Genomic DNA, 72,089 nt, shown 5'->3' on the forward strand with positions numbered 1-72,089 from the left:
TTTTTTTTTAACCCCCTAATAATGAAACAACAAAGTCCCTGGCCTGTCCAATTCTGCAAGTACAATAACTAAAGCAAGCCCAGCTCAGGGTCCTCTGAAAATACGACCCTCAAACATGAAATACTGCCATTCAATTCTACAAATACAATGTTCACTGAAGCGACGACTGGCTATCTTCATGAGAAATGTCTAAGGCATGCTCAATAGCAGGGTCACAAACGAACTGTCCCTTCCACAAAGTAAAATTTTAATATATCTTTATTGATTTTAGAAAGAGGGAGATAGAAACATCAATGAAGAGAGTCATTGATCGGCTGCCTCCTGCACACCCGACTGGGGACGGAGCCCGCAACCCAGGCACGTGGCCTGACCGGGAATCAAACGACGATCTCCTGGATCACAGGCCAATGCTCAACCACTGAGCCACACCAGCCAGGTCACAAAGTAAATTGTCTTAACTAGGAAATCATTTGTCCTGAAGTATTTCTTTGTAAAAACCCACCTTGTAATACAGGTTACTAAAAAATTGTACCATAGTAAATATACTACACCAAAGTCATTTTAGCCAACAGTTTTGAGTTTGTCTTTAATGCCTTTTATTGCTTCTTGCTTAACAATGTTCAGAATCCTCCAGCTGAAACCAAAGTGCTTTCTTGGAATCCTTTATAGAAGTTTATCTTCTTTGGAGAAAACACACTTTCCAACACGAAATACTAAGAAATCCAATGGTGTAGATTTCACAACTCTTCAGTTGGAAAAAAAAAAAAAAAGTTATGTCTTTAATTTCAGAAGAACTGTTGTTATACAATAAACTTTTTATTTTTTCATTCATAAAAACAGTCCACAGCATTCATAAAACAGGGTGGTAGAAGAAATAAAAAGAGACACTTTTCAGGTAGATTCTTTATGTTTAAGAACAGATGAGTTGGTAGCAATTTAACACAGATGGAAACAAATACAACCCATAGAAAAACAGGAGTCAAAAGGGGGAGAAGAGAGAATATCAACCAAGGTAAATCTAGAGTTTTCGGGCATGCAACTCAACATCTGAATTTTCTTCACTTAAAAACCAAAGTAGATGCTTTAATAGGCGTTCATAAAGAAGGCTATAAAAGTATTGCAAAAATGATAGCTGTACATATATCACCAAAAGAAAGAAATTAATAAATCCCCAGCTACACCCAGGCTAATCACAAGTTTTCCCGAACCAAGACAGACACAGAAAAATAACTTTTTACAAGTTTAGCTTCGAGGTACAACATCTTAGAGCTCTCACTTGGTTGTTTCCTGCTCATGCTCTTTTCAATATAAACAAATATGATTTATGTAATGGAATACATACTTGAAGAATTCCTTAAAAAAGAATCACAAGTTTCATTTTATATATACAACGAATTTTTAATTATATACTGAAAATAAATTACAGGAAATAACTTTAAAACGCAACAGAGGACAAAGTCACAATAAACATTCCCGTTGGATTCCCTTGGGGGGTAAGATTGCAGTGCTCAAGGAAGATAAATATCACAAATATATCAAAAACTTCAAGAGTCTATGCATTCACACTGACGTGAGCCACAAACATTCCTGCACAGGGACTGTACTTAGTAGCCTACCACAGAACCAGATTTTGCCATAAACTACAAAACTTTTAATACAAAATTGTTATTTATATATTTATAATTCATATACATGCCCTATCTGTGAGTTTAGAAAATAAAAGCTACACACTGTACAGACACTCTTAACTCATAGCTGTAGGCAACATTTTTGGATGGAATTTCTCCCCCAATAAAGTTAACGGCGTATTTTATGTACATGAAGCTAAACTGCATGACAGCTCAGTTCCCAGATATGCATCTCCTTTTAGGGCAGGTTTACAAATTTTAAAAGGCAAGACAAATGTACACCTCAGAATCACTTTCTTAGCTACAAGAGTCGTCATGTAATTTCTGTGAAGTTTCTGACACATGCATTTATGTAATACTGGTATCGAAGGCAGTAAAGCAATATATACTTTTAATGTAGTGGCTCAATAAAAGCTTCATTGTCATTCCAATCTGATTCTTTATACAGTGATTCATAGCTTCTCTAAAAATTAAAATTCAATGGGACACTGTGTTAGACTCTAAATAGATTTCTTAAAATAGATTCCCTGAAATATCCTTTTACATAAAACAAATTTCACTAACATTAGCTTAAGTAAAAAGGAAAAGAAAGAATTAAAAACATGGCACAAATGTGCATGATAAAGTAATGCTCCTCAGCCAATCTCCACGCCTTAGGAGTCATGAACAGAAGGCTTAAAAAACCAAACAACAATTTTCACACTCTGTGGCAGCCATCTGTGAAGCCAGTTGCGCTAAACTACTTCTACAGTTGATTGTAAACTTTGGTTTATTGGTATCTGAGTTCTCATTGTACAGCAAGCATGAACGAGAGGGAGAGTGGAGTCCATGAGATGAACGGTCAGTCTGTCTTTAACCGGGCATGATGCGACACCTGGTCAGTCAGGCCTGCTTTGATGGAGTTTGTTACAGACTGCCTTATGTTTTCCTCCATCAAATTATCACCCAGGGGCTTCAATACCTGTGGCATGAGAAATGTGCAAAACAAATAAAAACATGAGGTAAAAAAAGAGTTACATACAAAAATAGATATAAAAGTTCAATTCAAAGCAATGAAGAAAATAACCAGGAATGTGGAAAATAAAAAGATGCTTCTCCCAAAAAAAGTTATGATGCTACAAACAATGCAGTTAGACATTTCATAATGCAACAAAAATCAGTTTCCTCTTATGCAAACCATGTACAATCCCTACGAGACGGATGTGCAATTCCATACCCTATGTGCAGCATCAAATCTGGTATGTACACAGCATTTATGCAGACCGGCCAGACGGTCCTGCTTACTGTCCTACATGTGTGAGTATGAACACTTCAGAGAGAGAGAAAAGTGTAAAATACTGTCTAGTTTTTCTTCTTGTTATTGTTGGATGACAGTCTCTGTCGCTGTGCTGATGAAAGAGCACGATGAACCATTCGGCGTCTAGTAACTTCAAACAGTTTGGAAAACACCTAAAACATGGAGTGATTTGTTAGGAGAATGACTGAGTGCCTCGAAGTCAGAGTTTAAGACTACAAGAATTTGAGACTTTGTATGTTTCTCACCTTCCTGGGACTCCTCTGAAGCAAAAGAAAAGAGAAATGCAAAAAATTTAGACAAGGTTTGGTGACACAGCACAGACCTTCTCTGACTAGTGATCCCCGTATCTCAACTACACTGAAAATAACTGCACACTTTAGATTCTTCCATTTAACTGCTTTGTAATAATGGCACCTCTGAAATCTTAGAATCAATGCTGTACAGGAGATGACTGGTTTTCAAAAGAAGACACTGTACAATTATTGAAATTCATGTTGCAGAACATTAGTAATGGTCCAAAGTTTTAAAGTAGATAACACTTTTTTAAAAAGTGAGGTTGTAATAGCTTTTAATCCGTCTATTAGAAGGTATCAAAGGAGTGTGAAGAGTCCGATTTTTGAGATAAAAATTTAACAAATATCCAAACATAAGCTTCCAAATCTGATCTGAATAAAAATGAGCATTTCTCTAAATACAAAATCCAAATTAATATAGTGGGTCACTTTATAAAATAATAATGGCATTATTACAAGGAAAGTCACCATCCAATCAACTTTCTTCAAAAAATGGTTTACTTCTTCGGTCTTTGAATTTAAAGCCAAAACCAACAAAGACCTGCATATTCTAGATCTTCTAATAAGCCCAATACTTCATTGGCCCAGGAATGGTATCTGAAAATGCCCATTTTACTGTCCATCAGTAATAACTGTAGTTTTCACTCTGGTCCTCGACATGATGCTCAAGTATTTCACGATGATCACTTTAATGACAACATCCTTAAATGGAATTTTCTGTACATAGGCAATTCCAACACACAGTTAGCCAATATAATACAACACAGCTTTCCTTAGTAGATACTTGTCAGGCCCGACTTAGATTTCTGGTTGAAGTAAAAGATTATGATTAAGAGTTAGTTTTCCGTAGTGTCTGCTTTGCTCATCAGTATTTCCATAGCACAGAGGTCAAAGTTTTTTTGGTGTAAGAAATCCCTATTGGATTGTTCCTTGTAGTACATCAGTAAATCACTATCTTCATGGAAGGCAACGAAGACCTGAATGCCATCTAGTATTTTTCCTGGCATATAAGCATGCATTGCTTCTTGCCAATATCAGTAAGAAACTTCTTCTGCTTTCCTAAAGTACTGAACTTCCAAACTTCTTTTCCTTACCTTCAAAACTCTTTCACCAATTATATTTTCTCTTCTCAAAGAAAGAAATCCCTAAAGACTTACCCTGCCCATTGTTTGGTAGAGCCAGGACTATGATTAAGATCTGTCCAAAGGATGTTACAGATTTAAGCCAACCAAAGCACTCTAAAATTATGGCTTTAGAAAAAAAAGCACTCTCCTGTTCACACTTTATATTTAGATTATACATCCAAACAAAACAGAAAAAGCCTTTCGGCAGTCCTCATATAAAGGAAAAGTAGGTGTGCAAATATTGTGTGGGGAGGTGGGGGAGTCACAGGATGAGATTAGTCACTGAAAACCAAAAGAGAGATACCAACCTGTTCCCACAGTGTTTCAGCAAGCTGATCAATCATTGTTCCAATTTCTCTGAATTCCCCAGAGTATTTAACATATGCCCAAGTACAAAGAGATGTCAGTGCCAACCCCATGACCAGGTTACACAAGACGGCTATAGAGTTCAGGCCGATGAAGCCGGTCAGTCCTGAGATGACATACATCGCAAACATGACCGCGAACAGCGTGGCAGGGGTGCGAGCAGCATAGAAGATGTTCTTGCCGTCGTTGTGCTTTATGAAATTTGCATAGGTTTCTTCGATTTCAGCTTCAAGCTGGTCCTGATAACGACGGCAGAATTCATCTCCACCCATTTTTTTTATTGAACGAAACTGTTTAATCGCCACTTCCTTGAGATCCAGGTGTTTTCGCTCCAGATCTGAAGGTGCAATGTAAGGCTTGTCCCCACCACAGACCTGCACAGACACGATTACCACACAACAGGTCACATGCTGGAAAAAATTTACATTTGAAAGTTCTCTTCTCATCGTGTTTAGTCTCAAAAAGTCAAACCACCTACATGATTCAGTTTTAAACTTGTTTATAACACCTCACACATAGCCATAGCTTATTTATTTATAACCTATATGTTTAACTGTCTCAGGCAAAATAAATTTTCCAAATATAACTAATACAGGTAAAGACAAAAATAATTACACTGAAACCTGAACCTGACTTCACTTGATCCACCAATACACCATAAGAGTACAAAAGACTGCTGGCAAGAGAGTGGGTAAAAGATAATTAAAAAGGTACTTTAATGTTCAAGTCAGCAAGCTTACCATAGAAATTGTTACTGCCTTAAGCTAACATTAATTACATCAGAAGCCACTAATAAACAGCACTCTGAATCATGTGTCAGAAAATATCTCAGTATGGTTTATGTAATAACCTACCACCCATATCCTGCACTCTATGTGAATTATTTGCTTAGTTGATAAAAAGGAATTAGGAAATAATGTAACATAACAATGCATAAGGAATACAAATTATTTCAATTATTTTAGATAATAAAAATCTTCTATCTCATTCTAGTGTCAAATTTAAATTTTAGTTACAAACCTGTTCCATACTTTTGCAATAAATCTCTCTTGCTCCTGCTACTGCAGCAAGATTATTAGCTTCAGCTGTGGCCTAAAAAATAAAATAATATGTGTCAATTTTATGCAAAAAAAGTATCTGATGATTCTATAAATTCTAATTAACAGTAAGTTATATACCAAAAAAAGTCTGAAAAACAACCAGAGAAAATATTACCAACTTCCAGTTTTCCTTTCCAATGGAAGGGAACACCAGTATAAAGGTATAGTAACCACTTCTAATAGAATTGCCTGCCTAATTTTGTTTTGCTTAGGTGTCTGTTAAAATGGGTTTATAGAAAATACCATATACACTCAGGAAATTATAGAGAATTAAATAGATACAACCCTAAAATGTGTCAAGTCTCCAGATGTAAAGAATCAATCAAGTATTTCCCATATGGTTCTCTCTCTCATAATCAGTACTACACAAGGGTCATTTTTAAATGCACAAAACAGTTCCTTGGGTGAGTTTTATAAGAAAATACTGTTTAATCCATTTTAAAACTGAGAAATTGCCGAGGCAGCATTAGAAGCAGCTCTAAATCATTAGTACAAAAAGAAAACAAGCCTTATTTCAAACAACATTTACTGTCAAAGATTCTGAGAAAAGGAGAAGCTTGGTTCAGAGAGGCCCATTTTAAGCTACCTTCCGAAACAGAAATTTTCCTACACTTTCTGAGCAACTGAAGAGAGGTACTGAGGATTCTTATTTCTGGTGGCCTATGTGTGTACAAGGTCTGTGATCTATAGTTACAAAAAAATCATATAAGAACTTCAGGAACAATGACATGTATTGCCTTAAGTATCTAAAATTTATATGCATGCAAAGAAGCGCCACCCCATTTCCAGCATTTATCTCTAAAACAAAGATTTGTTTTCTCCTTCACAAATAAATACATGTACAACACACACACTACCTGAAGCATGGACTTTGGATGTGGAAGTTCCTCTCCTTGATAAATTTTAATGTAAGCCTAAAAATAGAGAAGACTCATTACACTGGTAGGTTATGCAATTTAGTTCTATAATCCCAAAGAAAGACAAATCATTAAATATAAAAACAATTCACACTATTAAAAGGAAAGTCTAGGCTTTAAAAATCATTCACTCTCATTCCAACAAATTTAACCCCATGCTCAACATTATTAAATACATATGTTGCTAAATAATATCCTAAAGGAATGTTTCTAAATAGAATTTCTACTTGCATAAGTTATATCTCATATTTAAAAGTTATATATAAAATGCCATCCACTTTATGAAAAGAAACCCATAATTCTCCCCTACTGCCGTTTCAACTATATGTTAGAAAACATTATAATTCAGTATTTTACTTTGATCAGCATAAATTATATTTCCGTTTAAGAAAGAAAAAAAATTACATAACTGTGGTTTAAGAGTAACAAGGCAAGATGAGAGTTTTTAGTAAATCCATATAGGAATCTTTCATCTCAACTTTCTATTGACTCTACTTCATAACTAAACACAGATAATACGTATAAAATGATCAAAAATACATTCTTAGTTAACTGTGTTTTCCCTTCCACCTAAATCCATAACTACTATGAATAAATCTAATTCTCTACAATGGTCTTGCTTTGGCAATCAAGCTATAAAGACTAGAAAAGAGTAAAGGGGGAAAAAATCTATGAATAATTTACTTGCGCTAAGAAACCAGTTTTGATACTTTCAACTGCTCTCAAGTCGTCAGAACGCTGAGAGAAGGCTTTTGTGAGCACTCAGGATGGAGACTTACGCCCCCAACCCCTCCTGGCATTCACAAATGACAGAGTGCTACTACAGTATGGTGAATGCTCTTCTCTCTGCATCAGAGCTGGAGGACAAGCAGGATAATTCTGCAATGAAAATCACTGTCTACAATAGACAAGGTGTCTGCTGGAATCTTAAGTGTCCTTAAATATTGATACACTCAATTCAAGGCAGATAAACTATAAATGTTACACTTTTGCTTTAAAATAAAATTTCTTGTACATATAGATGAGTTTTAAGTTAGCTACATTTCTAACTTAAACAAAGTCATTTAATGTAAGAGTTTTCCTACCTTAAAATATTCTACAAGATCTCTACAAGTGACTTTAGATCCACTTATCTCTTTTTCTACCAAATTTTCAGGGGCAAGCAGCAATGGTACCAGATTTCGAAGCTCTCGTTTAAAGTCATCATCAATATCTAGTGGACATGAAATTAGTCAACATATTAGTCCAAAAAAAAGTGAAGAGCTCCCCATTGGTAAGAGCACATAAAATTCTGTTTCATGAAAAAAAGAGTTCACAGTATCTATTACTTAAGTAGATTCATTTAAAAAACTCATCCAAACATGTCATTACCTCCTAGAAAAAAATATAACCCCCCCTACAAACACATAATTCCCCTCATGCCCAATTCTTTCAGCTCAAATAATAAAAAAAACAAATTGTGAACTACACAAACAAATCCCGCATTAACTAAACTATCCCTTTCAGAAGGCAAATAATTCACAAAATTGTATTAAATTTAATATTATTTTGTTTTTCCAGCGATACTATAAAAGTTTCATCAATCTTCAAGTCTTTCACCATCATTCTCAAAATAATCCGAAACAAACACAAAAAAGTTATACTATCACCCCTGAAAAGGAGAGGCTTAAATCTGATTGCATCAATACAATATATTGGTCAAGTTTTTCAGCAGAAAGTAACCAAATGAAATACTGAAATGTTCTTAGCCTTCAGACTTTTTAGGATATCAGTACTGAGCAACAGACCACATTAAAAAATGTTAATCGATATGCTTAGCTGTTCACAAAAAACCAATGAAATGGAAAGCTAGAAAGACCACATACAGCATTATAATCACATTATTAACAATGCATCAAAATGTCCTCCAGTATAAGACACAAAATTTAAGGAACCATGTACTTTTTAAAAACTTTCAGCACCTAAAAAATAAGTTCTGATTTTAGCAAGAATGGGAATTCCCACCTTTCAATCTCCCATCAAAACTAGGATTAGTTGCAACTTTAAGACCAGGATGTGGTAAAAGGAAGCAACCAAGATTTGAGAAACAATTGTGAATGTGCTTCCTTACATTCTGTAGCTCTTCATGTTGATTTTGTTTTACCTGAGGGCAGAAGGAGACAGAATGAAGGTGCAAACAGGAGAAAAAATTTTTTAAAGCACACACACATACTCACATGCACGCACACTTAGCTTAGATGCTATTCCAGATAGGTATTTGGCAATATAAAATTTTCCTAAAGACCCATTTCCGACCACTTTGGTAAGACCCCACTTTGTCTTAAACCAGAAAAGATGTTTTTTTCCTACGTTAGCTGCCAAGCACATGAAAAAAATAAAAATTAATAATCATAATATCTAACACCAGAATAATAAATCATGGTTGATATTTACAAACTAGGTAATAAATTAAGAATTTGCCTTTAAAGTACTTATAATGGCAAAGAGAAAAACAAAATATTAATCTGCCTACAAATAAAAAGGTCAGACCATTAGCAAACTAATAGCTATGGTGAACTGCTCCAGTGCAGTCAAAAGGTCTCAGAAATTTGTTAGGATTTCAGCACTCACTCCCAATGATTATTTATGATTAATGCTAGTTATCAGTGTTTGGAGAAGAGAGATTGCTATGTATATTCTGGAAGAAAACCTTAACTTTGGATTTTTAATAACTAATTATCCCAATATAACTTCTCAAAAATCATTCTTTAAAAAACACCAAAAATACACCATTCATAATCAACAAAACCTGGAAATAACCTAAATCTCCATCAAGACTAGAAATGAAAAATCACTGTCTCTTCATACAAGGGAATACTTCATAGCAATGAGAATAAATGAACTAAACTACAAGCAACAATATGGATTAACCTCTGAAACATATAATGGGGCGAAAGAGGCTAGACAAATACATACTGTATATGATTCCTTTCGTAGAAAGTACAAAAACAAAGCCTGTTAGAGGTCAGGATAGTAGTGGAAGGAAGTGGGTGTTTCTGGATGCCGATCACATGGCTGTGTTTAATTTGTACAAATTCATCAAGGTGCACACTTATGATTTCAGCACTTTTCTGTCACTTCGATAAGACATTAAAAATCTTTCTTGGCTTTGAAGTACATAATTCTGAGTTTAGGTAGTATGCCTAATGTGCTGTGTGTTAATTTCTTCTGAACAAACCAAAGAAAACTCTTGATGACTGAAATGATCTCCAACAGTAGGGTCTAAAAATGCCTTTCAAATAATCCAAGATTAAGGAGTTGGTTTTCATCTCATTTTAGAAATAAAAAAACTACATAACTATATTGTACCCAAAGTTTTTGAATGCGGTTGAGAAACTAAATGCATCATCCCACAGGCAAACAAAATTTTATTAACCAAGACAGAGAACCCTCCTACTTATGAATAAAGAGACCTTCATGTATCTTTTATGTATGTGAGTGGATGAGTAGTATCTGACATGAGGGCTTCCCAAGTAATTCCATGGGAGGGTACCTTTAGGAACCAAAGATCGTGTTGGTGAGGTTATTTTCCAGGAATGCCTTGGTGTGGCATACTGCATGGGCCAGGAGTCTGAATATTTGGGTTCTTGTCCAGTTATCAATAATTAGTTAAGTAACTAAAGGCAAGTCTCTTTTCTGGGTTCTAGTTTCACTATATATATCTAAAAAAAAGGAAGGCTGAACTAGATGAAATTCAAGATACCTTTCTAGCTCCACATGCTGTCATTCTATGAGTTAGTATTCCTTGGAGAGATGGCCTCACATCATCTGTGCTCAATGCATGCACATTATATTATCCAGTCTGTCCCAAATGTTCAGAAGATCAGCTGGGCCAGAGAGGGACATGCATGCAATCTCAGTAGGTCAAAAAATTAGTCTCCTTCAAGTGTCTATCCTTTGAACTATTGATTAACAGAGGGGAAAGTTGACTCCGAAGAGAAATATTTGTTCCTTAATTTCTATTTGTGGTCATTGTCCTCTTTTCACCAATTACATATGGAGTCATCTGGGCTAACTTGGGATACTCAATTTATTCTAATGACACCTAGAAATTGGCAGTCCAGGCAGCCCACTTCCTCACCTGGCTTGGTGCGTGTATACTCTCCTTTCTAAGTGGGGCTTACCTGCAATCTCTTTTCAAGGAATTGTTTTCCACCTTCCAAACCATACGAATGTTCATAAGGATAACTCCAATCTCGAATCAAAAACATTAATGTCTATACATGGAGGAAAAAAGAAATCGTTTCTTACAAAATTTTACAAAAAACCCCACTACTTTAACAATTGAAGCCTCCCTTATTCCCCTAAACAATCCTTATCTAAAGTTATAGTAATAAGTGGTTAATATTGCTCATAGTTTTATCAAGGGCCTACCTAAACCAACACTCCCAGCCCCTACACCAAGCAATTGCCTCCATCTGAAAAACTCACCATGTATAAAGAGTCACCATAAGCAATAATACAGGATTTTTAAAATGAACAAAAGGCATATCTGGATGTATAGATCGTAATATTAAGTCAAGGCTGTTTAACCAGAAGACCAGCTAACCAATTCTAGACCAAATAATTCTTTACACAGAATTTTTTATTCATATGTGCTTAGGTTTGTCAACTTCAACACTATTAACATTCTTAACATAAGAATTAACATAATTCTTAAAAATTACCCCAATTCAGAAAAAAATGAAAAAGGCCAAAGAGAGTATATTTCATCCATACACACAAAATGAAAATATAACCTGCCCAAATATTTCATAAATGTGATCACTTGAGCCAGTTAAAACTGAGGCAGAATCGATGTAAACCCACTAACTCTAAGAATCACCAGTAATGCCACCACACAGGAAGGACTTCACACACTGACGAGCAAACAGGGTGAAGTCATTCTCACTTGTTGTAACACAACTGACCAAACAGTACTAATGTCAACTTATAAATTAGCTTTGTTTTTTAATTTAATCTCCATCATGAAAGGGCTCCACAGAAGCAAGCACAGCAAATGATTCTACAATAATTCCAACCAGGTTAATTTCTGACTTAATATTCTATACCTACCATTTAAAAAACATGGGGATATAGAAGCTGGAGAAGGGGGGAGAGATATAAATAATTCTATATGAAACCAAAAAACAATGAATAATAGGACTAACCTCAACTTGCAATATACCACACAAAAGAAACCTGTAATATTTTGTAGTTTACCATGCTAAAAGAAATTTAAGTGACTGTCTTGTTTCAGAATGAAATAATATCTAACTAAGAGAAACATTATTAACCTCTTAATCTAAGTATTAAGAATCAATCTATAGCCATTTGTTCTATTTCCTATCTGGTTAGCCTACTCCTGATAAGTTGGTGATAACATTACCACAAATTAGTATCGATTTTGTTGAATCTATTGCTAAAATGAGTTTGTTGCAATGTCCTCATGTTTTCAAGACTTACAAGATGAGGTGGCTTGATAGCTGTCCATAGGTAACTTTTACAAAATGATAAAATATTTATTTACCTGAAATGGTTTCTGGTAAATTTCTTCCATTGCAAGTCTGCCGTACTCTGTAAATAACTATCAAATCAAGGGATTTAAAATAATGCCTTTGAAGAGATTGAAAGAAGACATCTGTAAAGCTGTTCTATATCAGACCACTAGATGTCAGAGTCTTTAAAATCATTTGAAAGCCAAGCATTCAATTTTCTAACAGACTGGGTGGGTATATAATAAAATTTAATTTTAAAAAGTTTAATGAATAAGAAGTTAAGAAATGGTACATCAGTTCAAAATCATGCAGTATTCTATCTTCTCACTATGTTATAGGCTTCTAGGGGTATAGTCACAATAAAGTAGGAATTAAATTTTCAATACTTTGGAATACATTCTTTAAGTCATACATACTTGCAAGTGCTGAAGGTCATCTTCTTGAATATTCTGAGACAAATTATATACCTGTTAAAATAAAATGTTTTTATTAGTGTTTTATTTTGAATACGCAGCTGTACATAACTTTACTTGTAGAAATAACGGCTATTTTATATCTCAGCCCAAATGAACCACTTAGCCACTATCTTTAACCAGTGGCACATGAAAAGGATATTCTCTTTTTCCCTAATAGTCAAGATAAAACATTAAGAGGGAAACAGTGGTGGCAAACTGTAAAAATGTGCATGAATACATGTATATGGGGACTAAAAAGTGGCAGACCATTTTTTTCAAAAAGTGTATTATATAGTAAATTTCTTTTTCTTCTTCTAAAGGCTACTTTAATGTTATGAAAAGTCCTTTTTTTTTAAAGATTGTTTCCACAATTATTTGTCTAAGTCAATGAATGTGAGGGGCATAGTTCTACAAAGATAAATTCCTCCCTGATACAATCATAATATATAGTTGATAGTTATTCCGTGGGTGTCTCAACTACCATCAATTCTACTATGGTTCTCTTTTTATGTTGGTAAACTCATCAGACTAAATAATTTAACATGAAAATTTTACCAGCCTGTGGTAACTGAAAAACTTAACAGTAAGTGACACTCTTGCCCTTTCTAAAATTTTTAGGAGACTTCCAAGGTGCATAAACCAGAGCTGATAAAGGAAGGTCTAAGTACTCTCAAGGAAGGAAAATTGGAGAAAAGATTCACTAGGTCCAGTCCTTCTGACTTAGGTCTTTAAAGGTCACTCACCAAGCTACCACAGGAGAAAAATGGATGTCCACAGATGTCACCTCTGCTAAGAAATAACTTATGTCTAAGAAAACAGGGTTACTCCAAAGATAGAACAATTTGTTCTACCCGCAAATGAGTGATAATCTAGCTGAACCACTTGGAGGTCAAGAATATAAACAGCCAATATAGGTCAGCAAAATTAAAATAATATTCTCAGCTAACTCCAAACAGAGTACTTAAAAAAGTAATTAATGACTGAGGTGATCAAATTCTAGATTTAGACTTAAAACTGAAAACATGACAAACCTATTTTTACCACATGGGCCTTAGCTTTTAGATAAGAGGTCCAGATCCTTTCATTGTCAGAACCAGGTTGCAAACAGCAGTAAGAGAGAGGATTTGTTATTTAGATCATAAGTACTTAACATACAGTGTTGTACTTAATAGATGCTCAATAATTATTTGTTGAAAGATAAAATGACAAGAGAATCAATTTGTCATTGATCTATCAGCCAGAGAGCTTATGTAAGGAAGGTGAGAAATCTAGCCCCAAAGGTCAGGAAGAAAGCAATAAAAAATAACTTTAATCTTCTTGATTATAGTTTACAAAGCATTTTCTTATGCATTATTTCAGCTTTCATATCTGACTGCACACAACCACCACATGTGAGATAGGCAGGATGGGTAAAATCCTCCTTTTATAGATAAGAAAGTGGATGAATGGCCATAAGTGGATGTCCAAAACCAAGCCTTCTACCATAAAGTTGAATAAATAAACGACAGAACGCCAGGTACAAGTATTAGGAAAGAGAACTCCACATTATATTTTAAGGCAAGCCACAATGCCAACTAATCTGAAGGACTATAATGTGATAATATAAACACAAAGATGTGGCTTCTGCTTACCTTAAGGGATCAGCAATTCTGCCACCATGCAAGATCAGAGAAAAAGAGGTTGAACAAAATGGGAAAAAGAGACTTTGAGGGTCCCCAATAGCATCATTTAGTTGATAGTGACAGATATGCCCAGCCCTATAATAAACAGAAGCCAAGCTAAAGTACTCCTCTTTTAACTCATAATATCCAAAACTTATTTCCACTCAGACGGCTAGATACTTCAGATTGAATAAGGATGGAAACGGGAACTTAGAGACAGTCATATGTTCAGATATTACTGGAAAGCATAACAAAAATTCCACAACACTGTGACAGCATCACCCATCACTGAGAAGAAATCTTTCTTCTGTCAGGAGTACATATCTGGCAGCCACATGGCTAAATCCAATTAAGGATAACATGCAGTAACAACTTTTCCTTAAGAAAAAAAAAAAGGGCATTAGATGCTATGATGAAAAACCAAAGGGACTGGCTATTGGTTTATTACCTCCTTGGTAAGCACTCAAAGTGTGAAATTTCACACAGTGAGCCAGAACAGCAGGCAGGACATGTAAATAACTCTAATTTTAATCCTTTTTTCTCTGATCAAAGGCATTTTGAGGAAGAGGAAAGGTATTAGGCTTATCTGAACTAATCATACCACAGCTTCTCATGTCTTACCTGGACTGAGCTAGTCATAGTGCTCAGAGCAAACACTGTTGCACAGTCTTTGATTGTTGACTGGCTATCAAAGGCACCCTGAGTATCCATTAGCAGCACAGCCACCTAGAAATTTAAAAGTTTAAAATACTGAGTAAAATATTCACCAACAGTGACTTAAAAAAATCAAGTATAAAATGATAAATGCCAAAATCAGTAATTAAGTCAAGAAAAGTACTCTAAGTTAAATATCTCAGATTTTTGACATAATAATCCATATATAGGGTGGGGCAAAAGTAGGTTTGCAGTTGAAAGTACACGAAACCCAGAGTTTATTCTTATTATTTATTAATTCTTGTATTACTTTCCAAATTAACAACTGTAAACCTACTCTTGCCCCACACTGTACGTTCAAGTTATCAGACATTAATAGTTCTGTGTTGTTTTGAATTTTAATACCAGAAAATAGCTCAAGAAAGAATATGGGAGAATAACACAGTAAAAAGTATAAATAGTATTTTACTTTTGTTCCATTAGGTCTGTCGATCACAAACACTTCATTCCAGACTTGTATGCCTGTTGTTTCTCTTTCGCAACCACCTCGCCATGTAAAGCCAGTCAATGGTTCATTGTTTCCACCAATCCAATTTTGAGAATCCTGTTAAAGTCAAGCATAAATATAAAACACAAAAATTAAGAACTAAAAAGAAATATAAGAAATCACCCATTCTTTATTTTACAGATGAAGGAGGTAAATCCAGTAAGATTAAAATACACTGGAACATTATACAAGTAGTTATAAAAGCAGTCCCAAATCTCATAGGAAGTTGTCTGTCTTAGAGAGGCGTGGTCTCTCCCACACCTGAATCTTCTCAAATCTCACTCTCTATGCTTCTAGATAAGTGGGGTCACATCCACTTTTCCCCATTTTGGAAAGATTTCCTATAATGTTTAATAATCATAAAAAATAGCTACCACTTATTTTGACATCTCTTATACAGATAAGCAAAACTAAGTTCCAGACAGAATGACTGTCAAAAACAGTATTGCTTTCTTTGAATAGCTAATACTAAAGTGTTTTCACACTGCCTTAATTTTCTCTTTAAAAAAACATCAACTCTAAAAATAACCACTAGACTTGTTTGGAACTTGATTCAAACAATCCAACTCTAAAAGCCTTTTTCAAATCCTAAAGAAAATATGAACCCAGAGTGGGTATTATATTAGATGGTGTTAAATCAGGAAAAAGTTGGTCCTTCGGTGTAATAATGGTATCATGGTTGTGTTAATAAAAATAAAATAATAATAATAATAATAGAGCCCTTATCTATTAAATAAGCAAATATTTATGGTGAAAGGCTATGCCTGCCATTTGCTTAAAAATGTTACAGCAAAAACAAAAAAGAATAAAGAACAGGCTGGATAGCAGATGAACCAAGACCAGAAGAATATTGACAGGTATGGTGGAGTTCATTATACTATTCTATTTTGGGGTATGTTTAAAATTTTTCCACAATAAAATCTTTTAACTAAAACCTATAAGGCTAAACTGTTAAAACTGAGTATTATAAAATAATTTAAAAGTTAATATATCATAAGGTAATTTGAGAAAATTAAATCTGAGACATAATAAATGAATAACCTGGACTAATATCAAGATCCCTATAGTTTAGTATACTTAAAGCCCACATATCCTTTACTCATAGTGCCCCATAGTGAAAATTCCTTTGTTTCATAAATACTTCCAATAAGCTTGGATATATATAGTCCAAAACAGATAACAAAGCTCAATTTAGGGGTGGAGAAAAGATGTCAAAGTAGGCTCAGTGAGAGATGAAGCAATTTAAGAAAACCAGATATGGGGGGGGCGGGGGGGGGGGTTCAAACCCTCACCTAATGTGAAGATCAGCCTTAAACCTCAAACCATTTATAATTATTTTATTCCACAAAACTCTCATCCCCAGAAGGTTACCAATCCTATCAAATACAAAATTCTCTTGGACTCTTCACTTTTCAACATCTTCAACTTAAGGTCCTCATCTCTCTGTTGGTCACAAGGCTGACACATGGCACAACTCCATTCACACTATATACTATATGGACTTGTGCTTCAGTAGGCACCCTTCCTAGGGATTTAAGAATTAATGGTACCCCCTAGAAAAGTCCAACAGTGGTCCTGCCCACGAATTATGTTTTATATGCTCCAAGTAGGTCCCTCTAATAGTGTATGATTCTACTTATATGAGATACTTAGAATAGTCAAACATATAGACACCGAAAATAGATATCAAAAACACTGTAGCTGGATTAACATCTCTCATGTTTGCAACTATTTTATTTGATGAATGAATCCACAGACTGGACATGACCAAGAAAGTGAACTTGAGGATATGTCAACAGAAACTTCCCAAAATGAAATGCAGAAAAAAAAGAGTAAGAATGACAGAATAGACCATCCAACAGGATAAATACCAAAATAATGTACAATTTTGATAACTTAGTTGGAAAGGACCAATTCTTTAAAAGACACAAACTACCAAACTACACACACACAAAATAGATTATCTGAATAGGCCTATATTGACAAAAGAAATTTAATCAGTAATTAATAGCATTCTAAAAAAAGAACGAAATAAAGCCCAATTGCACTGGTGAATTCTACCAAACATTTAAAGAAGAAATAACACCACTTTCTCTATAAGCTCTTCCAGGAAATAGAAGCAGAGGAAACACTTCCTAACTCATTCTATGAGGACAGCACTATCTTAATCCCAAAATCAGCTAAAGACATTACAAGTAAGAAAAACTACAGACCAATATACCTCATGAACACAGATGCAAAAATACTCAGCAACATATTAGCAAATTGAATCCAACAATGTATAAAAATAATTATACACTAAAGTTGGATTTATTCCAGGGATGCAAGGCTGACTCAATATTAAAAAAATTAATAACCTAATCCATCATATCAACAGGCTAAAGAAAAATCACATGATCACATCAATTGATGCCCCAAAGCATTTGACAAAATACAACATCCACTCATGATTAAAACAACAACAACAAAACCTCCCAGCAGACTAGGAATAGAGAGGACACCCTGAGCTTGATTTTTCAAATTTACAAGAAAATCTAGAACCTAGGTGCTTTCTCCCTAAAGATGAGGATGTCCACTCTTATCACTTGTACGCAACATTGTACTGGAGGTTCTAGCCAGGACAATTAGCCAAGAAAGAGAGATAAAAGGTACTCAGGTTGGAAAAGAAAAAGTAAAACTATCTCTATTTACAGATGACATGATCTTGTATACAGAAGACTCTAAAGAATCCACTAAAAAACTATTGGAACTAATAAATGAGTCGAGCCAAGTTGCAGGATATGAGATCAATATACAAAAATCAATTGTATTTCTATAAACTTGCAATGAACAATCTGAAAATGAAAAGAAAACTTCCTTTAAAATAGCATCAAAAAAATAAATTTTAAAAAGTATAAAACTTATTCCGCAAACTACAAAACATTTTTGAGAGAAATTAAAAAAGAGCTAAATAAATAAGAAAACATTCCATGTTCATGGACTGGAACACTTAATATTAAGGTGGCAATACTCAAATTGATCTTTCAGATTCAAACCAATCATCAACAGAATCCTAGTTAACCTCCCATAGAAAGTGGCAAGCCAAATCTAAAATTCATATAAAATTGCAAGAAGGGGGGGACATCTGTAATACTCTCAACAATAAAGATAAATTTTAAAAAATAAAATAAAAAAAAACACATACAATTGCAAGAGACCTAGAATAGACAATCTTGAAAAGGAAGAACAAAATAAGAGAACTTTCACTTCCTGATTTGAAAACTTACTACAAAGCAACAGTAATCAAAAAGTCTGATACTGGCATAAGAATAGACACAAAGGTCACTGAAACAGAATTGAGAGCCCAGAAATAAATTCATGTATCTATAACCAGCTAATTTTCAACAAGGGTGTCAAAACCATTCAATAGGGAAAGAATAGTCTTCCCAACAAATGGTGCCAGGACAGCTGGATAGGCACATACAAAAGAATAAAACTGGAAATTTACCTCAGACCATTTATATATAGGTATATAAATGTATAACTAGTGAATATATTTTAAACTACATTAATACAATTATAGCATTATTCATAAGCCTAAAGACAGAAACCCAAATGTCCATTAACTAATGAATGAATAAATAAAATCTGGTATTACCTATAAAACAGAATATTATTTTCCTAAAAAGAAATGAAGTACCGATAATGCTACAATGTAAATGAACCTTTAAAAATTACTCTAAGTGCCCTGGCCAGTGTGGCTCGGTTGGCTGGAGCATCATCCCACACACCGGAAGATCACAGGTTCAATTCCTGGTCAGGGTACAGCTGATTGTGAGAGTGTGTGTGTGTCTACCTCTCCCTTCCTCCCTCTCTGAATAAAAAAAAGAAAAATTACACTAAGTGAAACAAGCCAGCCACAAAAGACCACATATTATATCATTTCCTACCTTCTGTAGCTAGCATTCCACCTTTGTAGGCATATAGGTTAATGACATAAATCCAAAACTATTCCATTGCTACTTCTCCTTTCATCTCCTAGAAAAAGTATGACCCACCACTAAATCAGTACAGGCATGTTATTCCAAAAAAAACTATTGCATTATTTAATGCAATTTTCAATTAAGAGAGATTACTTATATCAGGAATTCTATACGAAAACCTTTTAAATAAAAATTAATAAAGAGCCCAGCTGGTTTGGCTCAGTGGTTGAACGTCGACCCAAGAACCAGGAGGTCATGGTTCAATTCCTGGTCAGGGCACATGCCCAGGTTATGGGCTCAATCCCCAGTAGGGGGTATGCAGGAGGCAGCCGATCAATGACTCTCATCATTGATGTTTCTATCTCCCTTTCACTTCCTCCTTCTGAAATCAATTTTTTAAAAAATTTAAAAAGATATTAACTAGGTATGTACCCGCACCAAGGTCCTCATTAATTTTTCTATGGCTTCAGTGTATCCCCCAGGAGACAGGGAATTCTATTAGCTGGAGACTGCAAATACATAACATGTGTGGGCTGCTATTCCCCCTCTGATTGTTCAGAGATGGAATCAGAAATGGCACCTGAGGTGAAACTTATCTGTCATTGCTAGACAAGTGATCTAAGCTTCCTTCCCCTTCTAATATTCTATGGTCTGTGACCTACTTGAAATCAAATACACTTGCGGTGAACAGCTCAGACACACATAGATAGAGACAATACACACAAACTAACTTAAGGAGTTGGAACCTCAAAATACAAGGATTCTTTATCATCCTTAAATGTACAGTGTTCTTTTAAAAGGATATGCCACTATTTATACATTTCTCTATTTCAGATGTGAAACTCTGGGGGGAAATCTAGTCTAAATGGGAAAACTTTAAAATATTATCTTTCTCAATTTCTTACTTATGTACATAGTGTTCCTTAATATGAACTACATTCTTGATACTCAGGCATACCTGAACATGCCTGAAGAGATCGCTATGAAAAGAATTTTTTGAAAAGCAAATGCATACCCAGTTACAGATTTACACAGAACTCATAAAGGTGAGCACCTTGACAAATGTTTAGACAATTACGTAATTCTGTCAAAGTGTTATTTCTAGCATCTTCATGTGGCTTCTAAATGTCAAACGCCCCTGGAAAGCCCTTCCCACTAAATGCTCTATTTCAAATTTCCAGTTCCCTCTTGGTCCCTATCAACTCCCATTCCCTCAGCCCAAGTTTCAACTATTATAAAAACATTCTGATTTTTTTGCTTTTTTTCAGGGAAAAAGTCAAAGTTGACAAGAGTGGAGGGACATAACAATTGTCTGGTAGCATCAAAAAGTGAAAATATGTAAAGAAAGGGAGATCATTGGCCAAAATATAAAATAAGTGCTTACTACAGGCCAATTACTGTGATAGGTGCAGGAGATACGGTACTGAAGATAAGGCCCACCCTTGACAGAGGTTAAACTCTCCAGAAAAAATAAGTAACAAAGTAGTATCAAAACAAAAGTTATCAACGAAGCAGTGACCTGTGCCTGGAGAGGTGGGAGGAGGCCTGGGGAAGGCCTCCTGTGAAAAGACTGGCCAAGGGTACAGCAACACCTGAGAAATGGCACACACTCAAGGAACCACAAAAACTATTGGGTACTTTACAAACAAAGGCAAGAGATGAGGCTAAGAGAACAGGGAAGGCCCAAAAAGTAATAGTCACTGACAGTGACTTAACTGAGGAACACAGGTGTACTTTTAGAAAAGTCTCTATCAGCCTACTCCGCCCGCTGGTAAAGGTGATCAAGAAGGGGAAGGTGTGAGCAAATAACAAAAAAGCAGAGATGAACACACCTCAAGAGCATACTCAGGCATCTTGGATTAGAGCTACGGTGCCTGGAACATAGATGCTCGATCTTACCCTCAATATGCATTAGAAGCAAAAAGGAATTACAGGGATGAAGAGGAATCAAACTCAAACAAATTTATATCACTGTCGCAACTGAGAAGTCTTATCAAGCATTATCTTTTTGTAAAATTAAAAATACAGCTCTTACTGTTTTTTTGTCCATTAGTTTTTAAATAAAATTGGTTGGTTGGTGATTTGTTTTTAACTGGGTTCAATTTAAAGACACTATTCACCTTGTTATACATATATCTAAGCATGAAGTCCAGTAGAAATGATTTCCCTTTACGAAAAGCTCCTGCCACAGATACCACTACTATGTTAAGGTCACGAATGTGCTCCTGTAGCAATATCTGCTCCAAAGCTTCTTCATCAAGCTCAAAGTTATGGTCATCTTCATGAGCAAGAACAATCTGTACTGGACATGGTTTCTTCATAACCTCATCAGAGTTTACTAGGTCATCGTCTTCATAATCCTCACCTAGAATTAAAAAAAAGAAAAATACATTACTTGAATTCCTGAATTACAAACTTTTTCTAAAGGATCACATTTGTTAACTTCCCATATCACCCCACCACCCCTCCCCCATTATAATCATCTGAAAATAGTTACAAGTGATGTTCAAGTACATACTGGATTTCTCATTCCTTCTATAATAGGACCAAGATTATCAGTAAGATTTCCCACAATATATACAGATAAGCAGCAATACTAAGTATACTAAGTATGGCCTCTATCTCAGTTATGACTTTAACAGCTAAATGTGAACAGTAGCTGTTCCTGAACACTGCATTATTCTGTAAACAACTTTTGCTACTGTATGCACACAGAAACTAGTTGGGGGTGAGGCAGAGGATCAATTTCACCTAATAATTGACATTCTAATTTTCCTTGTAGGCATTGCCTGAAAATTACTCCAAATTACAAAGATTAAAATATGTATGAAATGTAAACACTTTTCATTCTGAAACTTTAAAGGGCTAAGTTAAGACCCTAAGAAGTCACCAAAAATGACACTTATGATAAAGCTAACAAGTCCCTAATTTAATAAGAGTAACCCAATAGTATAGCACAGCTTCCCATGTTTAAGCAAAGCACAGGATTAATATTTCAGTGGAAGACACAAGAAAAATGGTCAGTGAGGTGCAGTTACAATTTAGTTTCATCTGCCTCTGGGGCTCTTTTGACCAAACACCACAGCCACCACTTCAAAATTACATAGCTCCTGAAAACAGCTACATAAACTCTTCCTTTGTTCACCCAGCACACCAGAAGAAGGTAACTCTTGTAGAAGAACTTTACTGAATAGTGATAAAGAAATAACTATAGAACATGTAACAGCAGACTCAAATTTCTAAAGTTGAAGTTTCCATTCTTTTAAAAACACCTAGCTAGTTTCAGAAGCTAATGTAGCATGTCTGGCTTTCTTCCTTGCTTGATCCCATATAGCAACAAGTGAGTTCAGGGGAACTTAACCTCTCCCACATCAAGATTTTTATGAGACTCTCCCCTTAAGCCTGTCTACTAAGTGTCAGTTTCCAAACTAAAGAACATACACCGTGTTCAATGTAATGACAGTCCTTTCTCTCCCAGGAGACAGTTACATTCCAATTTAATATATCATTAGGTGAATTCAGATAATTCACAAAACAAATAATTTTAATATTATTTTATTAACCCAATATATCCCATATATTGTCATTTCAACACAATCAATATTTAAAATATTAACATCTATCATAGTGTCTTTGAAATCCGCTGTGTATTTTACGCTTACAGAACGTTTTAATTCAGACACTAAATGTATATCAAAATATGAATGATCGCTTAAGAGATTTCATAAAAGTTACAATAAAAAAGTAGATTCACATATACATGATGTTCCAAACATATTTGTTTTCCAAAAACTGAATCAAATGCCAAAAAATCATTTTCCGTGCATATTTGCATTTATACTGACAAAACTGCTTTAGTTTTTTAAAGTATAAATAAAATTTAAAACTCAATTCTTTAGTCACACTATCCACACTGCTTTAATATACACAGACTTGACTGGGGCTAATCATTTATTTATGTATAGTATTTGTTTCCTTTTGTATGAACGGTCCAGTCATAATCTAGATAGTATTAATGAGGGGGGAGTATAAATTACAACCCAGAAGTCCTTTTAGTTCTATAGTAGCAAAGTATTAAATGCTTAAACAGTGTTTTGCAGATAATTTTTAAATTCAAAAAAGATTATGTGCTGCTCACATACTTAAAATTACACTGGGATACCTTCTATACAGTACTTAATTTAATGCTGAAAACTAATCAAAAAGGTCAATAGTTACTATACATTTGCTTGTATATCTTTTTATTATATATATATACACACGTATATATTTCATATAGAAATCTAAATTTCCAGTTTCTCTTGAAAACTGGAAGGTCTGACATCTAGGCCAGAATTCTGATGTAATAACAATGGGCTGGAGCTACCAGCAGTTGCTTCCTTTAGTCTGCACCGTTCGCATAATGTATGTGCATGTGCCCACACCCTTCCAGTTTCCATCTTTTTTTTTAATGTTTTGTTTTTTGTTTTTTTTACCCAGTAATCCCACTTCCAGGAGTATGTCCTAAGAATCCTGAAACACTAATCAGAAAGAATATATGCACTGCCCCCCCTACATTCATAGCAGCGCAATTTACAATAGCTAAGATCTGGAAAGAGGTCAAGTGCCCATCAGTAGATGAGTGGATAAAAAAGCTGTGGGACATTCACACCATGGAATACTATGCAGCTGTAAAGAAGAAGGATCTCATGCCCTTTGGGACAGTATGGATGGATCTGGAGAATATTATGCTAAGCAAAATAAGCCAGGCAGAGAAAGACAAATATCACATGATCACACTTATATGTGGAATCTAAAGAACATAATAAACTGTTGAACAAAATTGATTCAGTGATATAGAAGCATGGGACAGACTGACGAATCTCAGAGGGAAGGGGGGGTGAATGGATGGGGAGAGATTAACCAAAGAATTTACATGCATATATGCATAACCCATGGACACAGACAATAGTGTGGTGAGGGACTGGGGTGAGGTGAGGGGTGGAAGGGGTCAATGGGGAAAAGGGAGAACACATCTGCTTGTATATCTTTGATTTACTTCTTAAAGAACATTAGGTCAAAAATCAAACTTTCAATTTAACATAAAGCAAACTGTTTTTCCCACAGGAACAATGTGGTTCACAAACTTTCAATGTAACATTATAAAGTAAACTGTTTTCCCACAGGAACAATGTAGTTCTCTCAACTGAATGGGAGTAAAAAGCCGGAACTGCCTATAAACACTGACTACAAACAGCAAAACTGGTTAAGGCCCCACTGCTACCCCCTCTATAAGCATAAACTGGCAAAGCCTCAAACTGAAATTGCTTTACTTTCAATACCCTGCCCTGCCTTTGTGACCATTATTATAATTGATTCCCACAATAAGGATCAAAATCTAAATTTCTAACTATAAACACTCTGACCAACTCAAAACCAAGAATTGTTGGCAATCAGCTGATATTAATCATCCAGTTAAAAATCTGGAGTTGTGCTTAGCACAAATATATGCACTCTGCTATTTTTTGTAAATTTTCTTAAATTTTGGAATTTTTTTGCTTCCACTATGATTTCAAAAAAAAAACACAAAGTAAATCACCATAATGTCAAACATTTAGGTAAAAAACTGTCACTCTAGAAATACAGCATGGCATTTTAAAGTCCACAGAAGTGAGGGATAAAAGAACACAAATTATCTCCCAGGATCAAACTCCCATGTTCGAAGAAGCACAGGTGTGAAGGACAAGGAAGTATAACGGAAGGAAGTCGTGATCGCTAGGTCAGTACAATGACCAGTAATTCCTGTTAAATGTGACAGGCTGATTAATGACGTGGGACAACTTAATAGAATGTACTTATCAGCAAATCCATAAAACTGAACCAAAAAGACCATTTCCTTATACAGACCCTATCTACAGTCTTCAAAATGCTTAAAAACTGGATAGGTGAGCTCGCAAAGAAATAAGTTCTTAGCTCAAAAGATGGTTTGAGAGGTTTCAGAAGAGAATTGGCACCGAAATTCAGTGGAAAGTGTTAAGTGCCATTACAAACGTACTGAGGAATTTTCCAGTAATGTTACCTGGAAGTTGAGAAGAAATTGCTATTTGAGATAACTATCAACAAAACAGAATTTCTCAGAAAGTAAATGCATTAGTAAGCCAAGAAAGAAAGAGCAATGCAGAATTTCAAAGCAAACTTGACCTGTTAGAATTTCACTCAAAATAGTTCAGCAACAAAGCACTTTCAAAGTGGAAAAGCAAGGAATCATTGAAGAAAAATGCTTCTCTAGCACTTGCTATTCAGTTTTAGAGCATCAACAAGAAAAATATGAAATAGATGATAATAACTCTGAATATAATTCTAAGGTCTTTATCAAAATAACGTCCAACTCCTATGCCTGCTAAAGCAAATTCTGCCAGGACAGGAGGTATCCTGACTTGCACTTTATATTGCTCTTAAGAACCTTTGAAAAAGCTCTAAGAAGCCTCAATCAATTAATTTAGCCAATTAAAAAGAAAAGTTCTTTAAAAGGTTGTATTAGCATTAAGTATATAATTACAAAATAATATGTTGATATTGGATATCTAGTTTATGTTACTAATAAATGTTAAAAAGTTGTCCAATAATCTTTTCATTTATTTTCAAGATCAAGTATGATATAAAACAAAACATTTCCTAAATCAAATTCCCAATTAGAAACAACACAGGAACTAAAGATCTGTCTGATGTAGGAACCAATTAAGTAGTTTACCCAGGCACCGATTAAGTAGTGTCTAAAGTCCTGCATAAATAGAATCCAGGTAGTCTTCACTCTCTAGAAATGGGGACTTCAAAAGGGCAGCAATGCACAATGATTACTAAGACTACTGGGTGAAAAGCTGATGGGATAGAGATCAGTGATTTTCAACCTTTTCCATCTCATGGCACACAGAAACTAATTACTAACATTCCGCAGCACACCAAAATATCTATTTTTTTGCCAATCTGACAAAAAAAAGAGGTATAATTTTGATTCATTCACACCGGATGGCTATTGTATTAACTGTTGTCATTTTTTATTTGACAATCTAAAGGAAACAAAGTCAGTACCCCTGACTAAATAGTCCAAGTATTGCATGTTTTACAAATTCCTGCAGCACAGTGCGCAGCATCACACCAACTGAAAAATCACTGCCTTATATACAAGTATAGGCACCCGATTATTTTAAAAAGTTACTTTGGAGCAAAAAGGGTAGGTAATTACTAATTTTTTTTTTTTATAAATCAATCAAAATTATGCCCTTTATTTGTCAGATTAGCAAGAAATATTTTTTGGTGTGCCACAGCATTTTAGTAACTAGTTTATGTATGCCATGAGATGGAAAAGGTTGAAAATTGCTGCTCTAGATTGTCCAATATTCTTTTCATTTATTTTCAAGATCAAGTATGATATAAAATAAAAAATGACAACAGAGATAGAGTCAGAAATTTCCAAAACATGGGAAATTCCATGGACAAACAAACCTGAACAAATAAATTGCAAAAGCAAAGGGGGAAAAAGGAGAACTTACCAGAAAGGAGACTTAAAAGGCTTATCAGCCAAATGCAGTGTTTAAGCAAAGCAAATAACAAAAATTCTAAAAACAATCAGGAAAACATGAACTCAGAATATTTGATATTAAATTATTTTTCTAGTGTGACAATGTGCTATGTTTTTTAACATCTTTAATCTTTTAAAGACACAAAATAGTCCTACAATCTGCTATCTGCTTCCAAATAACCTGGTGGGAGGCTGGCTATGAGAGACTAGATAAAACAAAAGCAGCCATTATATTGACAATAGTTGAATCTGAGAGATGTATCTACATGGTCTCCTTACGTTGTTCTTTTCATTTCTGTACGTATTTGAAAATTTCTATAATGGAAGAGGTTTTTTTAAAGTAGTGAGTCTAATAAAGACGTTTATTAGGAGAAGCAGATCTAAATAGAAAAGACAGAGATACAGGCCAATGCTATCAGAAGCGAAAGACTCTCCAATACTCTAAAGCACCATCTCACCCCATCTGGTACTACACAGCGTTTCAGTGGCTGGCAGAGGCAGGAGGGCGCCATGGAGCATAAAATAAAAATGTTTCCAGTACATGGAGCAGGGCCAAGTGACTGTAAAATTCTCTGGCTGCCCCACCATTCACCTCAACCACTTCCTCAGAAATACAGTTCTGAACACACATGAATTCTTGCCTCCTAACACCTGGAAGCAAGAACCCTACTCTAAGAAACTCATTATCAGTTGGCTAACTAAAAGAAGGTACTCACTTTTTAGCAGGGAAAATTGAAATGAACCAGGTTTTAAAAATCAAATCCATTAAATAACTTACAAAGAAAACTTTAGGCCCAGGTGGCTTCACTGGTGAATTACACCAAACATTTAAGGTAGAAATTATACTAATTCTACGCAGACTCTTACAGAAAAAAAGAGAAGGGAACATTTCCCAATTCATTTTAAAAAGCCAGTATTATTATTACCCTAATACCAAAATCAGACAAAGATATTACAAGAAAACAAAACTACAGATCAATATCCCTTGTGACAGTCATAAAAATCATTAACCAAAATCCAGTATTCAGAAGACATAAAGAACTTCTACAACTCAATAAAAACAATTCCATTTAAAAATGAACAAGAGCCCAGGCGGGCGTGGCTCAGCAGTTGAGCATCGACCTAGGATCCAGGGGATCAGGGTTCGATACCCAGTCAGGGCACATGCCCGGGTTACAGGCTCGATCCCCAGTCAGGGGGCATGCAGGAGGCAGCCAAGCAATGACTCTCTCATCATTGATGTTTCTCTCAATCTCTCTCTCTCTCTCTCTCTCCCCTTTCCTCTCTCTGAAATCAATAAAGATATATTTTTTAAAAATTTAAGAAAAAATAAAAATGAACAGGAGATTTTAACAGACACTTCGAAGGAGATATACGAATGGCGAATAAAGTACATGAAAATATACTCCACACCATTAGATGTTAAGGAAATATCAATATCACAATGAGGTACCACTACTCCCTCACTAAAATAGCTAAAATTTACAAGACTGACAGAATTTGTGAGAGCAACTGGCACTCATATATATTTCTAGTGAGGGTATAAAATGATACAACCACTTTGAAAAACTTTCTGGCAATACCTTATATATAGTTAAACATACACTTACCATACAACCAGCAATCACACTCCTATGTACTTAAAAGAGAAATTAAACATATGACAACAAAAGACTTGAACACAAACATTCATAGCAGCTTTATTCATAATGTCCATAAACTGGAAACAACTCAAATGTTCATTTACTAGAAAATGAATAAATCGTGTTAAATCTATACAATGGATTACTACTTGGCAATGAAATGAATTACTGAAACAAACAATGACACAAATAAATCTAAAAAGCATTATACTGAGAAAGAAGTCACATGCAAAATATTGTACTGTCTGATTCATTTCTAGAAGTAGCAAATCTACAAGAAACAGAAAGCAGATCAGTGATTGCCAAGAACAGAGGTAAAGGAATTGACTACTGATATGGACTGAATGTTTGTGTCCCTGAAATTCCTAGGCTGAAGCCCTAAACTCCAATGTGATTGCTACTTGGAGGCAGTACCTTTGGAGGATAATTAGGTCATGAGAGTAGAACAATCATGAGATTAATAAGAGACGAGACAGATGATGTCTCTCCATCACATGAGGATACAGCACGAAGACAGCCATCTGCAAACCAGAGAGAGGGCTCTCACTAGACACCAAATCTGTGGGCACTTTGATCTTGAACTTCCCAGTCTCCATAACTAAGAAATAAATGTCTGTTGTTTAAGCCACCAGTCTATGGTAATTTGTTATAGTAGCCCCAAGCTAAGCCAACTATAAAGGGGTACAAGGTAACTTTTTAATATGGAAATGTTCTGCATCATGATTGTGATGGCGGTTGTTACAAAACTATGCAATTATAAAACTCATCAAACCATGCAAAAAAAAAAAATCAGTGGATTTTATGTAAATTACTTCAGTAACGCAGATTTTGGAAAAATCAAATCCAACCTATTCCCCTTGGCATTTATTTATTTATTAAATTAGAAGGATAAAGGAACCAATTTGTTAATCATTTTCCAGAAAAAATATTCTAATTAGTATTGTCACCTTCAAGGATAATTCCCCAAGAATATTACACTCCAGTGTGATGAAAAACATGGCTGTCCATCAATTGTGACACTGTTCAAATTCAATTTAAAATATTTTCTCTTGACCTGAATTCAGGGCCTGTAAAACATAATTCTGAGTGTCTCCAATGGTGACAAATTTACTTTTGTGAACAAATTCCTGTGAATCCAGTATTTCATCATGCCAAAATATTTTGGTTAAAAAAAAGGAATTATGAAGTTATCAATACTTTTTTTCTTAAAGAACTCAAAAGACAGCTTTTTTTATTGGGGAGAGACTTCTTTATTACCACAGTGTTTTAAGCATCAATAGAATATGCATACACTCTGGCTCCCTCGAATACATATGTCAAGACACACGAGGACATTCCTCTAACACCATTGTTTCATTTAACATTGTTTCATTATAATATTGATGAGGGGGTAAAAATACTGATTCGGGGTTGAGACCACTGTGTGGAGTTTGCATGTTCTCCCCATGTCTGCATGGATTTTCTCCGGGTATTCCAGTTTCCTCCCACTCCCAAGGATGTGCACATTACGTGAACTGGCATGTCTACATCGTCCCAGTCTGTGTAAGTGTGGGTGTGGATGTGGGTGCACCCTGCAAAAGAAGGGTGTCCTGTCTAGGGTCAGTTCACACCTTGTGTCCTGCTACCCTGAACTGGAGTAAGTACACTGGAAAATAATAATCTTGTTTCTATTCTTTTTAAAATGTATATATAGTTCACATTTATTTCAATGTATAATATTAGAAGTGTTTGGAGTCTTTCTTTAGAAGTTTGGTGATTTTTTGTTGTTATTTGTTTGGTTTTTGTTTTTAATCCTCACTGGAGGATATTTTTTCCATTGCTTTTTCAGAGTGGAAGGGGAGAGGGGGAAAGGAGAGGGGGAAAGGGGGAGGGGAGGAGGAGGGGGAGGGAGAAGGAGAGGGAGATCAATGTGAGAGAGACACATCCACTGGTTGCCTCCTGCACAAATACCGGGGCCAGGGACTGAGCCTGCAACCGAGGTACATGCCCATGCCCTTGGCTGGAATCAAACCCAGGAGGGCTGGTCACCAGAAATGTACCATAGGACCTTAACTCTTATTTATATCAGTTAGCTTATGGTAAACTTGGTTTAGCTGTATGTAATTTCACTATCAAAATTAAGTAAGAACTTACTGTATTTAAAATTAAATCTAACATTTCACAGGAGTTTTGGACATTATGCAGCCAAACTCACTCATTTTAAAGATAAGGAAAACACACACCTAGACCACTGTTGAAGGGCCAGGTCTTATTTAGTATTATATTTCCTCTATAGCAGTGCTTCACAAACTTTTAATATGCATATGAATGACCTGGGGATCTTGTTAAAATGTATGTTTTGATTCAGTAAATCCAGGGTAGGGCCTGAAACTACACATTTCTAACTCCAACATGATACCAACACTGCTGGTCCTCAGAAAATAACAGAGTAAAAGGATCACAATACTTTACAGGTGTTTAGTATGTAAATATCACTTATTTTACTTCATTTCATATAGTTTCTAGTGATGTTAACGTTTCCACAGAAGAAACAAGTTTAACCTAAACTATAACAGTCCATTCTTCCTAGGAGACTGCTAGTACTCTGACACAACTAACCACTCCAACCTAGCTACCTACTTTAAAAATGTGAATGTAAAAAACATTTTAATATGTTGACATGAATATAGCTAGAGTTGAAAATTTCTGGTATGGCATCATCAGTTACCTGAGTGAGCTTTTATAGCCATGCCGGGCTTCCCTCCCCCTGCCCCAAACAGATGTAGCCTAGAATAATAATACTGACAAAGACACAAACTTGGACTTCAATAAAACATTTTTTTAAAAGAGAGGAGAAGCTATTAGCCAATCAAGTACTATAAAAAAGGTTCTAACTATTTGCTCCTATAAAATAATGTTATTAAGAACTTATAAAGTTAAACTTCTCTCATAGAAAACTGGAACTATGATGCAAATTGCCAAAATAAAAACTTTACAGACTCCTGAAGAGGGCCTATTAATAATTTCAGATATCAGATATGTGGAGGAAAAGAAATTTTACTCTACCCTTCCAGGTTCTTCCAGCTGGTCTAATTAAATTGACATGATACATTAACAAGAGAAAATAACCAAATTTAATTATGTATACATATGGGAAACCCCACATACATGACAGGCTGACAGAAAAGTAAAATGAGGTATATATGTCAACCTGAGCCAAGGAATACAGTAAGATGCCTTGGGGCTTCAGAGGGGAGAAAGGTCACCGACAGAATGGTAAGAACAACAGAATTTCAGTAATTAGTAGTTTGCCCTGCCCTACAGATAAATGGCTATCTCTGGTAATAACTCTTATTGTGGGCAAGGCCCCCAATTTAGATTCTTCCAGGTAGTTAAAGAGGGGCAGGGACTCAACTGTCTTCAACTCAAAATAATCCACAGGCCAAAATGACCATCTTGAGTAGGCCTGTTCTGAACCCCTTCAGATAATTTGGCCAACAAGACCATCCTAAATCATTAAGCTTGAAAAATGCTTTTCAAGAGTATATAATGTAGTTCATCTCCTTCTTTCATTTCTATCAAGTCAAGAGATAAACAAAAAGTTGTTTTCCTATAAGATTCGCTTATTACTTTCCACTTGAAATCTACTGTTTCCATAGTAACCAGCACTGATGTAACAGAATTTCTGCTGTTCCCATTTAAAGAATACTGAGTCATAAAAATGTCTTCATGCATTTATCTAAATAGATGAAGAAAAACGTAAAACAGATTACAAAAGCTCAAAGTACTTTCCCAAAGTTTATCATCAAATATTAACCAGTTCTTAAAGAATACATTTGAGTATCAGTGTACTTTGAGATAAAAATTTTCAACTTAAGTTAATTTAAATTAGACATTTTAAATGAGGCTGGAGTTTATATAGTCAATTTTGTTGGCTAGTTAAGAAATGCTAAAATGAATGGCAACTTGGGACTCTGAGCAACAACACAGAAATTCAAAAAAATATATTTAGGGCTTTGCAACTTAAGAGTCCTCATTAAGGTTCTTCTCTATTTTCTTCTAAAGAAAGGTCTTGCAGAAAATCTCACCCAAGTCACCCCAAGAATCTTGCAACTGCTCTTTTTTTTGAGGGGAGGGAGGTATACTTTTGTTCCCTGTTCCAAATTTTTAAACAATTACAGTACACAGTAGTGAAACTTTTTTAATTTAATTTTTAGGTAACTTGTTTATATGCTAGAAGAATTCTTACACCTATGCACAGGAAGAAAGAGACAAGGTCCCTTGTTTACAGAAGCACTGCTTGTAACTGTAAAAAACAACTGTAACAACCTAAATATCCATGGAAAATCAAACCATGAACTAGTCAGAGAACTGAAATTAACGAATACAATCTAAATGTGTACACATGGATAAATCTCAAAACCAATGTCAAATGAAAAAAAATCAAGCCACAAATACATAGTTTAAGCCACTTACTAAAAAATGTTTAATACAGCACAATGCTATATATTATTTAGGGAAAAAATATATAAACATTTTACAGGACTATTTAAAAACCAGGAAACATATATACCACTTCAAGATAGGCATATATCTATGGAAAGAAGGAAGGAGAGAAATGTTGGGAGAACCCTTCAACTGTACAGTAAAAATTTTTTTGTCTCTTAAAAAGAGGAATTCTAAATAATATGGCAAATAGGCACTCGGGAATCTATTACAGTTTTCTGTCATTTTTATAAGTTTGAAATATGTTACAATTGTTTTTAACAGTATTTTTAACTGCTTTAGAATTTAATTTATGTTAGGCGCTGTGCCAGAAATTATCTCAACAGCCCTGTGACTAAGCAATAATCCCCATTTCAGAGAGGGGAAATGTGGACATTCAAAGAAGTTTAAAAAACTTTTTTCTTGAAGATTCTACATCTATTAAGTAGTATATGCATCAAGATTTCTATCTAGGTCTTTATATTAAGCCCAAGCTGTTTCCTCTATACCAAACTGCCTTTAAATGTTACAGATCAACCACTGTTCCCCAGTGGTATAGCCATAGATGGGAGACTAATTCAGTCCTACTTTTGAACGATGCTTTTCACTTAAATCCCTGATTCAGCTCATCCATTCTTGTTGTCAGTAAAAAACGATAAGCACAAATTAGGTATGGGTTTAAAGAGTTTTATTTTGTTTGGGAGAAGTGGATTGATAAACATCTAGTATTTGAGATTTCTAGATCCTTAAAGTTCTGAATTAAACTGGATTTTTGGACAAAAAAGTAGAGTAACTATAATAATCAAAACTACGGATACACACAACTCTCCTAGACAGATCAACAGGGAAAATACTTTTCTACAGAATGGTCGATTCATTTGTAATTTAATTATGCATGGGTCTAGGACAGAGTTACACTGTCAGTATTTAATTAGGTACAGCACAGGATAAAGCAGTGAGTCCTATGCACACTACAGCTTAAGAACCACCTGGGTGGCTTATTCAGAATACAGATTCATGGACCTCACGTCCAGTGTTGATATAGCTGACAGGGAATGGGGTCTAGTTATCTACCTTGGTAACAAGCACCCCACTAAAAACCACCAAGGTAATTTTGATGCAAGAGATGAAAAGAATACAAGTGGGGGTGTATAAGCCTTGATTCCCTCAATAAATATTCACTGAACACCTACAACACAGTTCTAAGAACTGCAGATTTAGTAATGAGCACAACAAACAAGCCCTTAGGAGTTTGTGAGATCCTAAACATGAGGAGATAGAAAACAAATGTATGACATCAGCGGTATGACAAACAAATGTATGACATTAAGTGCTACAGAGAAAAAATAAAGTAGGTTAAGGGAAATGGAAGCGTGTAAGAATGGCCAGGCAAGGCTTCTTTAACTAGACATTTGAGCAGAGACCTGGGAACAGTGGTTACCTGGGAGAAGACGAGAAGACAGTAACTTTCTCATTCCTCAAAATAATTTACTGTATGGAATTATTTTAGGTGTACCTTTTACTATAGACGAGGGAAAAACACTTACTTAGTTATGCTATTTAGAGTGCCTACTCTGTGCTAATTACATAATATCTCTATTATCCTCAAAAATCACTTTGTGGAGTAGCGATGAGTTTCCTTATATGTATAAAGGATACTGAGGCTCAGATTAAACTATTTGAAAGGGCATAACATTTTTAAGTAATCAAAAAGGGATGCACACCCAAGTCTTTGTAATAATCAAATCCATCATCTTCCAACTGTGCCAACTGAGCAAGTTTGTTGAATACACTCGAGGCTGAATTCTTATGTGCTCGAGATTTCCATAAAATTGAAAAAAGTTACTAAAAGTACAATTTGTTAACCAAAAAAAGAGGGGTACATCTCTCATCTTTATAACCAACCTTAGTATACAGCTATTTTTCCCTTTACTTTTTCCAAAAATTTCCTTGTCAAAACTTAATCATTTATACAGTCCCCATTTGGGAAACAATTATTTTTCATTCATAAGCTTTACTGAAGGGCAAGCTTTAAGTTGTAGACTTTTAAAATATAAGATGCAGGACATTTGAGATCTTGCTCCCCAGCATATGCTGTCAATTTTGGCTCAAATAATCTCTAAATAAATAAATAAATAAATAAATAAATAAATAAATAAATAAAATATAAGATGCAATAAAATTATATTTGCCCATCTCTGGTAAGATATGCATATATGTTTATATGCAAATAAATGTGTAACTCACTTCCATATTCACTGACACAATGCTTGGTACATCTTTACAAAGTGGTGTTACTGAGTGAGGAAGGTCCCCTACCCTACCTATCTCAAGCCAGTAATTAGAGAGCAAGGCACCACGCTAGATACTAGAGAAGTACATTTGATAATAATAGTCCTAAGTCTCAAGGTTCTAACACAAACAAGCATAAAAGGACAGTACAAAGAAAGTGCTATATTGGATTATTTAAACTAGGGTTATTAATGAAGACATCCTGGAGAAGGCTGCGTCCCTCTGAGCCCTGAAAAATCAGATTAAGGCTAACCTTAAAAGCCTAGGCTAAGAGCACTGGGCATTCTCCTGAAGAGAGCCACGGAAAATTTTGAAACAGAGGAGTGATAAGATCAAAGCTGTGTTAGAGAGATAAGGTGAAAGTGATGAGTGAGTAAGAAGTGTAATGAGAGTCTAAAAACAGAGATCAGATATAAGGCAACTGGAAGGGACTGAGTATAAGGTGAGAAGCCCGAAGTCAGGATGTGACAGTAAAAAGAGAAAGGGATGCATGAGAGCGAGTTCAACATTCTTCTTTGGACTAGGCAACAAATAACACTAAATTATTCCATATTTCTTAAAACAGGCATTCTCTTTTCTTATAAGCCTTTATAAAGCAACAGTGCACTAAACTTCCATTTCCAAAAGTATTTTGATAGTGACTACAAAGTTTTGTAACACAGGGATCAGGAATCCATCAAAGTCAGAGTAGGTTTCCTTGACTCAGGCACATAGTTTAAACATTCCCTTTTTGGCCCCCCAAAATTAACTCTGTAGTAAGTTAAAAGATATTAAACCCATAAAAGAGCTACTGAAATTTGGGATAACCAGTTAGAAAAGGAGTCATAAAAAAAAACAGTAATATGCAGAAGGCCCCATGCTTAAGTTTAGAATAGGGTTTTCATGACAAATCTCAAATAGGTGTCTATCTGCCAAGACTCTAGAAACGAGATTCTTAAGTTCCATTTCCCCACAACACTACCACAGATGACTTGTTAAAGCAGTTGTTGCTTTTTGTTGTTTTTTTTTTAAAAAAAAAAAAAAGGTTAGAAAAGTAAAGTATAAACTCCAATCCCAAACTTGGTTCAATACAGGCAAAACTCCTAAGAGAGCAGCAGTAAAAAGAAGGGAAAAGTATAAAAAACAAATAAACATCCATCCAGCCAGATAAAATGTGACTAACTTGAAACAACAAAAGGGTAAGAAAGTCAGAGGTTCTCAGCATACACTCTTTTCATCCCTCCTCTAGTTTGGAAATTTTAAAGTACATGTCAGAATTTCTTGTGGTAGATAAATAAATACACATACTCAAGAACAGGGGAAAGGAGGAACACATCTCCACCATTTTTAAGAAGTCACATTTGGGACTATTCAGACAGTTTTTTTCTGGGAATTATCCAGTTATTTAAATCAATTATTTGCTCTATTTGGGTTAGAGAAACAGCCCATATTCCTTTTTTATTGAATATCCTCTAACACCATTTGTTCTTTCAACTGCCTTTACCTAATTGTTTCTAAATACTTTTTTAAGCGACCCTTTTAGAAATATTCTTAGAGAGACAAGTGCTTAAACTATTTTGCAAAAAGCTTACTAACATACTGCCTATCTTTATTATCTTTAAACCAGTAGTATATCTCCTACACTCTGCTCTCTAAGACCCACCCATTTTTCAAGGCCTGACAAAGTCCACCTTCTTCCATGAAGTCTTCCTCAACAACACTAGCACACAGTAATTTCTATTCCTGAAATATAAACTTAATGATAAACTGTAATCACAAATATGCATAAGGTCTACCTGATCTCCCATCTACATGAAAGCTTAGAACAAGAGTTTGTTCTGCACTTTTCTACATAGGGGCTTATTACAAGCAACTGCAAAGCCCTTTTGTAAGGTAGGTGTCAATTTATAACATCAATGGGAAAAAGCTAGTTCTTTGTTTTAAGTATGGTCCTCTATCTACCTGTCCTCCACTTCTTTACTCCCAAAAGAAAACTAATACCAGCCGCAAAGGTTCTCCTTTATCCTGAAGAGGGATAACTTTGTACACTCAATACATGCCAAGTGCTTTTAAGGCATTATCTTTTCATCTTAAACTTTTAAAGTGTTTTTTTTTTTTTTTTCTTTTTAGTTAAGGGAGCTGAAGCTTGGTTGTGGTGGTGATTTGAACCCAGCTCCTAAACTTGGAGTTTCTACCACACTACTGGACACTGAAGCAGATGCCCACACTCTGGCATTAAAAGGAAAGAGGGATAAATAATATCTTAGAATTCAAAAGTTAAAATAATTTTAATAATAAAAAATAAGCTCTAGTAGCATACCTAAAAGTTCAGAAGAGATTAACAGAGTTAATAAATTGAAAAGTTACCATTCTATTTAAGAAAAACACTCATATGAAACCACTTTAAAATTTTTAAACATACTACTCTCCAAACCAATCCACAACGCTAAAAAGCAGGAGTGGACGGGGTCTTTCCCTCCAGTGCAGCCTCAGCCAGGGATTAATGTTCTCCATCCTGATAGGGAAGGGAAGAGGAACACCTTTAAAAATTTATGTCCTGCTCACAGGTGGGTGGAGGCAGATCCTGAAGTGCCTTGGAAGGTGTGCTGACCCACCCCTGGGCCCCCATGCTGCTAACAAGCTGGCCCTACAGCACAGCCTGGCCCCTCCTGCACAGCCAAGCCCCATGGAGGCAGCCACAAATTGTGGTTCACTTAAAGCTTTGAACAGGCTACCAAGCATGGACAGCTTCTGACAGTGGCTAGCACCAAAGTACCACCAGGAGGCCCACCAACTTACACCATACACAAGAATAAACTCAAAATGGATAAAAGACTTAAATATAAGTCAAGAAACCATAAAAATCATAGAAGAAAACAGACAGTAAAATCTCAGACATCTCACATAGCAGGATTTTTACAGATATATCTCCTAGGGCAAGAGAAACAAAGGGGTAAAAAATGGACTACATCAAACTAAAAAGGCTTCTGCACAGCAAAAGAAACGACCAACAAAATGAAAAGGGAACCTGCTGTATGGGAGAACATATTCACTAATGATACATCTGATAAGGGGTTAATTTCCAAAATATACAAAGAACTCATACAACTCAACAAGGGAGACAAACAATCCAATTAAAAAATGGGGAAAGGACCTGAAAAGACACTTCTCCAAAGAAGATGTACAGATGGCCAAGAGACATATGAAGAAATGTCACTAATCATCAGAGATGCAAATTAAAACTACAATGAGGTTTCACCTCACACCGCCAGAATGGCTACCATCAACAAATCAACAAACAAGTACGGCTGAGGATATAGAGAAAAGGAAACCCTAGTACACTACTGGTAGGAATCAAGACTGGTGCAGCCACTGTGGAAAACCGTATGGAGTTTCCTCAAAAGATTAAAAATGGAACTGCTGTTTGACCCAGTCATCCCACTTCTGGGAATATATTCTAAGAATCCCAAAACACCAATCAGAAAGAATATATGTCCCCCTATGTTCACAGCAGCATTATTTACAATAGCTAAGATCTAGAAACAGCTCAAGTGCCCATCAGTAGATGAGTAGAAAAAAAGCTGTGGGACATTTCACAATGAAATACTATGTGGCTGTAAAAAAGAAAGATCTCTTACCCTTTGCAACAGCATGGATGGACCTGGAGATTATTATGCTAAGCAAAATAAGCCAGTCAGGGAAAGACAAATATCACATGATCTCACTTATACGTGGAATCTAATGAACAAAATAAACTGATGAACAAAATAGGTCCAGAGGCATGGATACATGGAACAGAATGCCAGATCTCAGAGGGGAGAGGTTGGAGGGGGCAGAAAGAGATTAATCAAAGAACATATATGCATAACCCATGGTCACAGACAATAGTGTGGGGAAAGCCTGGGGTGGGGTGGGGGCTGGGTGGAAGGGGGCAAAAATGGGGGACATTTGTAATATTGTCAACTGTAAATAAAAATTGTTTTAAAAATTAAAAAGCAAATATGAAAAGGAATTTCTTGTATGCAAAAGGGTATTTATAAAAGAATAAGAGGAACACTGAGGGATGGTCAAAGAATACAAAAATACAATTAATAAACATAATACGCATTCATCTTCCCTATTAAATTTTCAACATCAGTTGTAATCAAAGAAATGCAAATGAAACAGTATGATCTCCATTTTTACCTGTGTTGGCATTTTTAAGTAACAACAGTCATTTGTAAACAAAGATATTTGTAAGCAAGCACAAACCTAACCCTAATGGGAAACAATATAAATGGATACAAGCTTTCTGAATGGATTTGCTGATGTGTGTCTTCAATTTTGAAAATATACCTGCTATTTGACCCACAATTCTACTTTTATAACTTTATCCTAAAGGTCAAGATTTATCGACAAAGATGTTTAGCCAGCATTATTCACAAAAAATAACTCAACATCCAAAAAGAGGATTAATTAAGTAGTACTACAATGCTACTTAAAAATTCATGTTGTAGAGATTATTTAATCACATAGGGAAATACAATATGAAATGAAAAAGTGAAATTTACAAAATTACAGTACAATCTCAATTTAGGAAAAATTAAATTACGCATTTAAAAAAGCATATAAACTAAAAGATGTATACTAAAATGTCAGCAGTGGTTGCCACTAGTTATGATTTTTATTTTCTTCCTTTTTGTGTTTTCCAAATATCTACAAAGATTACTGCTTTTAAATTTTTTTTAAAAATTAAAACTTTTACAACAAAGTATGAATTACTATATTACTCCTATTCGATAAAGAGCTGCAGCCACAAATCCTGTTCAATCACAAGTTTAGCTATAACTTAAAGGCAGTAAATTTCTACCTTAAGCCAGAAGGAGGGGAGAGAATGGGGGACATCTGTAATAATGTCAATAATAAAAATAATTTTTTTTAAATTTCTATCATAACATCCAGTTTTAAGGCATTTGGCATCAGCTACAACTGACCTTCCCTTGACCTTCTAGCCTACTTTACAATTTTTTTAAAATATCCAAGTGTACTGCCATTTTCCTGCAATAAAAAGCCTCTCAACTCTAAATAAAAACTCCACATAGCCAGTCTACACTGTCATATTTATTTTAAAATTAAAGTGCTGATGAAAAGAAAACAGTGATTTCTGAAAAGCTGATTAATAACTGTCTTCCAAAAAAAAAAATCTAAGAACAAGGGTAATTTTCCTACCAAAATTTTTCTCCAACTTAATAAAAAAATCACCCCCCATTCTGATAAAAGTGAACTTAATACAACTTTTAATACCTCATAAAGCCATTCATTCAAATACAGAAAGAACAGCTTGTTTAGTGTGCCAATTTCACCCCCTTTAGAGTTTCTTTAAGGAAGGCTTTAACGCTTCAAAGTGAATTTGTAGATTATTATCTATTTAATAATCAAAAAAAAATTTTTAAAGACCTACAAGTTTGCTAGGGTTGATATCAACCACCAGGAGGGAAAAGTTTTCATTACTAAATAAATCCAAGCTTCCATTCTGAATCCATTCTGAAGGTCATAGGAAGTTTATAGAACTCAAAAGTAAGACTTTAGTTAAAATAACTATGTTCTGCCCAGCCAGCATGGCTCAGTAGTTGAGCATCGACCTATGATGCAGGAAATCCTGGTTCAATTCCCAGTCACAGCACATGTCCAGGTTTCGGGCTCCATCCCCAATGGGGCGGGGCGGGGGGGGGGTGCAGGAGGCAGCTGATCAATGACTGTCTCATCACTGATATTTCTAACTCTCTCTCTCCCCCTCTCCCTTCCTCTCTCTGAAATCAATAAAAATATAAAAATAAATAAATAACTATGTTCTAATCACTACCTGTGACTCTACTATAAATGATTACTTAAGCTTTTTTTTATATATTGATTTGAGAGGGAGGGAGGTGGGAGGGCGAAGGAGGTAGAAAGGGGGGGGGGAGAGAGAGAGAAACATCAATTTTCTGTCTGTTTCCTGTATGTGATAATGATTCGTGTGGTATCAAGTCAATCACTTTCTAGGCATTCTTGTGCATAACAGACCCTAGTTAGACTCTGCACATTTACTGTTTGAAAAGCACTCTACTTAGAAACTGCCACGACCTTAACTAAAAAATTAATTCATACTAAAGCCTATAATAGAAATAAACAATTTCAGAAGACTATTTTGCCACATTAAGTGAATCTCTAAAAATGCAAGTTTATTAAAATGACAGAAGCATAAATGCTTATTTTTATCTTATCAAAACTAAACAAAGGCCTTTCAAGTCACCTATTTTACAAATTAATTCTTAGTTCAAAGTCTGATCTTAGATAACCACACATTATAGTAATAACAACCATCAATAGAATGTTTTCTACTACTAGGTTAAGCACTTTTATCACATTTAATACTCACAATAACCCTAAGCATGAACACATTATCATTTTAGAGAGAAAGTTAAAAATTTACCTACCACCTTTGCCCAAACTAAACCTCTGTCCACATTACAGAAAAACAATTAGAAAAGACTTTCTGATTGCAAATATATAAATAATAACACATGTAGTCAAGTTGGCACATTCTTACATATATATCACTGTCTCTTAAGCACAGACAACTTGACAATTTACAGAACACTTGCACCCTGTCATCTCATTTGTTTCCCACAACAGGCCTGTTCGGGGATCATCATCAACACCCTGGGTCACAGGCTCAAGGCTCAGGGAGCTCAAGTGAAGTCACTCGCGTTTTTATTCCTTGATCTTTCTTCATACACTACCTTTCTCCTCTTGGTTAAGGAAACATCACCCCCACAATCTGAGTATTATGCAATAAAAACATGAATGTATTACAGACCCTTGATAAGCAACTTTCATCAGTTATACACTTCACCAAGTTAATAGAGTTACCGGTTATTTTGATGCCCACCATAGGAATACAAATTGTATGAATAATTTTTATTAAACTGGTACGTAAGCAAGGGAATCCCCTAGATTCTACTTGTACTGGCCAGAAGACTAAACCCAAAGTCAGTCAGAAGTGCAAACTATCTCCTTGGGAGTACACAGGATGTATAAATTAGTCTTTCATGACTTAATAGTTGTTTCGAACAGACATCATCAGTCCATAAAACCAACTACCTTATAGCCATTTGCTCCAGAGTGGGTAGTGAGGGTGGCTACTTATATACACACATTTGTAAAAAATCTACTCAAGTTTAGCAAATATGTGTACACTCAAACACAGAGAAGTGTTTAGCAGTAACTTAAAAAATCACTTTTAAAATAATGATCTTGGCTCTGTACTTCTGAACACTTCATGTTTCTCAATGTCCACAACAAGCAAAATTGTTCTACTTCATTACTCCTACTTCTACAGTATCTACCGTAGCCTTTCCTACTTTAACATTTTCACTCCCAGTGGGAAAGGTTGTGGGTTTGGGCACATACCCACATACCTAGGTTGAGGGTTCAATCCCCTTGGGGTAGGTGCAGGAAGCAACTGATCTATGTTTCTCTCTCACATTCATGTTCCCTTCTTTCTCTCTCTCCCCCTTCCCTTCCTCCCTCCCTCTCTAAAATCAATAAATACTAAAAAAATATTTCCCACTCCACTTAATGACTTGCCCTATCCTTAATTAACATATATATATACATATATATTTTTATAGATTTTAGAGAGAGGGGAAGGGAGAGGGATAGAGATAGAAGCACGCCCCCTACTGGGGATCGAGCCTGCAACCCGGGCATGTACCCTAACCAGGAATGGAACTGGTCACCTCTTGGTTCATGGTCAGACCCTCAACCACTAAGCCACACCAGCCAGGCACTTTTTTTTAAATCCTCACCTGAGGATATGTTTTTTTATTGATTTTTCAGAGAGAAAGGGAGGAGGGAGGGAGGGGGAAGGAGAAAGAGAGAGAGAAACATCCATGGGTTCCAACCCAAAACCTAGGTGTGTGCCCTAACCAGAATCAAACCTGCAACCTTTTGGTGTACAGGACAATGCTCCAACCAACTGAGCCACCCGGCCAGGGCCCCATCTTTACTTTTTAACAGTCCTATCTTCTCAATAGTATGATTTCAGACTTTATTCAAAGTTTTACCCAGTGATCCCTAATTATATGACAATTTTCAATAAAGAAAGGTCTCCTGCCCTCCTCTAAGTCTGGTGAGGAGCAGCAGTAAGAGTGCCACAATCACTCCCTCCAACAGGAATAATTTAATTCCCTCACAGGAAGGTTTTAATAAATACAATCAAGGCCAGGTGTTTAAAGTGCTTTATAAAGTAACAAGTATTATCACCATCATATTTTCAGGCTTGTTTTCTTTTCTGCTATCCATTTTTAAAGCTATTAGAGAAAGCCCTCAGCCGTCTTCTGTATTACGGGTGCTAACAGTAAAGTATAGAAAGAAACTTACATGAGTAATGAACTCATTGGGGAATCAAGTTGTTATTCTACATTCCCAACTATCTTCCTTAAGTTAAATAATGCCCAAGAAAGTAAACAATACACCTGAACTTTGAAACTCCAAAATAGCTACAAAGACTATAATACCCTTACACTTTTAAAAAGAAAAAAAAAAAGCTGTTTACCAGCAACCCCCCCCCCAAAGAAAATCTCCTTGGGTAAAGTTTACCTTCTATTCCCAACATACCTGGCTCTTAAATTTGAGAGCCTGCCAAATGGCTTTGCTTACAAATGTATGTCAAAAAGGTCTTCCAATGGAACATAAACAATTTTTTAAATGTATATTGCTACTGTCGCAGTTTTTAAAATATGTCCTGAACTACAGCATCAAAGTAAGTGACAGTCCTCTAGGTAGCTGCTCTCAACAGCTGGCCTAATATCAGACAGATGGAAAAATCACAATTTTGGAAAAATTCTAACAATTTCAAGAAATTACTTTTACTTGTGAATATTCAAAAACTTTATCCTAAAGTTATAAAACATTAGCAAACAAAAAAGGAATTCCAAAATAGGTGCACTCGACTTAAGGCCAGAATCTCATTTTAAACTAGTTTATTTTCCTTATAATAAATAACTCTTTACTATAAGACAGTTCCTTCTTCCACAAAAAATAATTTCAAAGCATTTCAAAACAGTTGACTAGGTATAATCACATTCACATATTCCTATCATCCTACAAAATTATTAAAATATGAGTGTTAGTGCTTTATAAGGATCCTACATTTCCTAAAAAAGAGTAAGCATTTCTCTTAAGAGAGACATGAAGCATCTTCCTAAGACTAAACTACTGGAGTTGCACCTGACTCACCCCAACTTAGCTCTTCAACTTTAGTTATCCAGAAAGCAGAGGGAGACAAAGAGTTTCTACAGTCAAAAATAGATGACTAGTCCCTATTCATGCACAGCCTGTTTGCTCTTACTTTAAACACAAATGTTAAGTTTATTTGGTTTCTAATGTAGTAATGGGTGACTCAGTAAATTAGCAGGGAGAGGAACTGTTTTAGGCATTCATTTGCTAGGAATGACTATCAAGTGCAGGCTAACTCTAGAAGAAGAAGAAAAAGAATAAAATCTGTGAGTAGCAGACTGAGCATTTAATAAATGGTGAGCCCTGCTTAGGCAGTTTTAAGGATCCCATCTCTTCTCAGTGTACCACAGCATAAAAACGATGCTCACAGCCATGACTGAGTCATAAATTTAAGCTTCTGATTAGACAAGTACATAAGACACTTTGAAACTACACTAAAACAGTTACCTTAAAAAGATTAATAGACATGTCCCGCCGTGGCTCTGGGGTTGAGCACCGACCTAGGATCCAGGAGATCCCGGTTGGATTCCCGGTCAGGGCGCAGGCCCGGGTTGTGGACTCGGATCCCCAGCAGGGGGCGCGCGGGAGGCAGCCGATCAATGACTCTCACCACTGGTGGTTCTCTCTCTCTTTCCCTCTCTCTGAAATCAATAAAGATGTATTTTAAAATTTTTTTTAAAAAAGACTGATAGACACACATGCACACTCCTTGGGGTCCAACAGCGCTAAATTAACCAATCCACCAGTATTCCAAGACAATGACTTGAGAATTCCAACCAGGAGAGATCTAGAACAAAACTTCCCTTTTTTCCTTTTTTTCTGTGTAAACAGTTCTGTCATGTGCTTTGGTTGGCAGGTAATAATAAAATTATCTTTATTTCCTGCTCTTTTCCCCTTACCAAATCTCTACAATTTGTCATCACCCCTGGCACGTCCAAGGGCTACCGTGCAGGAAGAAGTGTGTTTCACATAAACTTTTCTATTAAAGTGAGTCTCCATAGTTAACATTCTGCCAAAATGTTTTACATTTCATCTCACAAAACCTTAGTCAGGTTTTGGACAGAGACTTCCGAAAAACACAAGTTCGTAGTTAGTGTAGTTAACGAACTCTTGCCTGGCCGTGGCCGCAGTGACCCAAGTCTAAGCTTTTACCATTTACACGCCTTGGAAAACGTGACGCCTGCAAGCACCAGCAACATTCTCAGTCGGAACTTCACGCGCCCAACTCAACGCTGCCGTGGAACGTCAAATGCCGACTCCTACAAGCAGGGGTGCTGCCAGGGCGCGCGCCGCCCCGCACACGCGTCCCGCGGGGCAGGGCGCCCCTTTACACACACAGCGGGCGCTCAGCTCGGCCAAACCGGGGCGCAGGTCCGGGGACTGCACCCCGGGCACTTTCCTTGGTGTGACCGGGCCTTGCTATGGTCTGAGTGACTGGCTCGTCCACGGCTCACACGCACTCTGACAACTCCACCTGGACACGCACCGCAGCCACGCGCCATCGCGGGAATGGGTGCGGGGGCCGAGGGGCGCGGACTCGGCCCTGCGGCTCCCGCCTGGAAGGCCGCCGGGGGCCCTCCGTCCGCTCCCCGCTGCCCCTAGCTCCCTTTCAGCACGAGGGACAGAGCGCGGGGAGCGCCCGCCGGCGACAGGTCGTCCTGGCGCCCGGAGCTCCCCCGGACCCAGCCCGCCGCCGACCTCCCCGCGCCCGGCTGCGGGCCCCGGCTCAAGGCCGCCCCCTCAGGCCGGGGCGGGCGCGGCCGCAGCCACGCGGCCACGGGCAGGGGGCCGGGCCGGGCGCAGACGCGCGCCTCCCGCTCGCCCGGCAGCTGCGGGAGCCGCGGGCACGGGCGCCCTCCCGGACCGCGCGGCCGGGGCGCGGGCGCGGCGGAGTTAGGCCCGGCCGCCCGACGCGGCGCCGGGAGCGGGGCTCTGCCCGCTGCGGCGGCGACCCCGCCGCCTGCCGCCCGAGCCCGCGCCCCGCGCCCGCCCCGCCCGGGCCCCGCGGCCTCCCCGCCCGCCCGTACCTAGCGGGGTCGTGGACGAGACGTGGTTAACCTCGGGGCTCGGGTCGCTGGTCCGCCGCCGGCGCCGCAGCTCCAGGTGCGGCTGCTGCCTCCGCGCCACCTCGTCCCCCTCCGCCATCTTGTACCGATTTAAAATTAACTCCCCGCTGACGTCAAACGGCGCCGCCGCTTTATCAACCTCCCGGGAGCCGGCCGGCGCCCGCGGGTCCTAGCGCCGCCCGCCCGCCCTCCGGCCCCGCCCCTCGGCGCCCGCCCCGCCCCGCCCGCCCCGCGGGCTGCCTCTCCCTGGTCCCGCCTCTCCCGCCCCGGAGGAACGGGGCGCCCCCGCCGCATCTCACCCCGCCCGCGCCCTGCGCACCCCCAGCGCCGGGCTAGTCCGTGCAACCCGACGGGCTCTCCCGAGAACCAAGTAAACCCAGTCTCGGCAGCGCCCCTCCTGAACCCCGGACGCGCCCCGCGCCAGGCCGCCCTCTCCCGCCCCCTCCCGCCTTTGCTCCCCGACCCTGCTCCCCGGCCGGGCCCCTCCCGCCCCCCGCCCCCCGTCGGTGCTCGTGCCTCGCGCTTCCTCTCCATTTTCCCCGCACGAGTCCCTCGTGTTTCTTCCCTGCCAAAGCCCACCCCGCGGTTTGCTCGCAACAGCTCCCCTGTACCTAGGAGGCCCCCCGCGTCGTCTGAGCCGCGCGCCCCGCCCTCCAGCCAGCGCCCGCCGCGAGCGGGGAAGCGCCCCCCCCCCACGGGAGCCGCGCGGGTCCCCCTCTGCCCAGCCCCCCGCCGCGAGCGGGGAAGCGCCCCCCCCCCACGGGAGCCCCGCGGGTCGCCCTCTGCCCAGCCCCCCGCCGCGAGCGGGGAAGCGCCCCCCCCCCCGACGGGAGCCCCGCGGGTCGCCCTCTGCCCAGCCCCCCGCCGCGAGCGGGGAAGCGCCCCCCCCACGGGAGCCGCGCGGGTCCCCCTCTGCCCAGCCCCCCGCCGCGAGCGGGGAAGCGCCCCCCCCCCCGACGGGAGCCCCGCGGGTCGCCCTCTGCCCAGCCCCCCGCCGCGAGCGGGGAAGCGCCCCCCCCCCCGACGGGAGCCCCGCGGGTCGCCCTCTGCCCAGCCCCCCGCCGCGAGCGGGGAAGCGCCCCCCCCCCCCACAGGAGCCGCGCGGGTCGCCCTCTGCCCAGCCCCCCGCCGCGAGCGGGGAAGCGCCCCCCCCCCCCACAGGAGCCGCGCGGGTCCGCTCTGCCCCGTGGGCTTCCCCTCGGGCCCTGCGCCGCTGCCCGAGCTCGCGGTTGGAGCATCTTCCCCACGGGCCAAGGTCGTGGGTCTGACCTGGGTCAGGGCGCGTAGGAGAAGCCAGCCAATGATGCATCAATAAGTTGAAGGACAATCCATGTCTGTCTGTCTGTCTCTCTCCAATCAATAAGTAAATAAAAACCTTTAAAAACAGCCTGTGGAGACTTCTGTGATACATGGCCCCTGGTCTTTTGGGTTTTTACCATATCAGCAGCTGCATTAGAAATTCCTTCTCTGAGAACAGACTGATGGTCGCCAGAGAGGAGGGGGCGGGGGCCGGGGGACAGGATTGGGGGTACAAATCGGAACTTACAGAGTAGTCACGGGGACGTAAAGCGTACCGTGAGGAATATGGTGAGTAATATTGCAATAACTGCACGGTGCAGGTGGGTGCTGGAAGCACTGGGGGGAACGCTGTAAAATACATGGTTATCTAACCACTATGCAGCACTTCCGAGACGCACACAAAACAATACTGAATGTAAACAGTAACTGAAAAATAAAATTAGCTCACTCGCTCCCCCCCCCATGCCCAAAACAAAGGCCATTTGTGGACACGGTGAGATGGCCATTTGCAAACCAGGAACACAGCCCTCACTAGACACCAACCCTGATGACACTTTCCTTGGATTTCCTACCTCCAGAGCTGTACGAAAATGTCTACTTTTGTAACTGACTTGGGGGGGGGGCATCAACCTGCAGTTCCACTCATCTGTGCCTTCGTTGGTTGCCTCTTGTATGTGCCTTGACTGGGACGAACCTGAAACCTCGGTGTATCAGGACGATGCTCTAGTGAACGGAGCAACCCAGCCAGGGCAGAAAATGCCTATTGTTAAAGCCCCTCCCTGGGTGGTATTTTGTTAGGGCAGCCAGAGCCAACGACTAAAGGGTGCTTCATTGACCCAGCTGTCACAGTGGGCAACTGAAGTGTGATTTTGCTGGGAAACTCTGGGAATCGGTACACCTAAGGCTGATCTCTCCCCCAGAGATGAAGAAGTTGGAATTTCTGCACATCAACTCATAACAGACACTGGCTGATGACTGCTCCCAGGGGCTATTAATTTCTCCAAACATTTATTTAGATAGAGAGTGGCTTCCTGCAGTTTAAGGAGGGGGGGGAGACCTCAGAAACACATGCACTGAACACTGAGAGACCATTTCTCACCCGTCAGGTTGGCAAACATTCAAAAGCTTACAATTAAACTGTTGGCAAGGATGTAGAGGAAAACGGGCACTCTTATACGTCGCGTTCTCCTCAGGAATGCAAAATGATATAACCACCGTGGAGAGGCATTTGCCAATATCCAGCAGACCTCATTTGCATTTACACTTCGACGGCCAGTCTCTCTGGGCAGTAACTCTGAAGCTGCAACTGCAATAATACAAAAGCACATGCTTGCCCAAGGTTATTCGCTGCAGCATTATTTGCAACTGACAACTATCTAAACATCCAAGCATAGGGGACCAGTGAAATAAGCTATTATATGTGCGTGGTGCGGCACTCGGTAACTATTAAGAAAAGGAAGAGGAAGATCTCTGTGAACTGATACGGAGTGATTTCCAAGAGGTATTTTTTAAGTGAGAAAATCAAACTGCGAAACAGCGTAGGTAGTATGCTACCTGTGAGCAGAGTGTTTTGTGTAAGAAAGAGAAATAAGAAAATATACAGCCCCCCGGGCCGGGTGTGGCTCAGCTGTTGAGCATTGACCTGGGATCCAGAAGATGGAGATTCGATTCCCGGTCAGGGCACATGCCCGGGTTGTGGGCTCGATCCCCAGTCGGGGGGCGTGCAGGAGGCAGCCGATCAATGACTCTCTCATCATTGATGTTTCTCTCTCTCTCTCCCTCTCCCTTCCTCTCTCTGAAATCAATAAAGACATATACACACACACACACACACACACACACACACACATACACACATATGTCTACTTAACTGTGCAAAAAGAAACTCAGGTTAAACAGAAAACAATAAAGTCAGTTGCCTCCAAGGAGTGGGGTGTGGGGGAATAGGTAGAAGGAAGGCAGAGTCGAGTGGCATTTCCCTGAGTGTATCTTTTTGTACAGTGCTGACTTTTGAACTTTTGGAGGAAAAGGGGGGCTTCAGCTGGCCACATGTGGATCATGTTCTGCATGGTCAAAAAAATAAAATCAGCAAGGATGGAAAGTGGGGACTAAAACTAAAGCAAATAAAATGGAATCTTAACTATTTTAAATGAATGGCATAACCACACTGAAGAAGACAAAAAGAGAGCCAGCTAATCCAAGTAATTTACACACATAGTATTAGAAGATCAATATTTGTCTGTCTTGGTCAAGCTGGAGCAAGAGCATCAAACACAACCTGGATTCTTTTTGGCAGGCTTGTTTTTGCAGAAGCATGGACAAAGCAATTCTGAGCCTATTTTAAATGTCCTATAGATCTGAACAAATGTGCAAATGTCTTGATGTTGAGAGAGTTCTCGATGAGGAGGAAGGGACGTACAAATAATGAAAAGTGGAGACAAAATGGACCCTATGGGATGGATTAAATTGAAGGTATGGATGTGAACCAAAGATTTCTAAAGTATGTGTATGTATATGCGTGTACAAGTGTAAATATACATGTGTATGCATGTGTACAGATGTGTATATGTATGTATACATGAATATATTTTCTAGTTCTATCCACAGCAAAGAACTATAAGCAAAGACACCAAGGTGGCAACGATCATACCTAGTGAATGCAGAGGGAAATAATCACCCTTCATCTTCAGAGATAATGACTTGAATTGGGACACGTTAGCATCGGTATCGCTTAGTGAGAAGAACACCAAATTGGAGTTTAGACCCCAGCTCTACGACTTGGTTTTATGACGTTAAGAAAGTTAATTAACCTCTCTAACCCTCAGTTTCCTCTGCTGTAAAGTAAAGCTCTCTTCCTAAAATTTTTGTCCTGATGATTACAGATAACACAGATAAAGTATTTAGTCCAGTGGCGGGTACATGGCAGTCACAATTGTTCCAATCAAGTCTAAGAAGAGATTGAAGCTCAGGAGCATAATTAGTGATAACAATACCTATTCATAATTTTATTTAATCTACAAAACACATCTATGAGGCAAGGATTATTGGCATTCTCAGCCTTTTACAAAAGAAGAAACTGGGGCTTTAAAAGGTTACATGATTTCACCCTGGCTGGTGTGGGTCAGTTGGTTGGGTGTCATCCTGTGCACCAAAAAGTTTTGTAGTGGGAGCAACAGAAATCCAAATTTGTGAGCTGAGCTTGAGTATGTTTCAAAATGTAGATAGAGACTGGGCTTTAAATTAAGGTCAGCATTCCAAAGAACACTGGCAGGAACTCTTTGGGAACTGTATCATAGTCTGTAACACTGGAGTGAATGCAGCCACCAGGAAACAGAACTTGTAGCTGGAAGCAAACACTGCCATGTGCTTTCATCTCCTCTGAGAAACAGGGCAGTGAATGATGTCTACCCTGGAGAGCCTGTCTGGACACCTAATGTCCCCCCATCACTGCCCTGCCCTCAGGAGTGCCTTTGAAGTCAGTGGGAAATCCGTGTTTCACAGAAGGAACTGCATAGCTTAGCCTCTTTTAAGATTAAGACAATATCTACATTGGCCTTCTTACAATCAAGGTATTTTATTTGTAACTGGAGAGCAGCCAAATCTTTCTTTCCCACACCCAAGCTGAATTCCAAACTCCCAAAAACTGACTGGCTAGTTGGCAGGCAAAACATTCCACCTTGACAGTGGCCTTAGAATTAATTGTCCTTGTTGTAACCTGTTTAATCCTTGGATTCACCACCACTAGAGTAGTTTCATCACTATATTTTGATGGTTAAGTCAACGCTACATCTCAAACACTTCCCCTGCCCCCTTGCCATTTCTCCCCTCCCTCAATATTCTTGGGGTCTGTCCTCAAATATAAATGTTTAGAATGTGAGTTCCTTCTTTCTAGTTCCCTTAACAGCTCAAACTGAGCTATCGGCAGGTAATGCCACTGCCACCAGATCCATCTGGCAAATATTTATCTCTCAGGCTTTTCCTTTTTCTGAACTGTATTTCAAGCTTGTCTTGATGACCATCCAAGAAAGTGGGATGTCATAAAACATAACGAAATGGCTGTACTTTAAGACATTATGTTTTGGGGTAATTTGTTCTATGATAGCAATAGGTAACTAGAATGCATGCACCTGGGGCGATATCAATGTATAAACAGGTATATGTAGTAAAAGTGTAAACAAACACTGAGCAATAACAAACACCGAATTCTGGATAGTAATGATCATTCGTTGGTAAAGTTGGCTTCCGCTGTCTAGAGCAGTGGTTCTTAATTTTTGTTGTTGTTGCTGTTTTGTTTTATTTAAAAGTCATACAAATGATAAATGGCATTTGCTTGCAGGATGTGTTGCCATAGGCAAGGCCAAATATCCATTGGTGGCCATTGTAAGTTAGACTCTTGGCCATGCAGCTCCTATTAGGAGCAGATCCAGGATTTGTGGGGCCTACAGCAGCTACAAATTTGGGGGACTTCTTTAAGAAAGCAAATTATGAATCAAAATCAGAGGTGAAAGTAAACATTTATTTAGAATGAGAAAACAAATCCCCAGAAATCACAAATTTTATAAAGTCAACACCACATATAGCAAAGTTATATTTTTATTGGTTAAATTCATGGCATACCTCTCTAATATGTTGTGTCTGGCTTTTTTGCTGCATAGTCCTTGGCTCTTTACGTCATTTCATTTTGGGATATCATTTTCTGAAGAGAAAATAGATGATTTAGTTTGTCCTCCAGCATAGTTAACAAAGTTTTTATTTATTGACAGCTTCAAAGAGTCTCTTTCAGCTTCATAACATTTTATGAAATGATTATTATCAAATTTGGGAAAATCTCTATCAGGTCTCTTTCACATAGAAACTTTAGATTTCAGGGCATATCAAGTTTTCTTTTCTATTTGGTGTTATTTTTTTTAATTTTTATTGAATTTATTGGGGTAACATTGATTAATAAAATTATATAGGTTTCTGGGGTACGATTCTGTAATACATCCTCTGTACCTGTATATTGTATCGTGTGTTCACCACCCAAAGTCAAGTCTCCTTCTATCACCGTTTATTTCCCCATCCTCTTTATAGCTCCACCCACCCCCTTTCCCTCTGGCAATCACCATACTCTTTGTGTCTATGAGGTTTTTGTGGATTTTTTGCTTAATCCCTTCACTTTTTTTACCCAGCCCCCCCAAACTCCCTCCCCTCTAACAGCTGTCAGTCTGTTCTCTGTATCTATGAATCTATTTCTATTTTGTTTGTTAGTTTATTTTGTTCATTAGATTCCACATATAATTGAGATCATATGGTATTTGTCTTTCTCTGACTGACTTGTTTCACTTAGCGTAATGCTCTCCAGGTCCATCCATGCTGTCACAAAGGGTAAGACTTCCTTCTTTTTTATGGCCAAGTAGTATTCCACTGTGTAAATGTACCACAGCTTTTTTAACCACTCATCTACTCACGGACACTTGCGCTGCTCCCAAATCTTGGCTATTGTAAATAACACTGCATCAAGTTTTCTTTTCAGTGGCTAATCTCAAATACCCTTTGAACTGAAAATGCATGGGGTGTTTATAATTGTATGTGCTGCATTTTGCAGTGGATTCTTAACCGGAGAGAAATACCATTTTTAATCATTGTTTAGGAAGACAAAATCCTCTTTTTACAGTTTTATCCATCTAATAATTGGGAAGGATTTTCCATAGACCAGTTTCTGTCTCTATACTTTTCAAACATTATTCTTCCTCCAATCACCACATACACACTGCTGGTGCTGGGCACTGCAGGACATTTTTACTTCTGACTTTCACATGTTCCTATCACCTCTGAGTCTGAGAACACAGGAATAAAGAGACAGAGGGTCCCCGCATCCTGGTCTGCCCCGTTAGGGCTTAAATCCAGGAAGTCAATGTTAAATAGTTTGGAGGGAAACAGAAAGCCCTTCTCCCCTGTTTGGAACTCAGGGAGGGAACTGCTCCACAGCATGGCCTTGCACCTTCAAGAAATTGTCACAACAAATTAAAAACAATGGTGTATGGGGGTTAGGTGGAAATGGGCTTTAGTTACACCTTCTGAGCTTCCCTTAGCTAGGCCTAGGAAAGTAACTGAGTTGGGAACCAGAGGTCATTATTGTGACTACAGAGTTCAACCTAAGGCAGGAATCGGATGAAGGCTGTAGGTGAGAATCAGACAGTTGGTGTGAATTAGCAAAAAAGAGTGCTGGTCCTGGACATGCCAAAGAACAAAGCACAGACAAGTCAGCTCCAGCTCTACAGATGGGTGTAAGGTGCCCAAGGACCAGATTAGCCAGGACACCTCACAGCAGAGCCCAGGAAGGCTCCACACAAGAGCCCCAGGATCCAGCTATGTATCCAAGCCCTCTCCCCTGCCAGTTACCCCTGTAAGCTTCCCACTTTGTCTACAACTCTGTTCCTTTAGCTGTTATTCTAGGAGGGAATAGAAACAGTGGAGCCTAAGGTACTAGAATCAGATTTTCAAGTCACATGGGAAGATCCCTGGAATCTGCTGTTAAGACTTAAAACGACATTAGACAGTTATCAGGTGCTTTTTGGTATCAGGCCATTCATATTACCAAAATAATATATTTATATAATACCACTTATTTTTAGTTAAGCTTCACAATCACTTTAAAACAGAGATATTGTTACTTTCTCCACTTACAACAAGAAACCTGAAGCCAAGGGAAATTAAATAATTTGCCCAAGGCTACCAAGCTTATAAAACAGGGAGGCTGGGCTTTGAATCCACAGGTAGAACTGGGGAGTTCATACTTGGAACAACTAAGTTCTGTTTTCCTGGATTAGCTTGAGAAACTCCAGGTGTGTGATACCAATAGCTCCTTGGGGATAGCTTGACTATCCCCCCCTCACCCCCACAAGTTTCTTTCTTGTCACCATGTGACATCAATGGCCAATCTCAGAAGATAAAGTCATTGATGCTCCAGTGGATTAAGTGTAATCTGCTTCTCAAACCCAGAGCCCAAGCTGCTTTGATGGAGAGTTACCTGTTGCTAGAGAAACACTTCACATCAGCCATCACTGCTCTGGCTACCACACTGGGCCACGCTGGCAGCAGCCAGCCATGCCCTCCATCTCATACACATTCTCCGATACATTCCAGAAGCCTCTGGAGCATCTTAAAGGCGTGTTTTAATCCGTGAAAAGTCATCCTTAGAAATCCACACTTGCTGTGGATAACCCAGAAACTGCCGCAGCAAAGGGCTCCAGATTGGAATTTTCAGCGGTGATTAAGAAGCCTGGAAAATGTATTTAACTTTTATGTACTTTCACTTCCACAAAACTAAAGGAAGTGCAACACACCACTGTCATTTATAGGCTGGTTGGTTTGTTTTTTCTTTTGCTAGTATTCGTGTTCAGTGTCCTTCTCTGCCCAGCCCTGCCATCGCCTCCAGCATCTTCCTCCCATCAGCATCTGCTTTCCTCAGAGTTCTTGAGGACAGAGCCATATCCTTGCGGGTGCTGACAGTGCCCAGGGAGAGAGCTAAGGTCTATGCCAAGCGTGCAGATTGCTGACGCTCCCAGTGCCTCTGGTCCACTGGTACCACAGCTGAGAAGGTTCTAGGGGCAGTGAGATCAGCCTCCAAGCAGCCCTGCCAGCCTTTGTTCTGAGCAGTTCTGCTTGTGCCTAAAGATACCCAAAGTCTCTCCTGAAAAGAGATTTTACAGTTTCTTCCTCTCATGTCTTGCTGGGCATGCCTCAAAGTCCCATGAAGCCAATTCCTCTGTTTTTGGTCTCACCTGTTAACCAGGGGTCTCCAGCAGCTCCCAAAAGAACAAGCAGGGGCCAGATGCTGTGCCTGTCCTCTACCACTCACCTCTCAGGCTTTAATCTTACTGGTCCTCCCCCTAAGGGCCCTGGATGTTTGACCAACCAGCACAAAACAATGCACACTAGTGATAACAATGCATGCAAAGCCAAAAGGGACTTGAAGGAGAAATATTATCCCCACTAGCTGCATTTTGGCCCTAGCTCAGTAGAGCAGAATTTCCCAGTAGCAGATGTTAAAAATAAAAATACTTAGGAATTTCCGCATGGATTAAATATTTTCCCCCTGTTCTTATTTTACATATGTAGAGCCCAAAAATGTACCACATCCAACTGGAAAAGGGGATTTTTAGATTTTAGTTCATGGGCATATTTAAATCTGAAGGTCATGACCAACAGCACCTGTATCCTTTACTGGGACTCTCTCCTCACCTACATTCATCTTTTCTTTTATTTCATCCTTAATTGATGGTAATTGATTGGCTTTATTATATTCAGGTCAATGAAGAAGAACTATGGGCAATACACCATGACCGTAGGTAGGGGACTTGTCCTTAAGCAGGTTATTTCTCATCATAAAAGTTGCAGTTGTATAAATGAACACAAAATTTTTCAGCCTAATACTTCAACAAGAGTGGTTTTAATATATTTCATAATGTTTATGTGAGAACTGAGGAGCTGGTTGTGGAGAACATTTGGGGAGACGAGGTGGGTTAAGCAGAATATGCAGAAGACTGACATGTGGTTATTTCTCAAAATTAAGTCAGGAGAGGAGCTCCAGAAAACCACTGAAATTTCAGGTGGACGCGCAGATGCTCTGGGGAGGGTGGAAGAAAAATAAGAGGCCTTAGGTGGAAAGACAGGAAAAGGGATATTATGGGATAAAGGAGTTAGTCGTGAGCTGTCAAGAAAGGGAGAGACAAAGAGGAAGTTAAAGTTAAGAAGGTGAGAAAATGCCTATTGTGGGTCAAGAGGGAGGAGAGAGGAATTAGGCAACAAAAACTCAAGAAGCACATAGAAGAAATAATACAAATTTTAAAAAGATAATAAATGGAATGTATTAGAGTCCCATAGGAGCCTGGGGGATCTGCATCCACTCACTAAATGATGGTGTTCCCAAGCCCCACAAGCAAGGAAATGAACAAATAAGAACTTGGCGTCCAGTCTACCTTCTTCAACATCCACTAAGGCAGCCTGGCCAGCTGTTCCCTCCCCGGCGGCAGGGAAGGGAGAAGGGTGCAGACAACAAAGGTGGGAGCAAAGTGTAAAAGATAATAGCAGCAAATATCCTAATAGAGGAGAGGCTTGGGCGGTGCTGCTGGGAAGACTGGAGAGATAAGTGCAGGATCTACTGTGAGCTGGGGATCTATCTGGTCGACTGAGCCTCAAGGGGTCTGCAATGGGCTTGCAGATAGTGATCCTAGATTCTTGGTCATAGACCTTTTGATAATTTAGGTCATTTGCATTCAATGAGAATGAGTGATTTAAATCTAAGACTCTGATTGATTCTCCAGGCAGTGTACCTAGGGATATGGTGTTGATGTTGGGCACAAGCTGCCAGTCCACCACGAATGCCCAAGATGGTTTTCATCTCCTGCCAGTGAGGCCTCCCATCACACCTGAGAGCTTTCAGCAGGTTCCTCCTCTCCTAGACACCTGTAACCTGCAGAGTCTTCTTCTTCGAGCAGAAAGGGCAACATTAAAATTTGTAGGCTGCTTCTAGTAAACCCTTTGAGGACATAATTTAATTTAGAGGGGAAAGCTACTATATTTCAATATTATAAGTGAAATAATAATTGATGATACATTAGGATGCCTTAGGCTGAAAGTAAGAGAAAACCCAACCAGGAACATCATCAACATGAAGGAGAATGCAGCAGTAAGTTCAAAGGCAGAATATTTTTGGGGTTGGTCAACTCCCTGTTCAATGACATCATTAAGACATCTGGGGGGTTTGGGGAGGGGATTTTTTTTCCTTTCAAATTTTCTACTTTTCCTTCCTCTACAGGTTGACTTTTGTCCACATATTTATCCACGATGGTTGCAAACTGGTTGCCAAAGATTCAAGTGCCCTCTAAAGAATCAACAGTGGGAGCAAAGGAGGGCCTATTTCCTGCCTCGAACCTTTTTCCTCATCAGAAGGAAAATTCCCCTTTGACTTTCTCTGTCTCGTTGCTCAGAACTGCTACTCATGCCGATTTCTAAACCAGCTAATCTCTGACAAGGAAAGTGGTGTTGCCATGATTGATTTACTGTAATCGAGATCTAGCTTTCCCTGAAGCACACGGGCTGCCTGATATCAGATCAGTGCTGAATATTATTAGAAAGAAAAAAAGGGAAGAGTGGCCAGTGGAAGAGGCAGCCCATAGTGCCTGTCATAGAGCAGATTATGGGCATAACTTCCAAAGACACCCTGACCTACCAGTTCCTCCTCTTCTGCTCCGACAATCCACTTGCCACAAGGAAAATGAACCGACACCTACCCCCTTGAATTTGAGCATAGCTAAAGTAATGAAGGCCTTTCTACAACCAGCTAGGAGCAGCCTGAAGCCCTGAGACCCAGTCAAATATTCTACAATTACCAGAGAAATTAATGTGAGTCAGAGGCAGCTTATGTTGAAACATGCCACCAGTTGAGAAACATAAGTTACATCATTAGTGGTGATAAAAGGCCTAATTCTCAGTAAGTATCAGTCATATACTCTCTCTGTTCATCCCTTGTCCTGGGATGTTACTGATAGAGTTCTTAGCTTTTTATGAGGCCTTGTGGCATGGCTGAAAATCCTGTTTATCTTATTGTCACACATATCCTTATAATCTAATCCTCTATCGCTTGAAGTGACTTGAGTGAGTTGGGTTTTTCCCACCATAAAATTAATTAAACCTGGATGTTTGGGAGCTGGATGAGAGCTACAGGTTTGTTTTGTTTGATGCTCACATAGTTGGCCTGCAAAGTGATTTTTTTTTAATTAATTACAAATGTTTAAAAAACAGAAAATTATACACATTTTTTTTAAAAACTTGGGTTTCTGGCTTTTCTTGGGCCAGTCTACTACACAGTGACCATTATCTGAAGCTGACTAGTGGATCCCTATTTGGAAGGGAAATAGATTCTCCATGTTGCTACAAATCACAATTCATATTTATGCTGTCTGTTTGATCCACCCTTAGCATTTAAGCTTATGGTCCCTGGCTACCTAATCAAAAATATCCATGGAGTTACCTAATGGGCCTGAATTTAATAAGCCCTAGAGTCATAGCCAGTTAACCTGAGATTGAAAAGCAAATGTATATATGAAGGGAGAAACATATATACGTGTGTGTGTGTGTGTGTGTGTGTGTGTGTGTGTGTGTGTGTGTGGCATATGTTCTCCTATCAGGAGATCTGAGACATGAGGCTCATCCCCAGAGGAAAAGCATTTTGAAACTCATAGCCCTCCTCCCTCTCCCCACACATCTTGGGAAGCTGGCCAGCCCTGATAGGAGAGAAAGAGGAGAGACTCAAACATCCATTGTTTTTGGTCTAGTCTACAACAATCACTGTGTCGTGGGAGGCCCCAGAGCACTGGATCTGATTACCTGCTGATCATGATTTCAGCTTGCAGAACAAGCCTGTTCCCATTAGTGGTTGTATACAGTTACACTCCGATATGCTTTTGGGATCTACCACAATATTCTTTTCAGGGATTTCACACACACACACACACACACACACACTCTTAATTTTTATATGCCTGACAGCAAGTGGCCCAAATGGCGTCTGGAAACTGACTCAGTTTTACCAGCATGTTATACATGTTTCTCAAAGTCCTATTTTCTTCCTTCTTTAATCCCCACTTCTTCATAACCAGGCCCAGAAAACCCATCTTCCACCCTGAATGTGAAAGTACAAAACTGAGATAACGCAGGGCAGGGGTGGGAATAATTTCACCAATTATTTTCAATAAGTGCCTAATTCCAAATTAAATCAGAGCTATTAAAGTGTACTAACTTGACATCTCAGGATCTCAGCCCAGAAATAACTAATATTTAACATGAACAAACGTGTGCAGCATGACAATGCTGTGTGTTGAAATGGGCAGTTGAATACAGATTCTTCAGCTGATGAGATGACAGAAATAGTTCTTAAAAATTAGGACAGATACAAAAAATTAGCAAAAAAAGCCGGGGGGGGGGGGGGTGGTGGCAATGACTAGAGATTACTGTGGCCTTTGGAGAAATTTCTATCAAACTGGATACAGCCATAGGGAAATCAGGTTAGTGTAATAAGATCAGACATTTTGAGTCCAAAGCACCCCTTCAAGCATGGAAAGACACAAACAATGCTGTCTCCTGACAACCAGGCTAAGACAGTCTTCTGTCTGTTTCACTTTCTGGTGGACTAAGATACTGCCTCATGAAAATCCCATTGAAAATGGAAGGGTTCACATGGAGGGGGAAAAGGAAAAGAATCTTAAATTTAATTGACATTTTTGTAAAGTTTTCAGTGCTTGGTTATTTAAAGAAAATTGAATTAAACATGATTTAAAAAGTAAAAAAAAAGAATATAAAAGGGTTTATTCTACCTAAAGAGTTTTAGCACTTGGAATGTAGGCTTTAGGTGGAACATGAAGGAATTGGACACTTTCTAGAATTCCTCTTTCCTGGTCCTTTCATCACCCTAGGGAGTGCCTAAAAATTGAGTGATGAGGCATGAAACTATGAATGGAGAAACATTCCACAGGCTTTGGTGTGTTTGCCTCCATCATTTAGTTTGGCCCAATTCAATCAGAATTCACTGGACGCCTACTCTGCCCAGCACTGTGCTAAGGGCTATAGCAACTATGAAAGAAGCCTACAACAAAACCCTTGACCTCAAGAAGCTTGCCAATCTTGTTGGTTGGGCTGAACCTATACATATGAAGGAATTTGAGAACAACACAACACAAGAATGTAACTGAGCATTAAAATTGATCTAATGTCTACCTAATCCCAGGTTCATTATGTACCATTCAACAAATATATTACTAAATTATAACAAGTTCAATTCATTATAATTTAAATATATTAAAATCTATCATGAGTCACATTCCAGCATAGCTAAAGTGAAAAGATAGACAATGACAAGTGTTAAAAATGTGTAACATTTGGAGATCTCACACACCAATGACAAGGGAACCAGCTGGAACAACCATTTTGGAAAACTCCTTGGCAGGACCTAAGTATCTAAGTATATCCTATGACCTAGCAATTCTACTCCTGGATTTATACCCAACTAAATCCATATATATTTTCACTCAAAAGCATGAATAAGAATGGTCATAGCAGCACTATCCATAATAGTCCCAAATGGAAACAACCCACATGACTGTTGATAGTAGTAGCATAGTCTATAAGCTACTGCAGAACACTGAGAAAAGACAAACTACAACTATACGCAACAGAATGGATGAGTCTCACCAACACAGTGCGGATCAAAAGGAGCCAGACAAGAAGAGATGACTACTTACTATATGATTCCACTTGTATAAAGTTTCAAAGCAGGTAGAACTGATCCATTGTGGTAGAACTCAGAAGAGTGGTTACTTTCGTTCAGGGGGGGTGGTTATTGGGAAGAGAGGCAAGAGGGGGCCTCTGGGGCCTGGGGATGATTTACTTCGGGAGCTGATTACATGAGTGTGTTCACTCTGTGAAACGTCACTGAACTCTATATGATTTGTACGCTTTTCTATGTGTACTTTGTTCATTTAAAAAAATCCATGCGAGTCACATTCAAGTATTACAAATGTATCAGCCTATCCTAAATGTTTCTACTGGTGGAGCATTAAAGCCCAGAAGAGTTATGGAAATGGACTTCCAATAGTCTTTGACTAGGACCAGGAATTCCAGGTTTCTGAACTCCCTGTTTTGTCGCTGATTCTCTAGACAGTTTAGAGAGCTATTACTTCTAATACCTCTATTTAAACAAAAATAGCATAACAAGGTTGGCTTTCCTTCTTCATTCACCATCTAACAGATTTGCCTTTAAAGGTGAAATATGTGAGACTGCCCAGCAGTCGATGCTTTGTCATTAAATCAAAATGAATATTTAAGTCCCTCATCATTTTCATGGTAGGTAACAAAACCCAGCTGTCGTAGGGAAGGCGTTGTTGTCCAAACCTAATAATTATCACTACATTAGGATTAGCTGAGTCTCTGCTGAACCCGCCAGTGAAGGTGGGGCTGCCTGGCATCTACCTTTACGTGGAAGCCACGCTCTCTTTTCCCCCCCTCACGGAAAAACGGAGAGAGGTGCTTCTGGCAAAACTCTCCTCTTGGCTCCATATTTTTGCATATGCTGTTCCTCATGCCTTGGATGCTCTTCTGCCTCTTCTGTCAAAGACGTGAACCCTCTGTCTTCTCGCCCTCCTGCCCTGATTACTGCTCCCATGACACTGTGGCACCACTGGATTGAGGCACCGATTTCACTGTATTAAAGTCACATTTACACATCTGCCCTCGCCCTGCCGCCCGCCCCACCCTGGACCCGCGAATTCCTTGAGAGCGTGTTCTGTTCATCTCCTGCATTCTCAGCATCCAGCACAATAGCACGCAGTGAATCAGTGGGTGGCAACCTCCCAAATACTTAGCAGGGGAGAGCACAGTGTTCAAGGAAACTTCTGGTTTTGCCAACATACCTCCGTGCATGCAACCCATTTATTTTTATTTTATTTTTTGTAGACGCATCCATCCCAGCAAGCCCAATGCCTAGTACATACTAGGTGCTCAATAAATGATTGTTGACTGCATGGTTGTGCGCCTCCTGATGCAAGGCACAGTGGTGGGCACTAGCAGAGAGCTCCCCTGCTCCTGGGAGACCTCGCACTGCATGACAATTATTATAAACAAAGTAAGTAAATAAGATAATTTTAAATAGAAGACCATTTTAAAAGAACTACAGATGGGGGAAGGGAGCTACTTTGATTGGAGATTCGGGGATAACCACTCCCAGGAATGGATGATGAATGACTCTTGTCCCCAGGGGTTGTGCAATAAGCAAGAACTAAATTGTATGGCTCTCTAAGGGGGTGTGGGTTTGGGGAGAGGTGGGTCTGGCTTGGTTGGGGCTTGTTGCCCTGAAAACTCTTTCTGAGGAAGAGGCAAAGCTTTCCCAGAGCAGTCATGGGCCTCAGTGTTTACTAAACAAACCCATGAGATTATCCTGTCAAGATCTGAAGGAGAAACACACAAAAAAACTGAGCATAAATAGAAAGCCACCTATTCAATTAAAGCCGCAAACCAGGGCGGCTAAAATGCTGAATATAAAACAGTCAGGGAGAGTTTCAGTAAAAGTGAGTTACATAATTTGAGACTTGCTTGAGACTTAAACAAAGGCATTCTTATCTCAAGGTTGAAGAAAGAATTAAGACGAGCAGCAGTTTCCAAGCACTTTCCCTACCAACTTTCTAGCAACAGTGAGTCTCGGGTGGGGAAGGAGAGGTGACAGGCCTCTACAGCTCATTCCCCTGAGTCAGTTAGGACACCTTCTGGGCAAAGTGTGGACCCCTCCTGGTGGTGGAATCTTGGGACTTCCAAAATCATCACCACTTCACAATATAGAAACTGCTCCCGTTGGAAGCAACCTTTGAGATTATAGGGCCAACTCTTTCCTTTTATGGATGAGAAACCTCAGAGGTCATCCAGCCAGTCACTACAGGACAGGGGTTAGACACCCTGACGACCAGCCAGTGCCATTTCCACTTCACCACACTGCCTGCACCTTCAGACACATCTGCGGGCCAGCGGTCACCAGCTGATAGCTGGGGGGGACTGGGCATGAACCCCACCCCCAAACTCGCTGAGGCCAGCCCTGCCTTCCGGCTGAAGCCTCTCCTCCTTTCCTTTCCTTTCCTTTCCTTTCCTTTCCTTTCCTTTCCTTTCCTTTCCTCTCCTCTCCTCTCCTCTCCTCTCCTCTCCTCTCCTCTCCTCTCCTCTCCTCTCCTCTCCTCTCCTCTCCTCTCCTCTCCTCTCCTCTCCTCTCCTCTCCTCTCCTCTCCTCTCCTCTCCTCTCCTCTCTCTCCCCTCCCCTTTCTACTCCTCAACCCAGAGGGACACTTAGGCATTGTTTTGTCTTGCGGGGACACTGGGAGACAGTGCAGTCTGGAAACAAAATGTTTCTCTCAACCTCCCCTTCTACCTCTCTCCCAACCAAAGCCTTGCCCAGCTGAAGGCCCTTCCTGCCACCACCCTCCATCCCCTTGTCCCCCGCATCCCTAAGCCTTTTCCTGCCTGCTAGTAATTGTTAATACTAGAAAACGAGTCCTGTTTCGGGCAGAACCCGCCACAAGGCAACTGCATTTAATAGGGCATTCCAACACCCAGCAGCTCCCAACAAGAAAACAAAGTCCCAGCGGCGGGCATGCCCGGGGACAGGGCCTACCTGGCCTCCCTCTGGTCGTGACTTAGAGGCAGTCCCGGGGTGGCAAAGGGAATCAGAGCTGCCCAGCTCCCCCTCCGCCTCCTTCAGGGGGCGGTAGTCTGTTCCTGGGGCCCCGTGCCCGGGCAGGGGACTTCCTTTGGTGGAACCTACGTCTGTCATCCCCTGATGCACCCTCCCTGGGGACAATAACACTCACATCCTCTGTGTCCTCGCCTGTGTTATACATGAGGAGGAAGGAAAGTGAACCCAAGCCCCGCTCAGAAATCCTGACTTACACAGGTGAGCAGAGGGCTGCCGCTGAGCCCACGCCAGCAGGGGTGAGGCTTTCAATCCAGCGGAATGCGGGGGGAGCTGGTTCCACAGAAGTGGCTCTTTGTTTGGGGGAGCTGCCAGGCCAGGGTAAAGTTGGAGGCAGGCTCGCGCAGGGTTGCTGGGCTCCCAGGGGTGCTGGGGTTACCCAATCTCTCTCTCTGGATGGGCAGGCAGAACTGGCAGGCTGCCTGGGACAGAACGAGGCCTTGCGAGAGCTTTTCCCTGCAGCTCTGCCAGCATCCCTAAACATTCTGGCTCTAGATTTTGGGACGCTGAACAACAAAATGATAGGTCTGAAATTTATTTTGCCTCTCCGAAGAAAATCGTAAAATTCCCCCAGGCTCCAGAATTTTAGGTGTTCGTTTTGGATAACTGGCTTTTCCAAATCCCTGCCACATGAGCAATGCATGCCAGAGACCATGAAAACTTGCCTTTCCAGGGACCAGCTCCACATTGCCCCTTTCTCATTTCTGGGCAGTGGTTGCCTTAAATTTGCATCAAAACAAAAAGCACCAGCACCAAACTGGGTGGCTGTTGCTGGGTCCTTTTGCTTTTTTTTTTTTTATCCTATTTAGAAAGCCATAAGACCTTTTTCATTGAAAACTTTTGGCTCCCTCCAAGTGGAATGGTCTTTTAGATCAAGCGTATTTTGGGATAATGGGTCAGAGAGAAGGCACAGGATGTATGAGAGCAGGTGTTTCAATTTCCAGTGTTGCTTTTAGAACAATTCAGGAATGAAGTCTTCCCAGGGTGGCTGACTGCCCCCGGAGAGCAAACACCACAGTGAGTCAGCCAGGAAGCAAGGATGGTTGAAACAGAGAGGGCTGCCTCCTCGGTGGCATCCAAGGACTGGGTCTAATGACTTCTGATTGAACTTCCGAAAACTACCATCCGCCTCTTCTGAGTACAACCATAGGAAAGAGCCACAGAATATCTCCATGGTGTCTTCTGCATGAATGTCATTGAAAGCATTGTGTATTCATCGTGCAAGGCTTTCTTTATGAGGCCTCTCAAGAGAAATTTGATTCTGGTCCTAATACCAAGGACAGACGTACATCTCTGGAACAACTATGTTACCTTCTGGGATTTTGTGCATTCTTGCGAGCAGTCTTCAGAACCTAGTCATATATTCTGGATGTATCCTGCATCAGTGGTTTTATCAGAGCTGGCCCTGGGGGAACCAGTTGCCTGGACCCTCAAATCTCAGAGGACACCTCCCATGGACAGCCAACCCAGACCCAGAGCTTCAGAAAGCCTGACATCAGCCCAAAAGCAAATCCCCAAATTTGCAGTTCTGTGGACATATCCCTTATTCAGTTACAAATATTTCATATGACCAATATATATAGAATACCTAGCGTGTGTCAGAGGATATAGCCATGAACATAACAGGCAACATTTCTCTCTTTCACAGAGTTTTCAGTCTTGTAGACTTACCTCACTGGATCCTCGCTTGAATTGGCAGATATGCCAATTAAGTTAACAGGCAGCTAAGATGGAAACCTCAGAAAAAGACCAGAGGACCAAAATAACAACAACATAAAATGCTCTTCTGAGCTACAGTGAATATGAAGGACACTTAGAGAAAGTGAAAGAATTCTGTTTCTGCTGACTATAATCTTGGGGAAGTGACTTTACTTCTGAGTCTCAGTTTCTACATCTAAAAGATGATGATTCCATAAAGGCTTAGAGAAATCAGCGAGATTATATTGATTCAGCTCTCAACACATATTGATAAAGCTCATGAATGTGCTCAATAAACCCTGGCTCCTGTAACTTTTATTATTATTCAAATAGTGCCAAGAGGAGAAGGGAGCTTGACATGGGCATTTGGCCCCATGACCTGAATCAGTCTGATCAGGGCTAGAGAAGGAAATGTGGGGAGAATGGAGATTGCTGTTCTGTAGAGATCCTGCCCGTGATGCCACCCGAATGCCTTTTATTTCCAATAGAAACTATTTTTTCTCTTACATTTTAATAATTTCTAATCACAATCTCTATATGCACCCTCTTTTAAGTAAGAAGACAAGTTTTTTTCTTCCTTCCATTTTACTGATAAGAAGGGTTTGGGTTCTATTTTACTGATCTTGGCCAATGTTGAAGTGCACAGATAGAAAGTCCAGGCCTTCAAACTCCCATCCCATGTCTGTGTGTTATTTGTTTTGAAGGAAGGAGGAAATCAACTTGTTTTTTTCTTGGTTCCTTTTTGGCAGTAGCAAGTGTCACTCAAATGCCACAGAGGTCTGAAAAACATACATTCTAATTTTAGAGTTCCTCGAAACTGGCTTTCGGGTGATTACATCTCTAAAGCTCTTAGTTAAATGCCTCATTAGTGACTGTTGATCGCAGCCCTGGACCTAGAATTCTGGATGCACAGAAAGCTAGGAAAGTTCCAAAGATGCATTCCCTCTTTGGCTCCCATGTCAGCCTCAGTGAATGGCCCACTTTCATTTCAAACAAATCATCAAGATCCTAAAATCCTAGGATCTTGAAAACCTAGTCTCCTCCATACCCTTGAGCCCCACCCACACCCATTCATCCATTCTTTCCCACACCTTCGTGACCCTGAAGAACCTTCTCCAAGGCCAAGCACTTTGTAGCTCTATAAACAAAGTGGCATGTGAAGGAAATACCCACATGACCCAAGCTTATCCCATCCTCCAGGAGTTGAGAGACACTTTTTAAAAATAGCTTACTGGGCGCACTTCTTCCTGGGAGCATGCCTGCACCTTTCCCTTCCCCCTCTTTCCCCCCACAGGCATGCACCTCCTAAACTCTAAGGGTCCCCATGAAACTTGCAACCAGGGGAGCAGTGGGCAATGGCAGCTTGTCTGGGGCTAACCCCCTGAACCTGTCTCGAAGGCCCCCTTTTCTCTGACTTCTCAGTGAGCCAAAGCAGCCCTGCCTAGTCCCTTCCCTATTGCTTCTTCTGTCCTAAGCCCTTCCTTGTTACACTGTGTCCAGCTTTAATAAACATATTCTCAGAATCAAAAAAAAGAAAAACAAAAGGCTTACTGTACAAAAACTAAGAAGGGCTAGGAGATGGTGGAGAAATAGCATGCTGGTTAGTAATTTCTAACCAGCAAGATGAGCAGGCAGTGCTATAAACAGGAGAGGGACAGCTTTCAAGGCCTCTTGCCTTTATTCTCCAGAGACCTGAAAGCACGAACGAGCTGGTCATCGCATGCATTCTTCTTACAAACAGGCCAGCCAAGAGCTGGCCTCTCTCAGCTGGCTGAGTTTGGGCACCTTGAGGCAGAGGGGCTGAAAATAAGTTCTCTGAAAGAAGGGCTTTTTGCAATGAGCCTGTTCAACTCTTTCAGTTGCTATAACCCAAAAATTCAGTATTGCTGTTCCATGTAATTCCAACTAAATGGCATCCTGTTACCTTCAGGGAATTGATGGGCCCCTCCAACCCACTGTCCATGACAAATTGGATGAAGGAAAACTCACTGGGCATAAACTGTAACATCCAGGACTTAGAGTTAGCTGCGCTTATTTGCAACAGGTTTTGGACCGGAAAAAAAAAAGTTTTTAGAAACCTACGATGTCATTGGTCTGCACCATAAATTCAAGAGACCTGCCCCACCCCCATCCCCCATTACTTCTCTTATCTTCTCAGCCTTGCCTCTTAGGAACCGTTGAGTAGTCAACTACTCATGGTACAGTGATGAGGAGGAATGCTCTTGTTTTCTGTGATAAAGCCTGTGTTTTCTGTTTTCATGCTCAGGCAAGTATCCAGGACCCTGGGAGATTTATCGATTCATTACTCATGCCAATTTTGGAAGCTTGCAACTTTGAATCAAACCAGGGATATTTGCTTCTGTACAAACCTAGCAAGCCAGCATAGAAAACCCAAGAGAGAAAATATATGTATCCCCTTTGACCAAATTACACAAGTTGGCATAATTCCATCTCACAGATCAGTTGCTCATTTAATTGTAATGCCTATAGCCACACAAAACTTCAGGGAGAGCTTACAAAACTTGTCCTTGTTTGCTATCTCTTGGCCTTCCCAGCAGTTCTCTGCAGTGGGCATGGCTGGTGTTATCTCAGAGCAGGCTCTGGACTATGAGCCAGAACAGGGTTCAAGCTCCAGCCACATTCTTCATTAATATCCTTGGGCAATTTCACTTATACCCTGAACCTCAATTTTCTCTTCTCACAAAGGAGCTAAAATACCCAGAGATAAATGAGAGTAACAAAGCTTTGGCTTTGGGGCCCACCACTTACATTGTGAACCTAATTTTGAATTCAGTTTTATGTGTCCTCAAATTGTAATAAATGTTAGGACCCACAAACCCCAGATTGGTCTCCTAATAATAGCTGCTCAGTCTGTTTCCAGGAAGCCAGAATACGACCGGCATCTCTATGGCCTCAGCGCTGCCCAATGTTAATCACCATTCATTCACCCTTGGGTAGTGGGTGGACTCTGTCCATGCCCCTCCTGGGTGGCTGTGAAGGACCCACAGCTGGCCCCTTCTCTGGAAAACTGACCCCCACTGCATGGGAGCCCCTGGTCCTGGAGGCTGCACCACACTCTCACTCAGGGCAGCCCGCCAATGTCTGACTGACGGGGAGCGGCCCCTCCCTGTGCAAAAGGCTGCACCCCGGTTTGAAGCTCTGTGGTGTAACCCATTCTCCTCTGGGATCAGACCAAAGCTCGACTCCAGCCGGGATGACATCCTTTCTTAGCTCTTCCCTCTCTCTCATTCTGCTTTCCTCACTCCCGTTCTCCTAGAGCATCGCCTGCCAAGATATGTGCACCTGAATCCCCACCTAGGGCTCAGCTTCTAGGGCACCCAACCTGAGGTAGAGTGATAAGAGGAGTGTCCTTTATTTCCTGTGTCAAAGTCTGTCTGGTCCACCTTCAAACACAGTCATAAAACCATGAGCCTCCGAGACCCACGGCAGCTGATACTGAGGTCACTGGAGATACGTGTGCCTACTTACCCCGCGACCAGCCTGCTGGCCTGAGGCCCATCCTGGGATGCGGGCAAAGGCCACAGATTAAAAGTTATAAGTACCTTCGGAATTTGGCGGCAGGAGGGTAAAGATGGTGATGCTGAGTATTTGGTAAAACCCTACATTGTGGCCATCCCACCCCTAGTGGATTCTCCAAAACGTTTGCTTTGGATGTTAGGAAGGAGACCAAAAGATGGAAAGGAATGATCGGTAACATTGTGTATCTTTCGATTTTTTTTTTTTTTTGCATTTCTACCTGCTGGAGATCTATAACTAGTTCTGTACCCCAGCTGAACAGAAGATGAATCCAGGCTCTCTGGTGTGAGCTGTCACTTTAGAAAAAGGCAAGGTTTAAGAGTAAAGAGATTTAGAGCCTGCTTCTGGCTCACTTCTGACTTGGTTTGTGACTTCCCATGAATTAATTATCGCCTTTTACCATGCCCATGCCTGGCATGGAAATTTACTTCCACAAAGAGCAAAGACTCTCTGAGAAGGATCATCATCATGGCAAGACCACCATCCATAAGAGAGACATAATTTTTTCTGAGAGATAATTTTAAATCATCAAAAAGACACACAAAAAATTCTTCATGAAAGGGACTAACATGTGGGGCAGGAAGAAAATATTCATTTCCCAAGTTCTTGCTCCCCCAGCCTCTTAGCCCTGAGGGATCTAGAGATAACTAGTGTATTATTTCCTTCCACAAAAGAAAGAGGTACGGGCTTTATAGTCAAATTGTGAGGATCTAGGTCCAGATCCAGGGGCATCATTCAAGGGAGAGAGGAGCAGGTGGGCTTGATAAGCTTAGCAGACATGTTCCAGATTCTGGTTTTTCAGGTTTTTAGTGACAACAACTATGGGGGCTCAAAAACCTCCCAACTCAAAATTCAAAAACCTAATGACCCTTTAAAAAATGTAACAAGAATTTATGATTGTTCTAGGTACTTACAGAAAGCAAAGCTAGAAAACAACATAACTTATCAGAAACCAGATTCAGTGCTCAAAGTTAAGAAATATTTCTAACGTGCAGACCTTTTCAATAATGGAATTGATTGGCCTGGGAGGTGGTGAACTCCCCATCACTAGAGGTAAGCAAGCAAAGACTAAAGGACCTATTTGCTAAGGAGGTGCCAAAGAGATTTCTTAGATAACCTCTCAGTTCCTGTCCAACCCAAGATCCCACAGACCAAAATATATGGTAGAACAATTACAGACACATTTGGCAAATTATAAAGCAGCAGAAATAGCCATAGCTGCTACCCTTAAAACTTAAAAGAAGCACATTTACAAACAATAAAAGTATGACATTACACACAGTTAATAAACTTATAGACCTTATTACTCTGAGCTGAAAATAGAAACAGGCCCAAGAAGGGCTTAGCTGAATGTATGAAAAGTTGGCCCACGGCAGGTTACCCAAGGCAGTGAGAGATGCGTGTGAATGGTCCTCCCTGCAAAGCCAGGCCCAGCCCAGGACCCTGCGCTGGCAGAGGCGGCACAGGAGCTGGATGAACTTCAGATTCTGCCAGGTGCGTGCCACGGAGAGCTGCCCCGCATAGCACCTTCCCGCAGAAAAAGCCTGACCTTGGATACCCTGAGCGATTCCTCCCAGGCGCGGACCACGGAGGTCAAGGGGACGACCAGGCTCCGCCGACCGAACCCTGCCCCTCCCACAGGGTGAGGGGCGAGAGCACGGAGAGAGTCCTGCCCAGAGCATCACTCAGCCTCGACAGAGCCCGGTCACCTTGGGTCAGCAGCTCCAGTAACATGTGCCACTGGTCCCGGTTCAGTCATCACGGCTCTAGCTCCTTCGTGTCGTCAAAAGCCATCCCTGGTTCCTCCACCCCAGTCTGGTTCTCCATCACCTGCCGCACCCTCAGCTGCTCGGGCCCTGCAAAGCCTTTCTCACGGATCCAGGTGATGTTGTTGCTGTTGAGTTCTTGTTTCACACTCCTTGGCTCAGGGCCCCCCTTCCATCTTCAAGGTCACCAATGGTCAGCTGAGTCTGACACTGCCGTCTCTCTGGTTCTAATGTATTTTTTTTTAATTGACACACCGTGAAATATTCTAATGAGGCTATCCCCAAAACAGCTTTAGGTTTCATGAGTTAAATGCATAGTTAGAGCTGGAAAGATTTGTTCCAGCTTTGTAGGTTTAATTGGTACTTGCTGGTGCTGAGTGGGTTTGGAGGGATACGTCAGGCATTACGAGGTGTGGTCAGTGATTAGCACCCAAATCATTGTTTTCAGGCAGGAGAACCAAACATTTGGGCAATTAGCCTTGTAAAATTCTTGTTTATAGGGAGGCTAGGCAGCCTTTGGGATTAGACTCACCCAAAGAGAATTTTAAAGACTTTCCCTGACTGCATGTCTGAAAATTCCTTTTTACCACAGTGACATAGACACTGCATTCTGGGGAAAACATCAGTCTTCCTCCAGACTTTCTGGAAGCCATGTACTATGGTGAACATTAGTTCATAAGGAAGTGGTCTGGGAGCCGAACAAAAAGCCGTCCACTAAAGCTATAAGTCGAGTGTA

General features: G+C 39.7%; 1 protein-coding gene across 3 annotated transcripts; it reads right to left on the minus strand.

The window, feature by feature from the left end:
• Positions 1–221: 221 nt before the first annotated feature.
• On the minus strand, positions 222–46,892 carry ATL2 (atlastin GTPase 2). 3 transcript variants are annotated; one of them, XM_081156680.1, is made up of 14 exons: positions 46,745–46,892; positions 21,641–21,885; positions 15,481–15,615; positions 14,979–15,083; positions 12,658–12,708; positions 12,274–12,330; positions 10,889–10,981; positions 8,730–8,868; positions 7,811–7,938; positions 6,666–6,722; positions 5,729–5,800; positions 4,651–5,082; positions 3,171–3,185; positions 2,903–3,077 (listed from the first exon to the last, which is right to left on the minus strand). In XM_081156680.1, the coding sequence occupies exons 1-14, from the start codon at positions 46,860–46,862 to the stop codon at positions 2,970–2,972; spliced, it is 1,755 nt and encodes a 584-aa protein (XP_081012806.1). In that variant the 5' UTR covers positions 46,863–46,892; the 3' UTR covers positions 2,903–2,969. The 3 variants fall into 3 exon arrangements, with proteins under 3 accessions (XP_081012804.1, XP_081012805.1, XP_081012806.1); XM_081156678.1 differs by lacking the exons at positions 2,903–3,077; positions 3,171–3,185 and adding an exon at positions 222–2,589; XM_081156679.1 differs by lacking the exon at positions 3,171–3,185 and having other exon boundaries at positions 787–3,077; positions 4,647–5,082.
• Between the last annotated feature and the right edge of the window lie 25,197 nt (positions 46,893–72,089).

The sequence above is a fragment of the Miniopterus schreibersii genome, assembly GCF_964146895.1.
Source record: "Miniopterus schreibersii genome assembly, chromosome: 13".
Lineage (NCBI taxonomy): Eukaryota > Metazoa > Chordata > Mammalia > Chiroptera > Miniopteridae > Miniopterus > Miniopterus schreibersii.

Bases quoted from the DNA above. Each gene is read 5' to 3' on its own strand.
- ATL2 (XM_081156680.1), bottom strand. From the start codon at position 46,862: ATGGCGGAGGGGGACGAGGTGGCGCGGAGGCAGCAGCCGCACCTGGAG. The intron at 21,886-46,744 runs GTACGGGCGGGC...TTTTAATTCTAG, and splicing joins CTCGTCCACGACCCCGCTAG to GTGAGGATTATGAAGACGAT. The intron at 5,083-5,728 runs GTTTGTAACTAA...GTGTCTGTGCAG, and splicing joins ATTGCAAAAGTATGGAACAG to GTCTGTGGTGGGGACAAGCC.